A 69,749-nucleotide genomic window follows, 5' to 3' on the forward strand; every position below is an offset into this window, starting at 1 on the left:
TACTTCTGAAGCTGGAATTTTCACATAGTACCTTGTGCATGAGAAAATTCATTACTCCAGATGAAGTCTTCATTCCCATAATTAACCGATTATAGTGAAATGAACCAATGCCTTCGACAGAGAATGCTGTTAACTCCTTGGAACGTTGCGAAATTGGTATCTGAAAGAAAGCTGCACGTAAATCAAGCACACTATACCACTTTTTTCCGCCTATATCAGCTAAAATTTGCACTGTTGTGGGCTGAGTTAGGCCTAGGGGTTTTAACGCAACATTAAAAGCACGAAGATCGGAAACAAAACGGTAAGAATTATCGCGTTTTTTCACTAAAAGTACGGGGTGTCTGTAGTTCGAACCCTGTGACTCACTTAGAACACCGTCTTTGACAAGTTTCGCGATCTCATCTTTCATTGTTTCTTGCAAATTAAAAGGAATTCTATACTGTTTGCTTATAATGGGCTTGTCATGCATTAACTCAATGTCATATTCGTAAGCGTTCGTGACACTGGGTGGGTCACCTTCCCATGACATAATATCAGAATAATTAGACACTAAGTCTAACACTTTTTGCCTGTCTTCCTGTGATAGGTCTGGATTTACGTCTATTAGTTTGGGATCAAACTTAAGCTGGCTCGCTGAAGGATTTGCGTTGTTTGTGCATGTAAATGAAAAGTCACGATTAGCCTGAAAAGTGTCAAAATTCATGATGTCCGTGACATCTGTTACTATGTTACATGATGCGATTTCGCCTATCTGTGTACCTGCTTTTAAAGTAACAGGCACATCACTTGGGTTAATGACAAGTAAAATTCCTGACTGGGGGTTTAATGTACAGTGAGGTACACAAATACCATGAGTAAGCAGTGTTTCAACAGAGGGGGTCAGTAATACGGGCTCCTTTTTATTGTTTCGTTGGAACGAAACTGGCACGTAGTTCTTTGTACGCGGACATAATGTGATATTTTCTGAAATAACAGCTTTGGTACATCTAATTGCAATTCTGTTAATGACTTCATTAGACACTGTATGTGACGAGTGTTTCTTTTTGATATTCCAAAGTGGAATGTGTCCCAGATTTGTGATGGAAATAGTTTTTTCTTTTAATGAAATATTGCATTTCTGAGCTGTTAAAAAATCATTTCCTAAGATGCAAGGCATGCTATTTGATCCAATTATTCTAAATGTGTGAGAGTATTTAAATTTACCTATTCTCAGTTGTAAAACCGCTATTTCAGATAAATTCACCTGATATCCAGTTACACCTTTTATTGTAGTTTTTGCTTGAATTATTTTTGCAGCTGACGGTACAATACTCTTGCTACAGATGGATATTTGTGAACCTGTATCGATCATGAGCTCGATTGATTTATTGTTAAGGGTGGCCTTTAAATAAGGTAAACTGTCTTTCTCTATCAATGCTTCTGTATGTTGAACGGTACGAGATCGGGTTGGCGCTTGACTCGTACCGCTATTTAGTTTAAAGAACCCTCTGGTTTATAAAAACAAGAATTTGATTCATGGTTTCTTAATCCACAGTATTCACAAGGGTTTGGATAAAATGGACGGGGATTTGTGTTTCGGTTACCCCCGCATCCTCTTGAATTCGAACGGGTTGACCTAGACGTTCCTCTGAAATACATATTCCCGCTAATATAACCATTTGCTTGAGGCTGATAACAATTGTTCCCCTGCTCTAAATTGTTCTGGTGGGGAGGGGATCCTCTACAATCTATACATTTAAGACACCTGGGTAAGTCAATACGGCAATGGTTAGAGATACGCATCGCCCCGAACTGACGTGAAATGCAATCGTCGTGGGTCTGAACGCAGCTGGGCGATGCTGCCGCTTGCTGGGTGCAGTTAGAATTAGATGCTATTGGCGTTGATGTGTTTGCAGCGAGAGCCGAGCTTTGAACTGTTGGAGCTAAGTTTGTCATGTATTGAGAACCGAGGGCGTGGTTTGTGGAAATGCTTTGTGGTGTGACGTATGCCGCGTAATGGGATTGTTGTTGAGGAGGCAAGGAAGGAGGGGGTGTGAGTGTTGCGTATATATTGGGAGCAATGTTCGCTGCAGGCGCAGGTGCCGTATGCAATTGCATTGAAGCTTGGTATTGTAAATTCTGCAACGCAGCAGCTTGGTTTACAAGATTTAATGCTTGAGTTTGCTCATCATTTTTCCTAGCTTGAATAAGTGATTCCTGTCGCTCGCTATTTTGCAAAAATGTTATAAGCTCGGAGGTGGATTCAAATTGTTGATGGCCAATCGCCTGAATATACTTACTGAGCAGACCAGAGATGAGAAATGACATTATTTGTTCATTGGTGGCTTGGGGAAAAAATCTTAAAATTAATGTGTTTTTTTTCTGACAATGTAGTCAAAAACTGACTGTCCCAGGGACTGTCTGGTTTCCATAAGAATTTGGGTCGGATGGCCGGGAGAATAACTGCCGCGAAATAACGTTATCATCTCATCTTTGATCTGCTTTACAGTTAATGTGGCAAATGTGGGCCGAGTTTTGATGTCGTTAAAGTACATTAGTGCCACATCTGAGAGAAAGAGGGGTAGCATCTCTTTGCTCTGGTCATTTGTCCATGTGAGGGCAGTGGCGACGCTGTCAAATTTTGAGAAGAACTCTTCAACTCGTGAGGGATCTTGCCCGGAGAAAGAGGGTGGCTAGAGGTTAGTCGGTAAGTGTAGAGTCATAGTGGTTGCAGTATGTGGTCTGGTGTACTGGTGAAAGGAATCTTCTTTTTCCGTGTGGGAATTTCCAGACTGCTTAGAAACAGGGGGTATGAAGCTGTTGCCTTAGATCTAGTTAGGGGCGGGGTGGGGGGTTTACGTATTTCTGAAGATAGTTTTAAAATTTCATCAAGTGATTGATCTAACACGTCATGTAGTGATGTGTTCATTCGTTACTTGTAACTGAATAGGAGTGAGGTTTAGGTTGTTTTGCTTGGATAATTGATTTACACGCTCTTAGCAAAATTTTAGACATTTGACGTTAATGAGTACCGTTGTCGCACCCGAAATTACAGCATAAGTGCATCTCTGTCATCCGATGATAACTGATATGAATGAAGAAGTTAATGTGGGCTGTATTGGCATGTACGGTGGAATGCAAAAGTTATGCTAAGGTTTCGCACTTTCACCATGAATTTAAAAGCAATTTGTATGGGAGCGAATAAAATTGTTGTTGTGCCTAATGCAACTATACCATGATTCGAAACTGGGGAGGGGGGTTAAAATGTTACGCGCAACTTGTACGGGAGTGTACAAAATTACAAGGTAGCCCAAAGCAACTCCACCATGATGCGTTCACTGGTTTCAATTACTTAAACTACGGGGATTGTTACTGTGAACGCTTTAGGGGTCAGATGGTAGAGCTAGGTTACGTTTATGGTCCCCATACAATCTCGCTGACAGGCTTCTGGCAGGGAGTGGAATGATTTCAAGGGATGTAGACGACGTACATCTTACCTCTCGGCCAAGCAGTCGAGTGCGGACATCAGGCGACAGAGCACGGAGTCCTGAGCTCGACGGCCCACGGTCTTCTTGCCCGTGGCTGGCGACGAAGCACACGTTGGTCTTGGAGTATCGGCCCTAGGAAAGGCGCCGGGACGATGGTCTGTCCGACGGCTACAAGTTGTAGGCCGTGGTGCTGAAGATAGTCAACTCGCGAATGTACTGCGGTTGCCTTAGGCGAAAGCTTCGTCTCGGTTTCCCGAGCTGGGCTGAGACCTGGAAGGTGTCGAGGTCTTCGCCTGGGTTTCTTCTGGAGGTCCTTGAATTCTGAGACTTGACTGAGCCAACTGAGCCATCACTGACCCACGAATTCTGGTGCTTAGGTCTTTTAAGTTGCTGGCAAATACTTCCTAGCTGTTTGGACAGCACTTCCGTATTTGCCAGCCGATGGCGGGCTTGAACCCGGTAGTATCGAAGAATGCTGTGTCTCCTGACGTCATGTGTTTCCGCTATTTGTGGAATGTTAACCTTGTGTTGTAAATTGTCGCTTGACCGAGCACTGATGTCTGGCGAGAGATTTTACCCTTTTTACAGAGTCTCCCTTGAATCGTTCCACAATATATTATACATATATTAGGTGGAATGTGATATCTTCCTTATTTGAAACAAGTGACCTTCAGCCAGACACTGTCTCAACCTCTCCTGACGAGCCCCGATACACCTTAAATATTTTGGCCTTTGCTCGGGAGATGATTCTCCGGTACCAACAAGGTCTATGTGAAAATAAATTGTGTGTATGCACTTTCCCTCTCACCGCACCACCACCCGAAACTGCCCCTCTTACACCACTTCCCCCCAGGTACCAACAAGGGTGATAAAAGCAGAGCGTTTCGGTGTGTAATGCGGACACAATTTTTCTGCCACCTGGTGGGGAAAATAGTAAGCACACATTGCATTGACATTTGCCACCCTGTGGGGACACGTGAAAAACAAATTTGCCGACGTCAGGATGCTATGCATCAGGTTTGTGTATGTATTTGACATTAGGCAGTTCCGTTATCATTCCTCAAAAGTTCAAGGGCAGTGATCCGAGGCTTCTAAAGCTATTTTCGTAATGATTTCCTTGCGGGATCTGGGTTTTGGTAGCAACAAGTCTGTGTGGTCCCCACAAGGTGGATTCACAACTGACTAGTGTCCCCACAAGGTGGATTCACAACTGACTAGTGTCCCCATAAGGTAGCATCTGCAAAAGCACACACACACCTACATGTATACACATACATATGCCATTTAATTGAATTGAATTAGAATTTTTTGAGAGGATTGGAATCACACAGATCCTGTATATTTCACACACTTTTATTTTTGGAAAGTTCGCCGTGAAACCAGGAATTATACTTGAATTGTATCATGATGCTAGAGTGGCCACCCTGATATACAAACACACCAAATAATTCTAGATGCATGCCAGTTACTTATGGATTATTTTCTGTTTTCATATGTTATGGGTCAAAATGTTTCATGAGACTCCAATGCATTGTTCACATGTGGCACTACATTATTTTGTGAGAGCCATACAGCTCTGCACCACCTCAACATAAAATCTTTCATGGAACTGAATCATTGAGTCCTCTCCTTCTTTCCTGCATTGGAAGTGGTGGGAAAAAAAAACTCCATGGCTACATTTCCATAAATGTATTTCAAATCAATGAAAGGACACGAGTTTGCAGTAGTTTTCTTGTTCCATTTATTTTCTTACTCTCTCTTTTGTAAAAGGGCACTCACTTCTAAATTTGAAATATATCTTACAACATAGAATTTGTAGCTAGATGAACACAGTGGTTTCAAAAAGCTGTTTTTTTGGTTGGGCAGCTTTTCTCCATGTTATTTTCATACATCAGTAGGCTTATGAAATATATCTGCACGGCATACACATAACTTGTATATTTTATGTGAATAGAATCAGATAGTATATCAACAGTATATTATGCACAATTTGGCTAAATGGCCACCTTCGATGAGAGCAAAGCCCAGTTAACTCATGTCTTATAGAGCAACCACAAGGAAAGAACCTTCGGCCAAAAGTGTCCCTTCCATCAGTTCAACTCTAGCCATTAGGAAGCCTGCTTCACTCTGCCCTCCCTTCGACATGAGAGGACGATGCACAGGCTCTTCTGTCTGTGGTTCCACTATAAAAAACAATCCAACATTTTTTACTTGTCAAGATGCACTAATTATAACTGGACGTGCATTCTAAAACTGCGATCAAACCCACTACCCCTGATTGTATTACAACAGCATTACTAATATTGCATTGGATGCACATGTAAGGCAAAAACATTTTAGTAACAAGAAGTAATGACTAAAATGCATTTCTTGGCTGCTATACCATTAAAGTAATGTAACTACCTAGGTAGTTGTAAAATATAGCACTCCAAGCCTCTCAATCCAAAAATGAAACTGCAAGTGAAATAGGTTAGCGTCAATTGGAAAACTTTCATTAAGAAAAACCCTGGTTTTTCATGTAAAGAAAAAAAATAATTGAAAAGGACTGCCCTTTTTGCAATTCTATATGTGAATATTAATTTTCTTTTTGGTAGGGAGTAGTGTACATAAGTTTTATCAGAACATTCATAAAATAATAACAACAATAATAAAATTGCTGAAAAGTTCATTCAGTTAAAGGTTGCACAAAGAAATACTTCAAATGACAAAATTTTATATATAAGCAGATATTGACACAATATAGAGCAGTGTGTCTTTGACCTATTATGCAGATAGGATTACTCTTATTTGGCTCAATTGGAACTGTGTGTCCACATTTGTCACTCCTCATTTTATTCCAAATTACAAATATATAACAGAAAAACATTTTGCCTGATGGAATCTCAAAGTGAAGTTGATTATGGTTTCCATTGAATTTTTGATAGGTTAGCATAAATAATCAACACTAATTATAGCTGACATTTCAGGAGATAGTGAGTATCCCCAAGAGCCATGCTTAATTATGCCATATGGGAATGTTCACAACTCACCAGAGGAACTCTACAATAGAAAGCACATGGCAGTGAGGAGTACAGTGGAGTGTACAATAGGCACTCTAAAACAAAGGTGGTGGCATCATCTAAAACACAGTGTGCTGCATTACGAGCTACCAGTTCCCTCAAAAATTATAAATATGTGCACAGCATTGCACAATTTTTGCATTCATCACAACTTGCCTGTTTTTGAGGAAGATGGCATCCAGTATGAAGATAAAGAGCCACCAAACATTGAGCATGTGGCACAGAGGCAACAGGTTGCCACATTAGGGCAACAAACACGTCATGCTGTTTGAGTTTAGTTTGAGTTGGTGTTTTAAGTTCACTTTATGGACAGTAAGGTTAATCGGGACTGGACCTATGGTTTAAAGTGGGATCCGAACCACTGTGCCATGTGCCTCCACCAGGTATTGAAACTGGGACCCATTGATTACAAGGCGACGACCCTACCAACAGCGGAATCAGCAATTAGTGCAGCAAGTGCTAAATTGAGGCAATTAAAGTGAAGCAAAATTAAACGTAACAATACCAGGCAATCCAGAATTGTTTGCAGAAGCTAAAGATCAACCTTTCAGGATTGTGTCAAGAGATAGATAGTCAGTGGGTGATAAATAGAGCCATCAGGGAGGCCACATGAAGCTGTTGTGCGGAGTTATTTTGCCCGTTGAAATGATCTCGCCACATGCTGGATAGAGCATTAAAAAAGAAGCCTAGGATACCAGGAAATAATGATTAAAGTACATTTCACCAGTTTCTCACTGGAATTGCCGAACAAAATTGGAAGAAGGCTAAAAAGTGGTAAGGGACAGAATATATGGCTGGCAACCAGGCTTGGATTATTTTCCATAATTTCAATTAATATATTATTTTTTTATTGTCGGTCACTTTTGCCATGTTGGAAATCACAATATCTTTCTCTCTCAACTTCAATCAAACAAACAAAAACTATCACAGATTCAACAAGTTGTTACAATTAATTCTTGGTCAAACTTTAATTTTACAATATCGTCATCTGATTGGCTATTCACATCTAGCCTCTATGACAAGTGGGTTTAGAGGTATTTTTCATGTCGTTAGTAGTAACTCGTAATAACACGTAGTCACTTTCCATTTTGGACTTGTTGGTTGTCAAGTCAAGCCTACCAGCAAATGGAACGACTTCCAGCATGACGACACACTTGTGTTGTTAGTCCCTTGTGACAAGTCGGTACTTGGATCCCTGATACAAGATATGAAAGGAGGAATTTGTATCCAGAAAATTAGACATCTTTAGCATATATGTACCATTGAAACAGTCAGCTAAAGAGACAGAAGTGAGAGATACCCCTGTCATTGAATTGTTATTGGCGAGAAATGAAAGTGTGGTAAACACTCACAAGCGATTGTGTTCTGTGTAGGGAAGTGATTCACTCAATAATAATAGTCGGGCTTAGCAAATCAAATGTCAAAATGGAGAGGAGCACAGCTGGATGATTCTCCGCAATTACAATAGCCATCTTTTGTGATATCCTTGTAGTTGTTCTTGTGAATATGCTGTCCCATGGTGTAATCTTTCCCCCAGGAAATATTTTTCTGGTGTCAGGATCACTGTGAAGGATAGGAAGGAGGAAACATAGTGTCTGATTTTGTTGAGTTTGGGGTGATATTGGGTGACAAGTACAGGGGGATTGGTGGCAGGCCTCTTGGTGGAGGTCTATGAAGCAGCTTGGAATATTTGTTTGGTGAGCATGGTGGAAGAATATCCACGGTTGAACCAAGACTTGGTGTAGGCAGAGGTTGTAGTTCTGTCAGGAGATGGGTGAGGTGTTGAGGCATTGACCCTTGAGGGCCAGGATTTCTTGGTGTAAAATGTATGTGGGCTGGAGACGTGAAAGTATTGCATGTAGAAGTTTCCAAATGATCTTCCTTGATGTGCACACCCTGGAGTGTGTCTTGGTTGGTGGAGTGGGCCCAGGTGAACTTATGGAGTAGAAGTGTTTAAGTTGGTCTAGGAAGGTGAATATGAATGGATCTCCATGTGTCCAGAGCATGAAGATGTCATCGAAGAAATGGAGCCAGAGGAGATGTTTCAGGGATTGGGTTTTTCAGGAACTCTTGTTCGAGTTTGCACATGAAGAGGTTGGCATAGGATGGGACCATTCTGGTACCCATGGCTGTTCCTCAGGTATGAAGGTAGTGCTTGTCCTCAAAGGTGAAGTGGTTGGATGTGAAGACAAGGGGCTGGATGGGTCAGGAAATTAGTGCTGGGGACTTGGTCTGCTATTGAGGAAGGATTCCATGGAGTGGATGGCACAGGAGTGAGGCATGTTGGTGAAGAGGGAAGTTACATCGATGGTGGCAAGAATGGTGTTTGGAGGCAGTGGTGGGAGAATGTTAATTTTCTAAAGGAAGTGGTTGGTATCACTGAGGTAGAGGGCAGTGTTAATTTTCTAAAGGAAGTGGTTGGTATCACTGAGGTAGAGGGCAGAGATTTCACAAGAAGTTTGAGGTGGAAGTTAACAACAGCTGAAATTCTTTTCATGGGTGAGTTATAGCTGGACATGATGGGTCTGTCAGGGTTGGCAGATTTATGAATTTTGGGCAGTAAGTAAAAAGTCGGGATGCGGGAGTCGTCTGGGATGAGAATGGATATGGTGGAGGCTGTAAGGCCTCAGGAGGAAAAAGGGGGGGGGGGGTGCTCTGGCATGGATGAAGTTCCGAATTTTCCCCAAATCCTATCTTTGATTTACTAAACTTCCACAACTATTTTTCAATCAGGGATACTTATCAATAATTAGCTCATGGTTATTGAAGCGGCAGATGGTATACAAACCCAGCCCTCTGATTCATGGTATTCAAAACAATATAAATTAATCACGAGTACTTGTACCTCATATGTGGGAGATTCACATTCATTAGATCCTAAATTTAATTTGTTGGTCAATTTCCCCTAAATTTTAAAAAAAATCCATCACCTGTGTGCAATGAAAGTAGTGAACCGTGATGGATCCATGATGGATTCCATTGATGAAATAAAGAATGGAATTGCACTTTTGTTTAAGTCATCAATGAAATATGGAATGTGCAGTTAAACATATAACACCATTACTCCAAATAAAGATTTCTCTTTATTCTGCATTATAATGGCGGTTCACAGTTATTCAACATCATGATATACTCGGGAAGGAAAATATGCCAGCACAGTTTTTGTAGTTGTACTACAGGGCTTGTTGTCAAGGTGCTATTCTTAGCTGATGCTAAAATGTTAGGTTGCCACATTAACAATTTCTTGACTTAGAAATATTTTAGAGCAGTCAGATCGATCTTGAGAAGCGAACTTTATTGTCATGTGTCGGATGAGCAGATCGGGTATCACAATCCAGACTCCTATTGGTCATATGTATCACGGCAATCCAGTAAAGGAGCTATTTTCTAAGGAGCATGCAATCTTCTCTCCACTATGAAATATTTTATTAAAATTTATTTACTGCAAGTCAGATACATGCTAGAACACACACATTGTGTCCGTAGTATGATTCCTTGAACATCTTGGAAGGATTGACTCTTGTTGTAAATTATTTGTTACATGCTCAGTACAAATGTGGCTTCTCTCTTATATGAATTGTGGAATGTTGTCTCAGATATCCGTTTTGTGCAAATGATTTGTTACAAGTTGAACAAATGAAGGGCTTTTAAACACTATGAATTTTAAAATGAACTTCAAGATTACACACATTTCTAAATAATCTGTTGCATGTTAAACACACAAAAACGATTCTCCCCATCATGAATTTTCAAATGTTTTCTAAGAACACCTTTCTGTGCAAATGATTTGTTACATATTCAACACACGTAAGGTATATCTTCATGAATTAATGAATGTCGTCTAAGAACTTGTTTCTGTGAAAATGATATGTTACACATTGAACACACATAGGGTCTATCTCCAGTATGAATTACTAAATGTTCTCTAAGGTGCACTTTCAGTGAAAATGATTTGTTACAAGTTGAACACACATAGGGCTAATCTGCAGTATGAATTACTAAATGTCGTCTAAGATATCCCTTCTGTGCAAATGTTTTGTTACAAGTTGAACACACATAGGGTCTATCTCCAGGATGAACAATTGAATGTACTCTAAGGTGGTGTTTCTGTGTAAATGATTTGTTACAAGTTGAACACACATAGGGTCTATCTCCAGTGTGAACAACTGAATGTACTCTAAGGTGGTGTTTCCGTGTAAATGATTTGTTACAAGTTGAACGCCGCACATAGAGTATATCGCCAATGTGAATTACTGAATGTTGTCTAAGATCTCCTTTCTGTGCAAATGATTTGTTACACGTTGAACACACATAGGGTCTATCTCCAGGATGAATTACTAAATGTCGTCTAAGGTAACTCTTCTGTGCAAATGATTTGTTACATGTTGAACACACATAGGGTTTATCTCCAGTATGAATGACTGAATGTTCTCTAAGGTAGCGTTTCTGTTTAAATGATTTGTTACAAGTTGAACACACATAGGGCTTATCTCCAGTGTGAATAACTGAATGATCTCTAAGGTAGCGTTTCTGTGCAAATGATTTGTTACAAGTTGAACACACATAGGGTTTATCTGCAATATGAATTACTAAATGTTGTCTAAAATGTTCCTCATGCATAAATGATTTTTTACACCATAAACACACAAAAGATTTTTCACTACTATGATTTTGCATGTGAACCACAAGTTCACATTTGTGATCAAACAAATTGCTGCCATCGTTACAAACAGTAAAACCCTTAGAGTTTGAAGATTTTGTATATTCTGTTTCCCTTGTAGATTCTAAATTAGTTTCACTATTCTTTGTCCTAGAGCACAGATTTGTTAAAAGTAATGAGCTGCACTTAGGAGATCTCATTGGTAGTGATTGGGATCCAGTGTTCTTATCTGCACCAAAGTTAGTCTCTCTAAGACATGAATCTTTAGCACTATCCATTTTTATCTGTTGAAATTCACTTCTAATTGATGGGCATTCCAATGATAACCTGGAAGAAGACAGACGTGTTTAAGAAAATTTACACAGAAATATTTCAGAAAAATGTTTTATATTACTGTAGTCAGCTTTAAACAATTTACTACAGTTTTCTCTAAGCATATTACCAATTAGCAGTTACAATGCATTTGCACTAGAGTTCGATATGCTACAATACTGAAGAATAAAACATTAATTCCAAGTAACTTCAAGTACTGTGTACATGTAACCTGTAGTAATACACCATGATATATTTTTATAAAAGGTGCTCCTGTAGAAGATGACAAGATGAGTATTTCATAAATAATGCTCTTACCTTCATGTTTTTGTAAGGACGGCAGTCCATGAATATTCTTGTGTGATATTTGGATTTTCCAGCTAAATGCATTACACTAAAATACATGAGCGTTGGTGACTGAAAACCGTTCATACTTGCTGATTCCCTATCACATAGGATCTTTCAACCTGGCCTTTCTATTGCTCCACTGGTCTATTGTTTTTCATAAATTGGAAATAAACCACATACAATTTTCACTGTCATATAATAATAAACACATGATACAAATCAAATATTTCTGATAGCTAAATTTTCGAGCTAAAGTTAAATATGAAAACAATGATATGGAATTGTATTTCAAGTCAAAGGGTGTAGGGTTTCTATTTTGAAAGCTGAAATTTTATCCACCTAGGTCCTCGTGTGTTCTATAGGACACACAAAACATGCACTGCTTTTTGGTTGAGATCTGCTGTTGTTGACAACACATCAGAATATTTGTTAGAAGATTTACTATAAAGCAGTCATTTGAGACGGAAAGTAGTAGTGAAAAACTTTGTTCAATGTTATTCATTGAAAACATAGTGGTGCACTGGGATCATGATAAGTGATACAGGCCATAGAAAATATGCTAATTGCGCTGGTAATTTATGTTTTTCCAATATACCTATTAATTATCTCTAAGCATATTAGTAACACCTAGATATTACTGTAAGTGCTTTAAAAATTCCATGATATTATTAATGGTTTGCAAATTGGCATTGTATCCATTCACGTGTCTCGTAGGACACAATAGGTCTCTAGCTTCCCTTCAGGCAGTGAGGGGTGTGCAGTAAGATTTCTTGTCAGGATCGGATTGGCATGAAAAATCTTATTAATCCCAACATTCAGGACGGGAAATGTTTGAAATTTCCTGACACTGTGAAAATCACTAATTATACATGCAATTTTCTCTTAAGGCTGTATTAAAGGCAATTTTGTGATAATATTTCGATAACAGATGGCAGCACCATTTGCCATGGCAACCAAGGGCCATGTTGGCAGATCTCCACGTAACCAAGGTAGATGCATACAGGTTGGTCGCTTAGGGTACTTGCTGTGAGATGACGCCATATTGGTTAGAGGTGAGTTAGTGGATTAAAAAGAAATTGTAGTAAATCAGGGTAATTGGAAATCATGAGATTTTAGTTATATGTTCTTATTAGAGAAATAAGCAATATACCATCAGTGGAAGGTAGTAATAGTCGAAATATTAATATAAAATCTGTTGTTTTATATTAAGTATTTATTGTAATATTTAGAACGCAGAGAAAAAAATCAATAATAAGTGTGGTTCATTCAAACACGAAACTGACCAAGTGAGGACAGTAATTGAAGTAATTGAAAACATTTTGTGAATTTGTTTGAAGCAAATGCTGCATTGACTGTGCACTTCATTTTGTATGACAGTACTTTCTACCTTTGGTCAAAGATTTTATACTCTGTCCCGATTATCTCTGCTGCAGAAAGGTTTCACATAGTGGCAGAGAAAGGAAAAGGGGAGGGGGTCGAGTGTGCAGAGCGAAACAGTACACGATGTTGCGAAAGCTGGTAACTACAGCCGCTTTCCCCCGTCCCACGCAATCCCGTTGCGCAGATACTTATTTTTGTTCGCTTGCTCCAGCGAAGTTCCTTTCTTGTGTATGGAGTGACCGTTCAAAATATTCTTGGGTAGAACGCAACACAATGCACAGTGCTTTCATTGTTGAAACGTCATTGCAAGGTATTAGTAAAATGAAGTTAAAGATAAAATAGATACAAACACTGATGAAAAATGAAAAAGATTAGTAATGTTAATTTTTCCACAAGGCCTTAAGTTTCAGTTTCTTAATGTATTTTTCTTGCAGAATTCCAATTTATACAAAAAGGTGTAACATATTATCATGATGACGACAAGACCAAATAATATTAGTTTATAATATTTTCGGGTATATTAAAATATGCAAAAGTTCTTATTCGCAATATTGGAAGAAAACAGAAGATAGAAATTAATGTTCAAATTACTATACCATAAAAAAAATATTTATTTGAGAACCTTGAATTAATGTTTTAAGTCCTTTTTATGAACAGATAGGCTAATCAGGACTGGACCTACAGTTTAATGTAAAATCCGAACCACTGTGCAATGTGCCTGCACTCTGTATCGAACCCCTTGATTACAAGGCAACGACGTTACCACTACATCATCGGGGAGACCTTTATTTGAAAACCGGGAATAAAGGTAAACGAGCAGCAGAGTGATTATTTGTTCATTTCATAGTACTTAAGTACAATTTTACACACGTTGCCTCCACACAATGTTCAAAGTCCTGTTTCACAGTTCTTCATGAATTATACTGGTTTGTTCTGCAGCTGCCTTTGGAAGTAACAGTAACATTTTCGAGTAACAGTAACTGTAAACAACTTTCGTTATGAAAGTAGTACCTGAATCTCAGTTATTTTTCCACCTAACTAGTAACGAAATTGAAAGTTAGTTGTACACTCTTGTTTGCATAAAGTGTCACTCTTTATAGGATCAAACAGTTGAAGTATGTTCCACTGCATCTGAACAGAAGAGTACAATTACAATTTTAGCAATTTGTTGATTCATATGCTCGCCTGATAGAATGGATGAATGAGTGATTAATGAAATCATGAGACCATGAGAACAATCTTATTTATTGCCAAGGACAAGAATGTATCTATTCCAAGCGTATTTTAATTAGAATAATTTTGATATAGGGCTATACAATCTCCAACAATCCTCATTGGTATACCACAGTTCAACAGTAATTCTGAATAATATATTGTTTGCTGAACAAAATTACAATAACATATTATTTTTTCATATTTAAGTAAAAGATGTGGATTTTATTGCCTCTGTATTTACATAAAACATATTAACTTAGTTATAATTATATGGTTGATTCATTTAGTTTATTTTACTATGCTTTTCTGCCATTTTTGTCTAATCGCGAAGATGAGAATGAGTTATATGATGAAACTTATGAAGGATCACATAAAAAGACACACATGCCGGGATTTGAACCAGAGACTCCTAGCGCTTACGGCGCTCCAACACGGAGACCAGTAGTTATAATTATATATGAAACTTAATGCTAAGTTGTTGGTGGTCGGTCATCTGTGATGAAATGAATAGCGTGCTTGCATTTCATTGTTTCAAACCATGTCTTACAAGATATAACTAATCTAGAATAAAATAATTGTAATTGTAACTAAATTAGATACTTTTTAAAGCAACAGTAGGCTAATTATAAGTTAATTAATTTTTCAAGTGATTAACTTTGAATTATTTTTGAAAAGTAAATTTCCAAACACTGTTGATATCTTAGAGTACAGCATTACTCAGATAAGAATTGCGAGAGTTGTGAGAGAAGTTTTCTAAGATACAATATGGTAACAATTACCATTAGAATAAGATTTAAATCATTCATGAAGTGACTACTAAAACTATATATTCGGGATATACGAATAAATTCAAATTAACATTTATGTTTCAATGTAACTTCACTCTCCTTCTTTCTCATCCTGCAAAACAGTATGTCGTTCTCTCCGAGATACGTATCCTTCTTGCTGTCTTGGAATCATCATCCCATTCAGAAAGCAATGAATCCAAAGATTTTGGGCAAATACCCTTAACAATTGGAACTAAAAAAAATTTCAAGGAATGTGTGCTACAACTTAACAGACAAGACAAACAAGTTGTACCATTCCCATTATTTTCAGCTCGAATATACCGTTCTCAATTGCTGACTACCTGCAACCAGATATTAAGAAGACTTGTAATATAATTTCTTGAGTATATTTTGGACTCTTCATTTCTTGTAAACCATCACCATTCAACCATGTACCTGCAAAATATGTAAAGTTCAAACAATCCACACAAATGATATTGATTCCATATAAGCATATCCACAAAGTTCCACGGTATTGGATTACCATTGTTAGTCAAATCTGTTGTCCTTTTTACAAATTTCACAGTATTCTTAGAACATGTAGATTCTCAAATGTTCATCTGCAAAAGGGACATATAAAAATATTGTTAATATGGTGTATGAGACTATGAACTGAACAAAGATACAAAAAAAACAACACATTTACATTACATTGTTACAACCTCAGACAAGTTGAGTTAATAATAAAATAGAAACAATTTAGAGATGTTGTGTAAGTGGATGTGAATATAATTGACTAAACTTTACCATAATGATTAACAAAGTGGTCCTGTTATAACAGAATTATTAAAGGTTTGATTCACGGTATCAGTGACTCAGTTCTATTTTTACAGTGCATGTTAAATATGACTCCGACTTCAGTAGCTTATTGATTCAAATATTCGTAACATAATCAGGAAAATTATGATTTCTCTGAAAATCAATCAATCTTACCCACAAATAAATGATTGGCCTTGCACTTGTAAAATATGTGAACTAGTAATCTTTATTAATCTATACTAATTTGTAAATTCTCAGTAAACATGCAAACTATTGTTTGGTAGACGGTTAAGATTTTACTCTTTTAGCTGTTAGGGTGTACTTGTACACTATAAATACATAAAGCATGAACTTATTTGAAATGATGCATTACCATTACAAGGAGTTCAAAATTATGAAAGAACGAGAAAAGTTTTATACAGACCAGTTTTCTGACCTGATTCTGTGAAAGAAGATAGCAGAACGTTGTCCAGAACTTGTACAAAATTCGGGGATCTCACATTAAATCTTCTTCAATCCAACCTAAGTACAAAATTCGGGGATCTCATATTAAATCTTTTCCAATCCAACCTAACATAGCTTAACCTACTTAACGCATTTAACATTTGCGAGCGTTATGAACTGTGTTCAAGTTTTAAAAACAAAAAAGAGAAAAATCATGTTCAAAACAGGTCAGAAACGACTCGTTCCAACCATGTACAAGGGCAAAGCTAAACTATAATGAACCTCTGATTTGTAGTACAAATTCCGATGTACGTACATTTGAATAGCACCAGTAAAATACAAAAATAATCTCTCAGGAACGATAGTAGAGCTTTTTGTGTAATATTGATTTCATGGCAGAATATAATTTATATCAAGGTATTTCATGCTCTAGAAATACTCACAAAACTGTAATTATCTGCATTACACCTAATTTAAAATAACATTCTCTTCTGATGTTACAATTGAAAAGAATTATCATCTTTGTTTGTAAGGGAAAATGCGTGCTGCATTGAAAAAGTAGACAAGTTAAAGCGATAGTCTCACCGAAATTATATCGGAAGATATTTCCTCAACATATAAATAAATCATATATTCTACATCACTCTTGCATGGTGTAAACGTTTTGCTTTTGATGGATTAAGCAACAAGCATTTAAATATAAGACTTACCTTTGAGTTTCATTTTTTTTCCGATGTTCCCTTCTTCCAGCATGTACTGGATTTGTTTTTCTCTGGTAACTTGGTTTAAGTTTCACGATTTCGAAGCACTCGCATTGATCATATCGGTAGAAAACACAAGAGTGAAATCTTGGCAACAGTGTTGGCTAAAATCTCTACCTCGGAGTGTATTGCGATGAAACGCCACTTCAAAAATTTTAATGATAACCACTAATTTCCTAAGGAACAAAATGTTTTAATTTTTGCCCATAGTATTTCAGATACTTGCGGGAAGAGCATGTGATCCTTGTTTCACCAAGAAAGCTTCCATACTAGTCATAAAAGAAAACATGCACCGGTATTGACAAAACTACCACTTCAGCACCATCTGTATGCAGCAGATTGAACATGACGGAGACCTTATATTTTCTGTTATTTACTTAAATACCATCAATAGTAACAAAATTATATGGATGACAGGTTCTAGTGAATAAAACAATCTTTTATATCGGAAAATTTCTTCCTTACCGAATCTATATTAGTTGTACGGTTATCCATTGAAATTTGGGCCTATGTTTAATATGGCTTTAGATCCCCCTTAAGTGATTGTTTTCTGCATTTCTAGAATAAAAATTAACAATTTCCGAGAAGTTTCATACACTTAAAATTCAGAGAACACTGAAAATTGACTACTTTTAAAAATGCCCATTTGGAATATTCCAACCGTTGAGGATTCTGAACAGTCGGGAAATCACTACCCGAAGTCAGGACTGGGACTGGAAATTTTTTCCCCGATCCCAGTAGTGACTTGGTCGTGGTGACTCAGTCGGTAACGCATCTGAGTACCATGCTAAAGGTCCAGGGTTCGATCCCAAGCAGGTTCAAATCTGGGAACTTTTCTAACGTTGGAAGTGGCCCCGGCGACCACCCAGCATCGAATGACATGGGGGAAACCCTGGGGAGTAAAGGCAGTCAGAGGCATGATGCTGATCACATCACCCCCACTCACGACCGGATCAAGAAAGTGTGAGGCATTACCCCCACACTCTCTATACGCCTTCATGGCTTGGTGCTAAGCACAGGGGAGCACTTTACGTTTCTTTTTTTCTTTACCAATACTGACTTTATACAATCCGCACACCCCTACAGGCAGCTGTACATTTGGAATTGTTTGTTAGTTTATAAAACACAGTAGTAAAAACTTCTCAAACAAAAATTGCAAAATACATTGAATTTTATGCAAAATGATGTCTGCCCACTGAGTGCTAGTGGTGTACATAATGTTCACTAGGACTTGTAATCACTATGGTTGTTTATTATTCACACTAGTAACTATAATAACTAGTGAAACATAGTTTTAATTCGAAATTACAACTATTTCATTTTTTGTAGCCAACCAATGACACAGTGTGGACACAATGGGTCTCAAGCTCGATTTCATACAGTTGTATATTTTGGAGTGTAATCTAAATTTGAATACCAGGTGTGCCGGTTAATAATTCTTAATTTCGTCACTGGAAGCAAGGGTTGGTGCACAGTCTCAACTGTTACGTCAGTGTGTTGCCAGGACAGTATCTGTCAAAATGCCGTGGATGTGCAACCGAGTGCGAGTGATCGTGATTGGGTTTTTGTGGGAAACATGTTGACCTTCAAACCAAATAAGGAGCATTTGCCGCAAGTCCTGCTTTTCTTGTTCAATCAAAAGAAAAACGCGAGTGAAAGCCATCGTATCCTTGTGGAAACTATGACGTATTGGTCATAGGCACTTACATGTTGGTTTAACTGCTCGCTCTTGAATGTGTGCGGGATAGTAAATGTCTCGCTTAATGTTCACTTAGTGGTGAAGGTTGATTTTATGCACATTCGGTTTTGTCGTCAATAACCAAAGGTTAAAGTATTATTTGAAAGGTTTGATCCGGTATAACAATGAAAGTTATTTTTCAAAATTTAACACAGGTTTGAGTACTCAATTGTTGTGGTTTAAAGTCTCATTTAAAATTTCTGAAAAATAGGACTAAAAATCTCTATTTGTTGTACGAATATCAAGCTGTGCTGTTTTTTCTCATTTCATGCACCGTAGCCTGCGGAACGTGGGAGGAAAGTGAAAAATTAGTTCGGCGTAAGTTTATATAAATTTAATCCCATGTTTCCAGCTTTCTTTTTTATGGTGCTGAGTAATTAATCTCCTCATTGTTATACCTAATGTGACGACAGATCCTTAGCACACATTGGAGTGTAAGTGAATAATCAATTTGTCCAATTTCGGAGAAAAAGGTGCTACATGTGTCACGGAAGGTCGGTGCATCGGGAGTGAAAGGGTTCCGTGTATGAAAAACAATGGTTTTCCCGTGAATCGAAAAAAGCCTGCAAAAAATCTCAAATAAAAGGTTTACAGTGTGTCTCATATGGAAAAAGATATGTCAGCCGAAGCATAGTTAACGCCCGTCAGAATGGAATGTGGCGTGTATCACGTCTAGTGAGTTTCTAGCTAGTAGGAAGAAAAGAGTTGATCGCGACGTAACTGGATGCAGTAGGTATGGCCGTGCAAGGTAATATGTAAATTTACCCTTGTGACCGAAACAAGCTACATGGAGTAGTTTCCAGTTAAAGTGAGAAAACACAATGCTCGGGCTCTGTTATATATGTATGCATAAGAGAATGTAACATTTTTGCATCTTAATTGATCAGTGTGGAATTAATATGTCGCATAAATTAACATACATCTTGAGTGCAAGTGCACTCAACACGATGCAAATGGAGGTCACCTGATTCTCTCTTAAGTACATTTCAGTCGACCTGATGGTCACATCGCAAATTGTTTATCGTGACATTCTCTGTGATGCTTGATAGTTGAATTGAAATATAATACACATCATATTATGTGGTATCGAGCATACCAGGTGTTCAGACTTTGATGTGAATTGTCAAATAACTATTTCTGACGTGGCCGGATGAAGTAATTGCGGCACATATCAATATAGAAATTTCTAAGCGTTCACGTATTGAATACAGACCAGAAGAGGCTGTATTGTAAAGAACTTTGTCATTTGTAATTCACAAAAGGCTGTTTTATTAAATAGAAATTTCAAAGCATTTGCGTATTGAATACAGGCCAGAAGAGGCTGTATTGTAAATAACTTTGTCATTTGTAATTCACAAAAAAGGCTGTTTATTAACAATCAATCTATTTGGGCCATATGTACACTATTACATACCTATGTTAGTAAAAGTTAGAAAATATTAAGAATTAAGTTGATTGGTACCGGTCTTTCAAGGTTGTGTCATATTTTCTTGTTTTCACTTAATAAAAACAGTTAATATTACAACTCTATATTCTTCACTTTGACACCTTATTTGTATATAAAGTTGTTCTGTATTGACTTGCATAATCGTCTTCTCTATTTTTCAGCAGATGGCTAGCCGAGTGTATGCTTGGAAGTGGGATATCTTTGGGTAATGCCTGGGGAAGGGATTATGAGATATGTTACTCTGCATCAGTAGGAGTGTTGAATTCCTCTCCTCACCCCATGAGTTTCAGTTTGACAAGTGAAGAAAAATAAAAGGGGGTGTTGACATTATTTTAAGTACAAGTAACATCACATATGTCTTCTGTATATAGGATAGGTGATTGTCAATGTAAACTCATATCCGGTTACCTATTAATTCAATACAGGGTGTCCTGAAAATTGTTGGCAGATTCTTGGGCTTGGATTGTGATTCCACCGATTGCAGGTTTCTTCCATGTGTAGCTGAAATTCTCAGCTGCAATCATTGATGTCTTAATGAATAACCAGTACAGGGTGTAGGCAAAATAGAGGGTTTGCACTTAATTTTGTTTAATTGTAATTTTCTTGAATACAGTAATTTCGGTTAAATCTTTGGATTTAATGATCAAGATTGGATAAGTCGTCTACATTATGAAACTCCAAATGGCAAATTTTCAAAAAATTCAAGGCCACAAGCAGATGTTTTCTCTATTTCAACCTTGCGTATTACCGCCTCTCAACACCCACACACATGAACCAGAGGGGCAACCACAAACTTTTCTCTCGGGGGGGGGGGGGGGGGCAAGTACCATGATAAACGTACCAATAATAATAATAATAATAATAATAATGACATTATTATGAATATCATTATTTTTATAATTGGTAGTGTCAAAGACGTTATCATCCTCGTAAAATTACACAAAGAGGGGGTAGAAGTCTGTGTTAAAGCATTTGGTTGGAATAAAATATTTTAAATATTTTTTTTTTTAAATGTTCAATCTCATATTAATTAATAATGGAAAACAAGTACACAAACTGAATTTTTGAATGGTAGAAAATGCATGATAAATGCATTCCGAATATTATTCTTTTTGTACATGTATAAATTTCACGTACAATATATGTTTTACACAAATTCAAAATGGAGTGATGTAAAATAAGAAAATACATGCCAACACTAAATTGTGTACATATTCAAAGTTTCTTTAATACATACATATATTTTAACACAGCATATAGGTCTATTATTTATATTCATTACAAAATCAATTCATCCACCTCATAACAAACCAACAGCAAAAATTATATGCGTAAATTGTCTCTCAAATGTGCATGCTCCTTTTCCTCCCAACAATTGTTCATGCATTTTAAGACAAAATCCATTAAGAGAAGTCTTATTTCTCTCTCTGGTAATTTACAATGCATTACAGAAAACAATCACATTGCGAGTGAAGCGAACAAGAAAATTTTTAATCCATTTTTTTGCAACTGAAAACAATATTGATTTAATAGGGTGCAAATAATTTCACAAGGTGCTATGGCATTCTCTCTTTTACAACTTTTATCATTTAGATTGTTCGGCGGCCAGGGCCGACTCCCGCCATTCCCTAGCTATGGCTCTCAAGTTGACGAGACTAAGAACACCAGGTATTGCGAGCGAAGCTAGCTAGAACATTTTATGAAATGTATTTTTATTTGCATAAAATTTAAAATCGAGGGGGATAATTGCCCCTCTGTGCCCTCTGCAGGTGCCCTTGGCCATCAATGTTTGCCCCCTTGCCCTCCTTAGAAATGATTTCCATTCAAGGTTGGGAGGGCAATGCCCCCTGCCCCATTGTGGTTGCGCCACTGATATGCACACACAAATATAGTAACAATATAAGTGTCTGTGTGATTCCAATGTGTCCAAAAATTCTAATTTAATTTAATTAAACGGTATATTTCAAACATTTAATTTAAGGTCCTTAATTTACATTTGCCATTTCACATACTCAGACTCGAAATACATCTACAAACACAAGTCACACAAATGTTATGGTATATATTCGAACCTGCGAAAAATTGTTAATTTTGTAAGAATTTCAAACTCAAATCATCTTCAAGAAATCTTATCTTGCAATAATCTTCCGTCTGTCACATTGCTCTACAAAGGACAGTAACAAAATAAACAGATCGAGAGAATTCTGTTTTATTTTTCACACAACATTATTTTCCTTCCTCGATAAAAATAAAAACTCAATTGTGAAAACCTCGCCTCAGAGTATTTATCAATATGTATAAATTCAATAGGATTTGGATTAATAAAAGTTGCAATTTTTCACCCGTACAGAGAAAAATTCAAGCAGAATTCACACATAATTCCCGGAGCCAATAATTCATGCAGAATTCCTGGAATTCAAGGAATTCCCTGTGAGTAGCCACTCCTCCGTAAAAACAAGACACCAGCCAATGAAAACACCAGGATCCAGAGAGAGACAATAGGAGACAGAATCCAAACTTCGCCACATTATAGTCATGAATATTAACGTACACTGGCCTCCATTTCTACATTCCTTGAAGATGAGAGCAATGTATGCCCTCAAAACGTTGGAAGCGAACTCCAAATTAACCTGGTTGGAAAACGAAGAACACTTGTTCGAATCACGTTGCCAGGAAAGCTGCAATTCCTATTCACTACTTTGTTGTAATGCATCTTTGTGAACAAAAACAACAGAAAATGTTTATATGTAAAACAAAATTAAAAGCAAAATTTTACACTTATCTTGCAAAGATATCGATAGTTACCAGATCATGCTACTTTTTGCCAGGCCTCCATATTTTGTTTTCAATACTTGATTCTTTAATAGCTGTTTGCATGGAACCCAATGCCTGTTCACATATATAAGAAGCAATTTTGAATACAACTAAACATTCAAGGTGAGCAAATTTTCCAGGGAGAACGATAAAAGTCATGGTCAGAAAAAAATTAAATAATTAAGGTGCTAGCCCTTTATTCTCAAGAACCGTTTTTTTATTTTCAACTGCAGTTGAAAAAGCCATGAATCCAAATACGATAAAGCTACACATTTTTAAACATGATCTTAAGACATTGAATTTATTAATTAATACAATATTTGAAAGTAAAAAATATGTTAAATAGTATTAATTAATTTAACTACTTACGTGAGTGAGTATGGAGTCTTATTAGGACAATGTTTCGGAGGTCAGACTGCCTCCTTCATCAGGTTTGTGGATGTTTCTAGGCAGCAAGCATAGTGCCACGTAAAAGAAGTGTTAACCCTTAACCGAATCCTCATTCAACACTATGCTCGGTGCATAGAAACATCCACGAACCTGATGAAGGAGGCAGTCTGACCTCCGAAACATTGTCCTGATAAGACTCCATACTCACTCACGTAAGTAGTTAAATTAATTAATACTATTTAACATATTTTTTTCCTTTAATAGTGAGTAATATGCACAAATATACAATATGTTATTTGAAAGTAATTAATTCATTTGCCGGATTGGTCTTCCCAAAAAAGGTTCTACAGGAAATAGCATGAATAACTACACAATACAATCTAATACAGTGCGTCCATTTCGATCTTCAGCCGAGAGATCGGGAGAAGCGTGGCAGGCGGCACTGACGGAGATGCCGACATTTGTGGCCTGCAATACCCACTTATTTTTATGGACATATGCAGACATTTATATAAATATTGCAAAACGAACAATAACCTGTGTTATAATTTATCATCTGTAATTCATCCAAGTTCTGCCCTTATATACACAAAAAAATACGCTTTAGAAACGATGTTAAGAGCCACAGATAATAGAGCATTTTAATCATAATTTTGACCAGTAATGTCCTGCTTAAGTTTATATCCTTGAAAGAGTTTTATGGCGATGGGAATCTTTTGGAGGTTTCGAATGTGCAACACTGTATCAAGATTACGCTGCAGACGAAACCGTTAAAAGTGAATGGTTTTCGTGAGCTTCCTTGCAATCCGAAATCTCCGAGCTCGAGTTGTTTTGTTCCTTCGCAACTAGATGAAGACAGAGCTGTGAATATAGTGGCGAGCAATGTAAACCAAAAGCGTGTTAATTTCGTACTGTGCGCAAGAGTGTTATTCTTGGTTACTTGCAGTTACTTGTTTGTGTTATTGCAGTGTGTATGTGTGTTGTGTCAGTTAGACGATTGGAATGCCAGCCGCAAGATTCACGTTAGAACAAAGATTTATTATGCATGAAACGTACATGAAAACAGACTCGTGTCCAGACGTGTGTAGGCAATTTGTACAGAAATTCCCAGGCGTTTCAACTCCACATAGAAATACGGTTAGACATCTTGTCCTTAAATTACGAGAAACTGGATTGTTAAATTTTAAAACACCTAAGCAAAAACGACGGATTCTAACCGAAGCAAAACTCGATGATATTGGTGCAGCGTTAGAACGTTCTCCAAACAAACCTCTACGCCATATTTCACAGGAGGTGGGCGTGTCAAAATCATCGGCACATACAGCCATTAAGCTACTAAAATTAAAACCGTAATCTTATAACACAGGTTAGTGCTCGTTTTGCAATATTTATATAAATGTCTGCATATGTCCATAAAAATAAGCGGGCATTACAGGCCGCAAATGTCGGCATCTCCGTCAGCGCCGCCCGCCACGCTTCTCCCGATCTCTCGGCTGAAGATCGAAATGGACGCATGGTATATGGCTAACTCTGTATTCTAGCAACAGTGTAAAAATTTAGTGGCATGTCCATTTATTCTGATATATTTTTATGTGATACAGAAAACATGTAAACATAAAAAAACACACACTGTACTAGTTATTTTAAAAAAAATTGATGTAAATTTCCGTAAGCAAACTAAAGAAAATGATTTTTTTTTTTTTTAGAACTGAATTTGAAAAATCAGTTGCCTGGTGAAAATTTCCAGGCACTATGGCAACTGAGTGCCCTGTATTTTTCTACCCCTGATGAAAGTATTGTGGTACTCATTTGAAAATACTTCATGCACTCACCTTTGTGTGTCTGCAGCTGGACATTCATCTTCAATTGTGATTTCACTCTTCACATCTACAGACTCTACTTTAACATTGTCACTCTCTTTACTGTTGGATGCAACAGCACCAAACTGTTTATCCTCTGACAAGAATTCACTCATCCCAGAACCAGAGTGCAAATATATGTGAAAGTAGCTATCAGCAACATCCCTTGGCTCTTCGTCTTTCATTTGTTCTTCCTTTGGTTCAGATTTATTAACTGATGATAATGATGGCTGCCAAGTGTTTTCATTTGACTCGTCATGAAGAGGAATATCTTGGGACTCACCCTTTACTGAACACGTCATGAGGTCAGATTCTACCTTCAGTAGTGAGGGCAAAGGGACAGACTCCATCTGTGTTGATGAGGAGGAGGCACTTGAAATCTGAAAATACATTTTACACACAAACATTAGACGGTGTTCAACAAGGTGGTTCGCAAATTAAATCAGGTGATATATATTTTTAAAAAATCACTGTTTGAAATTAATAAAGAAATAATTTATAGAATAATATACATAAGGATTGTGTAGATATCAGAATCACTTTTGGTGAAAGTACATTAATCTCGTAAGCATTTAATGGTGTTTATTAGGCTCTAAGAAAGGAAACAAAATATATGTACTGATGGGGTAAAGCTCACATGAAAGGAAATGTTATTTAAACTGTAAACATAATTACATTTACCTTGATTTAAAATTCAATAATATTTACAAGCAGAAATAGCGAACATTTTGTGTAGAAAATTATACAAAATACTAATCATGTTAAACCATAAAATAGTGTCATCATTAAACTGTAAGTAAACATGGCAGCTGATATTTTGCATACTATATCATTTAAAAAATTGCCATAATTCAGCTACAAGGACTACACAAATATTTTAAGTTACAATTATATAGCACATCCAGAATGTTTTATTTTCACTGTAAGTAAAGTTACTGAAATTATTATATTATCATTAACACACACAGCAAATATGTCCATACAGTATCAGAGACAGAAAAACGTATATTAACATGTAATTTTTAATTTGCTTTAATCATACTGTTGTAATATTTTACAGGGTCATTTACTAGAACAAGCTTTTCTATAAGAAAGCATCTATCTATACAGTGTGCTCGGAAATTCCCCTTACAAAGTTCTAGGGCTAGTAGAGGGGACTGAGTAGACAATAGGAACCCACGTACCATTTCCGTGCTACAACCATGACAATGTGTCTGATGTGCCTGTATTGGTATGCAACCGGGAAGGCAGTACATGACGTCAGAAGATCAGCTGATGACCTAAAGTGTATCAATTATTACAACCATGTTAAATGAGGTGTTACGTAAGGTACAGAAGTGAATGACGTTCACAGATGAATGTGAATTTCCGAGCACCCTGTATGTATGGTGCCTAAGAAACATACAAGCAATTTTAAGCAGCTTTTTTTTTTTTAAAAAAAAAATTGATTTAAATAAAAAGAACATCAAAAATTACTTTTTAAATAAATATCATGAATTTTATCCATCTTGGTGTTCAAATTGAAGACAAAAAAATCAATACAGCTCACACACACACATGCTTTTGAATGAGATGATGTCAATCTGTGATCAAACCAAGGATTTTAGAATTATGCACCACATTCATGGATTTCTAAGTCTGTTTCATCTACTTCAATATTAATGTTATTTTCTGATTTCACAGAAGAATGGAAAATAAAACTATCTGAAATTAAACTGTGATCTGAGACACCATTCTTAAGATTCCAATCAAAACTTAAAGAATATAAAAATTAATAGAAGGAAGTAATGCTTGCAATCTTCTAGATTTGGGTTCTAATTCAGGATTATCTTCTGAATGTGTGGCCCTGAAAATAGCTAATCTAAAAATTACACATCCATTTGGTTATTCAATAAAGATCAGCCTCGACTTGTTTCTCACATTTCAAAGACATGGTATTTTTGTGTTAATATGTGTTGTGATGAAGGGTGATGCATATCTGTGTACTACATAAGAAAATTGAAGCACTGAACTTCATCTAGATTTTCTGTCAGCTGAATGTACATGAAAGAAGTGTGGTGGAGAAATATAAAGTCAGAGTTGTTCTTGAAGGGGAATTCTGGAAAAAAAAAAATATGCAAGGAGATGCTTGTTATGTAAAAACATGAAGACCCATCCTATGGATTGCAAAATTCAGGCATAATATATTTTAGGTGTGGTCAGATGCTCATTGAGTTTGAGCAAATTCCAGGTTGGCATCTTAAGTCCACTTTATGCCCCGTAAGGCTAATCGGGACTGGACCTACAGTTTAAAGTGGGATCTGAATCACTATGTGCCTCCACCAGGTATCAATCCTGGAACCCTTTGATTACAAGATGACGACGGTTCCACTACTTCATCAGGGAGGCCCTCTTCCTTTCTTTGAGTCATTGATGACAGACAATAGGAAGAAGGAGTCTATATCGTGGAAGATCACAGAATACCTGTGCATCGATTACCCAGGAGGGGGTGAAAATAAGTTTCTGCTAAATGGAATGAATCATTTTTTACTATTTCCATTTAGAGAAATAGTGTGCCAGATGAATTCCCAGATTAGTGACAGTTCTCCAGAAAGCTGTTAGACAAATCACAAGATCTGCTAACCCTGCTCAAAAATGGTTCATCTAAGTATACCGGGTGAGGCACCTAAAAGTACCACCTGAAATAGCGAAGAAACCAGAAACAGTAGCGATGTGAGGTTTGCGGGAAACAATAATATCAAATGGGGCTCGTAAATCGGAGGTATGGGGTGGGTCGAAAAATATTGACAAATGGGGCATCTGGAGCAAAGTCATATTTTTTTTAAATGGAACGATCTACAATAACATGCATAATATAAAAGAGCACACGCAGAGAAACACAACGCCGTTGGTCTCATGCATCTACTGCACATAGGAACGAAGATATGGCCATGTGAAAATATGTAAACAAACTAACAAGTGGCCCACTTGACCGTCAGTACCACGTCATGTAAGACTTCTCAGGTGCCTGACAGAACTGCCTTTACGCAGAGCAAGTTTTGATAGCAGGTCCACGAGATCGTGTTAGTTCATAGCAAGCACTCGCGTAGTGGTAAGAGCGAAGATTATGGTGTTCACAAACATAGAAAAAGCGGACATGATCCTGATTTATGGGGAATGCCTCAGAAGCCTACCGTGTGTACGCAGAGATATCCGGACAGACGACAGCCATCTCGACGTCTGTTTGGTAAGTTATTTATTAAATTAAGAGACACCGGAAGTGTAACACCACGAGCACGTGTGCGGAACAAGCCAACTACAGGTGAGGCAGGTGCAACAAATGTTCTCGCCGCTGTTGCTGTGAATCCGCACGTTAGCTCCCGTTATATTGCCAGGGATGCTGGGACGAGTCAGCGAAGTGTATTGCGCATTCTGCACACACACACAAGTTTCACCCATATCATATCTCCCTCCATCAGGAACTTCACGGGAATGATTTTGTGGACCGTGTTCGGTTTTGCACATGGATGTTACGACACGACACACCCGATTTGTCACGTATCCTCTTCACTGACGAGGCAACTTTTACCAATCATGGAAATGTCAACCTAAGGAACATGCACTATTGGTCGGTGACAAATCCACATTGGCTTCGCCAAGTGGAACGCCAGCGCCCATGGAGTGTGAACGTGTGGTGTGGTATAGTGGGTGAACATCTCATTGGCCCTTTTTTTATACAAGGGACACTGAATGCTGACCGATACATACAGTTTTTACAACATGAACTGCCTGTACTATTGGAGGACATACCACTTGAGACAAGGAGGGAAATGTGGTACCAACATGACGGGTGCCCAGCTCACAGTGCAAGACGCGCTACAGCATGTGTGGAAAATACATTTCCAAATCGTTGGATTGGATGTGGAGGGCCTGTCAAATGGCCTGCTCGTTCCCCAGATGCTACTTTCTGTGCAACGATCTTTGCATGGGCGCCTCATTGCCTGTATCGCAGCTGACGGCCACCACTTTGAACACACACTTTGACAGGTTTTCGCTTCTTACGCAGTGGTTCTTCAACATACTGTCATGGTCATTTTCATTATGCTGTAACACTGTCAAATACATGGTGCTGATGATGTCTACTGTATTTTTTCTTCCTTTAACACGTTCTGTCTTCATCTTGTCCAATGGCTTCCGACATCTCATACTTGTACATGCCGTGGTACTGACGGTCAAGTGAGCCACTTGTTAGTTTGTTTACATATTTTCACATGGCCATATCTTCGTTCCTATGTGCAGTAGATGCATGAGACCAACGGCATTGTGTTTCTCTGCGTGTGCTCTTTTATATTATGCATGTTATTGTATATCGTTCCATTTAAAAAAATATGACTTTGCTCCAGATGCCCCATTTGTCGATATTTTTCGAACCACCCCATACCTCCGATTTACGAGCCCCATTTGATATTATTGTTTCCCGCAAACCTCACATCGCTACTGTTTCTGGTTGCTTCGCTATTTCAGCTGGTACTTTTAGGTGCCTCACGCGGTATACAAAGAAAGATGGCTATTGAATTTTGAAACTGAAACTAAAAGGTAGCCAAAGAACAGTGATACCATGATTCTCTACCCATGAAGGGAAGAGTCCAGCAGTGTTTGCTGAAAAATTCATGTAGTACAACACCTGTGTGTGCCTAATCTAATGAATTGACATCTCTACTCTGGAAGGAAAGAAGCAACATCAAAGTCTACAGTGTTCCAAAGGCAACAGATCCCATTGTGATAGCACTAGAAGATACGATTCTGCACAGGTAAAACAGAAGCAGCAAAAAATCCGGCAAAGCCAGTACAGCTTGGTAGCTCAGTGGTAGAGCAATAGCACAGAATGCCAGAGAAGCGGGTTCAAGTCCTGGTCGAGCCTGCATTTTTCGCTGAAAAATCCACATAGTACATCTCCTGTGTGTGCCTAATCTAATGAAAATACAATGTTCTAGTGCCAGTGTCTAAGGTAATAATGATTCCCTGCCAATAGGGAGTAAAGTTACAAGGTGCATATTACACAAACTCTCTTGATAATGGCATGTTTATTATTCTGATTTAATGATACATGTGATACAGAAAACACAGAAAGACGACAAAGCAAATGCTGTTCTTGCTATTTAAAAGAAAAATGGGTAAATAAAATTTCCACAAGTGAACCTGAGTTATTACAAAAATGAATTGCACTTGGAAATTCAAGTGCCAGGTGAAAATTTTCAGGCACTATGGTGACCTGCAACCTGTATTTCTCAACCCCTGGCCTGGATCATTGCAAATGTTTGTGTATTGCAATTTAGAAATAGTATGGAGGATATATTATCTATTCTCAAAAAATATTCAGTATATGCTTCTAAAGTGGATATTTTGGGGGGAGGTAGTTTGTAATGTAAATGATTTCAAGTTGTGTTTGGGTAATGTGAGGTAACTAAAACGAGGCATGTCATTTGCTAGGTAGCCCAGCTGAACAGGGTCGTGGCTTGGCAGATCTTTCGGACTTGGAACTGAGATGAACACAACTTACCCAGGTTGAGTACAGTCTATCTTGCTACCTTTTCCTTCTGATTCAAGTGGCATGAAAATGGCCGTTTCCTAATTTTTATTTCTTTTAGAATGTTCTCTTATTGGTTAAAGTTGTGAAATACAGTATTATTAGCAATGATCTTTCCGATTACAAACTTGAATAACTCATGTTTGATAACACTCAGATACATGAAAGTTGTGTCAATGGAAAGGGAAACTCAAAAAGTTTCAGTGGTTTTTACAACTGTCACGTAGTTATTGATTTCGTTGCTAGGGGCGATAGGAGAGAAAATGTCTGTCAATGAAGACAGGAAGGCTTTTTGTGTGCTGGATTTTGACATCTGCCATCTGACATCACTGTGCAACGTAATTCCAGAAGGAAGTTTGGTGAAGATGCACCCAGTCGGCCCAGTATCCGTAAGTGGTATTCTAACTTTAAAGCAAGGGAATGCATCTGCAAGCGGAAGTCAACCAGCCATCCATCAGTAAGCGAGGCAACTGTGGAGCATGTGAGAGAGAGTTTCGTACGAAGTCCACAGAAATCTACCACCACAGCCAGCAGAGAATTAGACATCCCACAACAAACTGTGTGGAAGATTTTACGCAAAGTTTGCGGTTCCATCCTTACTGTCTGCAATTGTTGCAGGCCCTGAAACTGGATGACAAAGCCAAGAGACTGTCTTTATCAAGGACATGCAAATCGAAATGGAAACTGATGGTTTCACAGAATCATTGGTGTTCAGCGATGAAGCATCCTTCCACCTTTTTGGCAAAGGGCACAAAATAACATCAGGATCTGGGGTCTGGAAAATCCTAGGGCTTAGGTGGAGCATGGACGCGACTCCCCCCCCCCCCCAAGCTCAATGTCTTTTATCCCTATCAGACATGAAAAGGTGTATGGCCCTTTCTTTTTCGACGAGAACACAATCACGGGGATTTCGTACCTACACGTGTTACGGACATGGCTTCTTCCACAACTGGAACATTTTATCGAAGGTTTAATTTTTCAACAGGACGGGGCACCACCCCATTTCCACTTAGATGTCAGACGTGAACTGAATAGGCGAGTACCAAAGAGATGGATTGGGCATGCTGGCCATGACGATACTGAACGTTTGCATTGGACTCCACGTTCACCTAACCTTACACCCTGTGACTTTTTTCTGTCTGGTTTTGTCAAATAACAAGTGTATCGGCCACTTTTACCCCCTACCATTCAGGATCTTCGTGTTTGCATCACAGAGGGCATTGTATTAGTAGATCATCCAATGTTGCAATGTGTATGGCAGGAATTGGATTACAGGCTCCATGTGTGTCACGTGACACAGGGAGTTCACATTGAGCACATGTGATGTGATGTTGTGAACCAAATGTAATACAAAACTTTTTGAGTTTCACTTTATATTGGTACCACTTTCACGTATCTGGGTGTTATTAAATGTGAATTATTCAAGTTTGTAATTGGAAAGATCATTTGTAATAACCCTGTATAGTTCATTATTGGTAGATTACTCTGCGGCACAGGGGACATATGGAATCTCTGCTCAGTTACATTAAACTCAGAAAGTATTTCTTTGGCAGACACACTTATTGACATTTTACATATTCTATTCATTACATATTACCTACTTTTACAAATGACTTGAGACTGTGTTAAAGACATACTTATTTGGGTATGACATAATCGAATTACAAACAATATAGCCACTTTTATTATTATTAACAAGCGAGAATTGAAAATTTATTTGCTTTCCCCTGTGAGAATTATCGAATAGACATTATAAAATGGGCTATAACTCTTCAACCATTGCTTCATACTTTCACATGCAATATTGAGAACAAAACACTTTAACAATGTGTGAGAAACAAGGGTTCAGGGAGGATATGTCAAATTTTCAAAATTTCCCAAAAATTATGACTAAAAAGTAGCATAATTTCCATTTTATCTTTTTCTTTCTTTTTCAAATTGGGGCTGGGCATCACATATCCTCAAAGAGTATTTTTGTCATACTTGCCTGCAAATTTGGTTCATAGGGCTTTTGTCAGAAGTGAACTTTTGGAATTTTTTGCATAAGCTAGCAACACTGTTTTTATTATTATCCCCCCCCCCAAAGAAGTATCAGGCAATTTTCAATGAAACTTTGCATGTTTGTAGGAATGTAACACTTCTAAATACTACATTTTTCATTCACTTTGGTCTGCAGTGGCCACAGATGTATACTAAATACCAGTCCCCTTTATAACCCTCGGTTAGGCATGCCATTTTCTCTAACATGCATAGGCACATGGCATACATCTCTCTCCCAACCCTGAAAGTAGCTATCAGGTATGAAATACAAAGTAAAATACACTCATCATGAGTGCAAAATGTTCTTCCTTCGTTTTTTCTGTGATCAGCTGCAATTTTCTGCTGCTCTTTAGAAATGATGTAATATTATAAAGTTGATGCCAGTTACATGCTTGGTGCACAGTTGCCCCACATACCTAACAACATAACAACCAAAGCAAGGCATGTTCACTTTTGGTAATGCGGCACTTTCATATTCACATTTGGCACTAATACATTGCTACGTTTCCTCCCTTCTCTCATTAACCCACTTCTGTACAACATTGGAATACATTGATATTTTTCCTCTGACATAGTTAGGTACATGGAAGACACCTGTACACCAAACACACGACTGATGTTAGCATTGTAATATTACGTGGCTTAGAAGTGCAGCAGAACTGTGCAACTGTGCAATTGATTGATTTGTTTTATTTTACTTTGAGTTTTGTGCCTCCTGGCTAATTTGCGAAGATGGGGATGAGGGATGAAATGATGAAATTGATGAATGGACAGTTTACAAACAAGCATGCCCGAGCGGGATTCAAACCTGGGACCCCTAGCATTGCAGCGTGATGTGCTAACCACTCGGCCACGGGGTCCGGCTGTAAGAACAAAGACAAAGAAACAACATTCAGCTACACAAAAGCAATCATGTGCAGTATATTTCACAGTGTTGCAACCACCTAAAGAAGGGTTAAGAAATTTTATTTCTTTCTTCTTCTGCCTTACATTATTGAGATGTACAATTTATAAATTTCACCTGGACTAAAAGCCCTGTAATTCTGAAAAAAAAAAAAAATCTCTCTCCAAATATTACTTCTCGAGCTACATTTTTTGTACATTGCAGCATGTTTCAAAACTACACATTTGAAATGTTCCCATTGAGAAAAACTACACACGTGCAAGAGGTTATGCCCAATAATGATAAAAGGCAGAATTCTGTTGGATAAGGGTTACTGATGTGTATACATATGCCAAGCTAGCACGTGGCTACAGGTGGCAAGGAATCACACAGATGTCAGCATTTTCAATCCATAACGTCCCGCTTAAGTTTACGCAGATATTTTTAGCATGGAGACAATTATATTGATATTGCATAACGAGTTCTAACCTGTGTTACGAGAGTTAATCAAAGTTGTGGCCAACTGCATTCAGACATTCCCTACATCTTTTGATGAAATTTTGATTCACATAATTGTTCTGTTTGCAAGTTTGCCATTGTTAACCCAGCAGGATGCATTCTGGGTAAAAAATATCCAGAAGAAAACTGCCTCTTAAGCCAAAATGTTAATAGTTTCAAAGTATGTAAATAATATCTTTAAAGATTAAACTAATTTTAATAAGTTTGAACACTTTTATTTCATTTTTAATAAATTGCAAGCATTGAACTAGTCATGTTTCGTTTAACATAAGTATCTAACTTCGGTCGTCCAGTAGATATTATTCTCACTGATTAGTGAGCTACAAAGACAAAATGTACCCCTTCTCACCCCCTTATTCCATTTTAATTAAATAATAAAATAGCACGACATTTCTTTATATCTTTCAAACTCTTTTAGATTAAATGTTCTGGAAGGCTAATGTCATGAATAACAGCTGATATCAGTTTGTGGTCCTGCTACTATGAGTACAAAATTCAATCAAATTCATAAAAGAAAATATTTTTTTAAGTAAACAAAACAAAACCAATATACAGATATACAGACTCTTCTCAAGCCCTAATAATGCAACAATTTTTTTTCAAAACTAAATGCTCCGAAATTTCAACTGTTTTCCGCTTGCTTGGGTGGTGTCGTGCTTGTCTTACTTGTGATGTGGACTCGAAGTATTGCAAGAGAAGAAATGCTGGACAACTGCAAGTGTGTGGAGGACTGGTCGCTTAGTTACAGGCAATTTTCTTTCTTGGCCATGAGCTCAGATCGAAGTCTCGCAAGGACAGCTTCTGGAAGACGCAAGAACAACGCTTCCCGCCAGCTGCGTGGCTCGACCGAGCACTGCCTCTTGGTTGCTGCGTTATCCCTCCTGCTGGCAGGTGACATTCATATCAACCCCGGTCCCCAGGCGGTTTCCCGTGAAGAATGCGGTTTCTGTATATACTACCAAAGTGTGCAAAGTCTAACCAAAAAGCTATCGACTCTGGATATGTTTTGTAGTGAATTTCACGAATACGTGATTGGTTTCAGTGAAGTGTGGTTTAATGAAATGATCGGCGATAGTCAAATACCCCTGAAGGACTTTCAGGTATTCCGCAACGATAGAGGTTCATGTGGAGGCGGAACAATGTTACTGCTAAACAACAAGTGGCCCTGCATCAGACGTCTGGATCTGGAGACGTCATGCAAAATAATATGGACTCAGGTAAATATAGGCTCACAAAAACTTTTAATCGGCTGTTTTTATAGACCCCCAAAATCTGGCACTGCAACCTTGTCAGCATTATTAGATTCTGTGCTGAATGCTATGAAGGAAACTGACATTATTCTTATGGGCGATTTCAACCTTCACATAAAATGGTCATCGTTGAACTCTGTCCTCTGCACAGACAATGATGACAGGTGTTTTTTTGATCATTACATCAAAGTGATTGGACTTCATTAATTTGTAGACTTCCCCACATGATGCACAGAAAGTCTCGACCTGTTGCTGTCTTCGTACACAAAGGTCAAGGCCAAGCCTGGTGAGCAATTCATCGACTCGGACCACACCCCCGTTCATGCCGAAATCCAAGTCCCTGGAAAAGGCCCCAAACCCTCCCCCTCCTCCAGACCAGTCTACAACTGGAAAAGAGTCAACTGGGAGCAGCTTTCTCTTGTCACCAGCCTTGTACAGTGGCCAATGATGGACCCCCTCCCAGCAGAAGAAGCAGTGGATTTCCTCATGAACTGTGTGCCAGGTATAATTAAAGATCACGTGCCCGAAATGAAAACAAAAACATACCGATTCCCATCGTGGTATAGTGAAGAGACGAAACTTACGATGAAGAACAAAAAGAATGCATGGATCCTGTGGAAACAAGTCCCAAATGTACATACACGGAACACTTTTACTCAATTAAGAAAGCATAGCAAAAACTTAATGCAAAGAGACTATAATAATTACATTCAAACTGTGACGGAAAGTGCTGCAAAAAACCCCAAAATGTTCTGGACGTAACTCATGCCGACAACACAACTGTATTCCTGTTCAAATCTCCTGGGATGGTAAATCTGGAACAAAGAAGGAGCACACATCACGTTTTAACTTGTATTTTCACAGCAACTTTACAAATAATACCACTACTGCACTGCCTGAAGTCAAGCCCATCACTCCTTACACACTCTCTCAAATCTCAACTGCAATGAAGTCCACGAATTATTAAAATCTCTTTCATGTTCTAAAGCTAATGCTCCTAGTGATATCCCCGGCATATTTCTACAACGATTAGCCCATATTCTATCCAAACCAATCAGCAAACATTTAACAAATGTTTTTTCGAGGGTGTATTTCCTCTTGCATGGAAGCAAGCAAATATAGTTCCTACACGGAAACAAAACTCACGCTACTTCTTATTGTCCGATTTCCTTACTTCCTGCATTTGCACTAGGGATGGCCAAACGGAACCGGATCCGGGTCTGAAAGTTTTGGACCTGGATCCGAAAGTTCCTGATCTGGATCCGGATCCGAGAGTTTCGTATCTCAATCCCATTATAATATTACCACACCTTAAAAGGTATTATGATCTTCGATTACAAATAAATTTTTCGTTTGTCCTACAATAATTTTTTTCAAGTGTTGATCCTAGAATACTTTGCTACGCATCGGCTAACACACTCGTGCACACATGTCAGAGGTGATTTTGTAAATGCCATTGAAACGAATATGTATTCATTCAAATGTATTGGAAATAAAAACACACATAAATGTGAGACATTCCATTCCAGGATGAAACATTTAACACATATAACAAGATTGAAATGTTATACAAAAATTATACAATTGTTCTACAGTTACAGTTCTACAAATTAAAATAAAACATTATAATATATGCAGTGTTAAATAATTACAAAATGTAAGACTAACAAGGGAGGTTATCTAAGTATCCCCCTCCGATTTCCATGAAACTTGGCAGTATAGTGGGGCCCAAAGGAAGAATTACGTGTTTTTTTTGTTTCAGCTAAAAAACGGTTTTAGGGGGCAAAATCCCCTCAAATGTCAAGATGAAGACAAATTGAAGTAAGGATCTGACCCCTGTGTCCCCCTCCGATTTCCATGATACTTGGCAGGTGTGTGTATAAACGGCCTCAAATGAAGAAACGTGTTTTTTTTTGTTTCAGCTAAAAAACGGTTTTAGGGGGCAAAATGTCAAGATGAGGACAAATTGAAATGAGGATCTGACCCCTGTGTTCCCCTCCGATTTCCATGAAACGTGGCAGGTGTATAGAGGGGCGCAAAGGAAGAATTACGTGTTTTTTTTGTTTCAGCTAAAATCTGTTTTAGGGGGCAAAATCCCCTCAAATGTCAAGATGAGGACAAATTGAAGTAAGGATCTGACCCCTGTGTCCCCCTTCGATTTTCATGAAACTTGGCAGGTGTATAGAGGGGTCCAAAGGAAGAAATACGTGTTTTTTTTGTTTCGGCTAAAAAACTGTTTTGGGGGGCAAAACCCACCTCAAATGTCACGATAAGGACAAATTGACGTGAGGATCATCTGACCCCTGTATCCCCCTCCGATTCTCATGAAATTTGACAGGTGTATAGAGAGGCCGTATGCCCCCTGTTTCTTCCTATGCCATATTTACGTGGTTTCGGGGTCAGATCCGCACTTCAATTTCTCCTCATCTTGACATTTGAGGGGGGGGGAATGAAAACACACATAAATGTGAGACATTCCATTCCAGTATGAAACCTTTAACACATATAACAAGATAGAAATGTTATACAAAAATTATACAATTGTTTTACAGTTACAGTTCTACAAATTAAAAAAAAAAGTTCTGGATCTGGATTTCGGATCCGCTAGGATCCGGATCTGGCCATCCCTACTATACACCTGCCACGTTTAATGCAAATTGGAGGGGAACACAGGGGCCAGATCCCCACTTCAATTTGTCATCATCTTAACATTTGAGAGGTGGTTGCCCCCTAGAACAAATTTTTTGCCGAAACAAAAAAACACGTATTTCTTCATTCAAGCCTTGCAAGTTTCATGGAAATCGGAGGGGGATTCTTAGACCTCCCTTGTAAGTGTATTAATTAATTACAAATCGCGCACGCGCGCGCACACACTATATATGTATATATGTGTATGTATATTATATATATATATATATGTATATTAGCAGGTAACAATATGTTATAAGCACATTCTTACTTTCCAAAGAAGCGCATGTGGGATGGCAAAACGGATCCGGATCCGAAAATTTCAGATCCGGATCCAAAAGTACCAGATCTGGATCTGAAAATACTGGATCTGGATCTGGATCCGGATCTGAAAATTCCGGATCCAGATCCGAAAAATGTTTAGGATCCGGAACCAACCGGATCCGGATCTGGCCATCCCTAATTTGCACTAGTAGCCGAAAAAATAATTTCCAATCATGTCCTTCTGCATGCTACTCCGTTCCTTTCTCCCACTCAACACGGTTATCTTCCTCATGCTTCATGTGACACAAAACTTGCTTGTTTGCTCACCAACGCAGTTAAATGCCTGAGTGCCAAGCAAGACATGGATATTGTTTACTTTGATTTTTCTGAAGCCTTTGACTCTGTCCCTCATACACAACTCATCCAAAAACTTTCAAACAGATTCAACATTCACGGACCTCTTCTTAAATTACTCTCATCTCACTTGCACAATAGAAAGCAAAAGGTTATCATATCTGGTTGCTCTTCGTCATTGCTCCCTGTAGTTTCTGGTGTGCCTCAAGGAAGTTCTCTAGGGCCCCTGTGTTTCACTCTTTTCATGGACGATATTCATGAATATATTTCTCCAGAATGCTCAATTTTATTGTATGCTGATGACTGTAAGTTATTTAGAAACATGGCTTCAGTTGAAGACACACGTTCCATGCAAGACAATCTCACACACATTGAACGCTGGTGCTACGACTGGAATCTGAAAATAAATCCCGAGAAATCTGTTTTCATGAGGTTTACCCTCAAATCAAATTTTACAGCGACATCCTATAGATTATGCAACAAAATCATCCCGTTCATACAACAGCACAAAGATCTTGGAGTCATTTGACAGCAAACCAACTTTCAACCACCATATAGATGACATAACTTCGAGAGCCATGAAAATCCTTGGGATAATTTACAGATATCACACATGTTTCTGCCCTCAAAACCTATTTTACAACGTGTGTTGTACCTATTCTTGAATATGGTTCCTGTATTTGGTCAATGGCCTGTGATAGTAATATAAAGAGAACAAACAAAGTGGTAAATTTCTTTATCAGAATAGTCAAACATAGATGTCCAGCCCTTGCAAATTTTCCAAACAATGAAATTCTATCCACTTTTCAAATTCACGATCCGTCCCTTTGCCGTCAAGTTTCAGATCTAACATTTCTTTTCAAAATCATGAATGGACAACTGTTCACTAACAAACTCTTCCCACATCTTCACATCCGGATCCCATGTACCAACAGCAAATGTAACAACTTCTTTTACACAAAAGCCTCAAGGCTATCCCTGGAACAAAGGTCACTTCTCTATAGGCTACAAACAAGGTACAATACACTAAACGATCCTCCAGGCTTCCATCTATCTAAGCAGGCTTTCAGAAATGCGTGAATCAAGCAGCTGAAGAGAAATTAATATTTGTTAGAGTCCAGCACAGATATTTCTGCCATGCGATGAGCGCCAGAACTAAAGAAGCAGTGTTGCTAATGGAGAAGATAGAAAAATCGCTGCAGTGCGCCGATGCACAGCTGTTAAGTACAACAAGAAAATTAGAGAATTCAGGTCTATCTAACGATGAGTTTTAAACGTCATGCATTATAGCAGGACTAGGATTAATATGTACTAACAAGTGGCTTTGTATGTAGCTACATACATATGGACTAAAAATTCGCAAAATATAAACTAACACATATGTAAAATTACCAAAAATGCTGCAAAGAAGACTTCATACGATTCCTTATTTCAGTGATTTCAAACAAAATAAAAAAAAATATTATTTTTCATTGCATTAATGCACTGCTGGCGTTCTAACTGTTCACTCCCAAAACCCGTATACACTGGAACGGGCACCGCGACAATTGGACCAAGACTACTAGAAGGAAAGGCTGGGGTCAGACACGCCTCTTTTCGCGACTGCTGCGGGTGTGACATCATGGGCGGACAAAACCCAGCTGAGTCTTCACCCCATACGGAAAGAAACGTGGAAAGGCTGATTTGTTTTGTTCTTTTCGCTCCTTTTTTCTTGTATTTCTGGATTGTTGGGTTCAGGGTGCGAAATCCTGGAGGGGACGAGGGGGATTTCCCCCCCCCCCCCACCAACAATCTTGGCCACAAAAAAAAACATCCAAAAATTTCCCGGGGGAAAGAGTTTTTGTTATAACAATGAAAAGAAAAGCAATTACTTTTAATTTCAAATATACTTTACTAAGAATAATATTGAAAACACACACAAATTAGTGTAGTTGTGAGTGTTGAATGCTTTCTGTCTCAAGAGATCATTAACAAATCTACATCAATACGCACAGTAAAAGTAAAACAAGAATGCAAAACAATAATAACTATGAAATCTAATTGATTTACATTAACATAAAGCACAAAGTAAACGAAAACTTACACATAGTAAAACCACTTCAATTATGTCATAATTTATTAACATCTTTAACCGGTTAGTAATGGAATTAGTTAGCTGCTATACACTATCTGATATGTATGAAAGTAACAAATTAATTTCTAATTAATAATCACAATAATTATTTTAATTGAGTAATTTATTTTTACTTTTAATAACATTACAAATATGTACATTGTATAATTCAGACATATGTTTGCGGGGAGGGGGTTGTAGGTTACGAACTTTCTCCCCCTCACCAGTTTTCAATGAATTCGCACCCTGATGGGTTGTGAGGTGTTGCAGTTCACAATGCCTTCAGTGAGGTGTTGCGACGTGTCGTGATCTCCGATGAAAAAATAAAAACAGCGGGCGACAATATATAACTGAACACATCGCATCTAACGAGACTTGTTAGTGGATTGCGATACCAGTAGTCTCATTACACAACATCAGGCTACCATACACTTCAATTGGGTTACAATTATTAGAATAAAAAATAATAATATTGTAATTTTTTAATAAAGGCTCTCACGAGTATAGTAAGATAAAAAAACTGCAAGCATACCCCTCCCAATTTAATATCCAGTCCCCCACCAAAATTCCTATGTCAATTTTAGGTTCACTGTTGGTATTGAAGAGTTGAATCTCGACCTCCTCCAAATAATTTAATTCTCAATCGCCATACCAAAATTCCCACAACAGTCTAAGCGCAACAGTAATTAATACTCAAGACTTGGCTATCTCCCATCCTAGTGCTCAATTTCCTTACTATAGAGTTGGAAACTTCCCCACCAAGGGTAATTCCACATCAGAATTCACGAAAAAGTTAAGGTTTAATATGTAATACATGTAGCTGGCTGGATATTGTCACCTCAAATAGTAGATACCGTGTTGCCGAGAGACAACACTTTTATGTCTCGTTGGGTGAAAATGTCATCTCTTCTCGTGTCTAGTCTCGTTAACAACACTAATAATACAATATAGTAACTGTTATAATTCCCTTGGAAATACACAACTTGCTATTTATATACGAGTGATGCTTAAATGACAACGTAGTTCAACTTCCGTCCTCCATTGTTCTATTATTTATTCAGTCAAATTTTCATCACAATCCCCCCCCCCCCAAAGTTAAGTGGACTCAACCAGCTTTCACATACCCGCCTGTGGGCACCCCTGTTCGACATCCCACTGATTATATATATACGTATATAAAGTGACCCTCAACTTTCTTCAGTTCTATGTCTCAAGTTTTCGTTCAGTCAAAAGTTTTTTAAAGTGTTTGTTACAAAATACACACGGAACTTCCTCACATTCCTCCCTGTGTAGTTCAAAGATTCATAAGACTCAGAATTGTAATCTGAATAAGGAAAATTAATTAAGAAATAAATACCAATAGTTGAAGCAAAGTTACCAAATTTGAAGAAGTGAAAACATCTCCTCTCTCACTCCTAAAAGAGAGCAATAGATGAGATTGTTTTCTTTTACATATTCAACTTATCCATAATTTTGGCTTTCTGCCTTTCTTTATTTAACAAAATTATTTTATGCAGTCAACATATATTTTTCTTTCTGCCCTAACAAAATGCATTACTAGGTGTATTAACCCCAATTTTACATGAAACTAATGTTTCACAGAGGAATGTGACGACTTATAAACTACCGATAAAATGTGTGCGTAAATGGCTGTGTAATCCAACTGTAAGGACATACGTTATGTCGGATCTTAAGTAAGTCTGTGTATTCACTCCCAATTAGCTTTTGGGCATAATTATGGCTCTTTTTTGTTCACAATTACTGCTTTGATTTGGCTATGAAACCGGAGCGTAGAGCGATCTGTCCGTGCGTGACGTCATGCCTGACGTCAAGGACCACATGATCAGGTATGGCCCCAGCCTTCTCCTCTACTAGTCTTGCAATTGGACCACAACACTCCTCCTCAAGGATTATTATTATTTCCTCTCTCTGATCGGCAAAAGTCGGTTGCCTTTGTTCTACATTTACAAACGATGCCGGCTTCCACAACAATAACAAGTACATATACTGCCACTAGACGATAAGCTGCGCGGCTTTTTCTTTTGCTATGAGCCAGGGCTGGCGCTAGTCATATTGCCTCCCTGGGCGGTGGCGGTAGATGCCGATCTATTTCGCCCCCCCCCCCCCCCCCCCGGTGATTACGCAGCAACGGGAAATTGAAAATCAATATATTCCTAAGTAAAACATCAAAACATAAATTAAATAATGAGACTTCTTATGCTATTTCAATACTATTAAGCGCAAAAGAATATCTCGCTCGACCACAGTTTTCAATAGGCTTATTTTTCTATTCTCTTCAAATTTTGCCACCCTGGCTGGTGGCACGGTTCGCCCTCCCCTTCCGCCGGCCCTGCTATGAACTTGGTCACCCATCAAAGCATGGCAATTTTAACACAGAAAACAATATGCATCGCATTAAGCAGCAAAAATGACAGCCTCCTCATCCTCCACCTAAATCCCATCTTTCGCAGCAAATGTCGCAAACTCTCTTGACTTCCCGCAAAATGTATGTCCGCCTGTAATTTGACATGCAATTTTTTCAATGTCGGCACTTCATTTTCACGCAGAGCATAGTTGTATATGCGCCTACGGATAACGTTTTCATCGAAAGCATCCACTGACGATTTGGTTGCTGGTCCTTGTCGCTCTTTCCCGAGAGTGTGGAATGATGGGGAGGGGCCTTCTGACATCTCAAGAGATTGTCTATCGTTCATGATAGCCCTGATTGTTCATTCAGGAACTCCAGTCGCAGCCGCTGTATTGGGATGCTAACACCTTCACTGGCTTCCTCCTTCATGAACTCGTGCATGTTGCTTAGAATTTCCTGAGCTTGGCTATGCAAGGTTTTTGATTTCAACTTTGACAGAACTGGAGGCATTATGAAATTTAACGTTCATTAACAAACACACGCTTTCACATACACACACGCAATACATGCACACAACGTCAAACCGGTAAAATACTTAGTATAAAATAAAAATATGGTGCTTCCAATCCAACAAAACTCACCATCATTTTACCTGCCTTCCCCCTTCCGTTACAGAAATAGTGCTTCATTATTACAGTTGGCAACACTAGTTACTAGCTTGCCAATGAACATGCACTGCATAAAAGAAGCAACCACTACGCCGTGCTATATTGCCACATTACCGTCCCTGCCGAACGGTGTGAACCGCGAGCTGGAGCGCTATTCAATTCTTTTCAATGATGTTTGCGCGAGTGTGTCCAGGAATGGAATGACAATATGGCAACAATAGCGAAGGTTTTCGAGCAGGGTAGAACACGTGATACTAAGAGAGAGGGAGACGAAACAAAAATTCGTATCTATGCAACGGCAAATTTATGTGTGTTGTACTCTATACCCTAGTTATTGTTTCATTATTATTATTATTATTTTTTATTATTCTTTTTACATATGTGTGCGTGCTTCTCATTTGTTAATTTCTATTTTTCTCTCTCTTGATATCCTGATATAAAATGGATTCTCTCTGTATTCAGTATTTCTCAAATAAAAAAAGAAAAATATATATATTAAATCTCGTCATTCTGGGAGATAATATTTTTTTTACAGGAGACCGGAAGACTGCATTCGATTTGATGTCAGAATTTTAGTACCTGTAAGTTTTGGTTTCCGAACTTCTGTTTTCAAAACATAACAGGGAAATTGAGGATACCCTCTATGGGATTCTAGGCAAAACTGTGTAACATAATCAGTAACGCATTTTTGCCATGCTATGAAATGTCATGCTATTTCAGCGTTATAGAAAGGCGATACTCCAAAAAAACATACACTTTGCTGTCTGTAGACCATTTTTCACTTTCTACTACCAAAAATTATCCATTCCTAGTTAAGAGGAATAATAACATAACATTGAATGAGTAGGCCTACTTTTTCAAAGTTATTCAATGTTCGAAACCAGGTTGAGGCACATAGTGGTTCGGATCCCACTTAAAACTGTAGGTTCAGTCCTGATTAGCCCTAATGTACATAAAGTGGGCTAAAATCACCAACTCAATTAATATATATATACATACGTATGTGTGCGTGTGAATGAGAGATATTTATTTAGTTTACAGGAATAACTTCTACACCTCCCTTACATGTCCCTGTCTTCACTTTTATAACCTTCACAACTGCTTCTGCAGTATTAGAGATTATCAGTTGATTATAATTTGAATAGTTGATTAGAAGAAGAATTCAAGAATCTCAGTTTGAAAACAAGAAAGCAGCTTTCGATCTTTGTCCCACAGCTTCCTCCTTTGCTCCATTCAGAATTACATTTGAAGTTAGGATTCTCTCTAGGAGACACCTCTATACACAGAGGACTGATGGAGTAATAGGAAAAAGCCCTTGGATGCTATCTAGTAGTTATAAAAGTTAATCAGTAGTTGGTGTAATTTAGGGGGACAAGATTTTCTGAAAGGAAAAGCAGGATATTCTTGGATTGCAGCTATAACTAAAAGAGCAAAGAGTCAAGTGCACACTCCTCCCATCTCTTTGACAAAGGAAAAGTCATGGTGCTTATATGTCTTCTGAAATATTGCACAATTCTCTTTGATCTATGTTCCTCTTCATTTGCTTGGATTTTTGTTATTTAACATCGCCTCTCCGTCACTTTTGGCTAATTGCAACACTATACTATATGAGTGACGATACGATTAAGTTCATGAAAGAACATTCACAAAGAACATCCGTGCCCAAGCTGGAATTCAACCCAGGACCCCTGGTGCCACAGCGTTCAAACATTCTGCCACAGAGGTGTTTCCTTCTTATCTATTTCACTTTTCATTTCTCCTCATTTGCTTCCTCCTTTTGATTATATTTTTAATTTTACAGATTAACCTTCCTCTGTTTCTTGTTCTTACTGTCTTTGGTAACACTTTACTATACCGGAGACGGATTTCTTCAAATTTACAGGAGAAAGTACTTACGCAAATCATTTTCTGTAGCGTTGTTGATGTTCGGGAATGTAGTTTTGATCCATTTTAATGCGAATGCATGTGGTTTTCTACGAAAATCTATATCCGATGCGCTATTGCTGATGCTGCCATTTGCTTTCTGCACGAGAGCACAATACACTCTCGTATTGTCCGTATATGCTAAATTGAACGAAAGGAGTGCTAATGGAACCTAACCTAACATGCCTAACCTAACCTAGTAGGCATATCTCGTCCCCGTGATGGTTTGTGGGGCTATCGTGAATTTTTGGGCTAACGTCAATGGTTTTTGTGGCTACCCGTGGATGGTTTGTTGGAAATAAGGAACAACAGCAAGTACTCGTTGATGTAAGAAATAGACATTATTTTCGTTAGAAATTTATTATTTCACCTAAAGAAATGTTCCGCAATGCAGAATAGTACGTTAGCAATGTAAAAAATTGCGAAATAAATCATTGATAGGTGTCTCAGGTATAGTAAAGTAGTACCCTGTCTTTCTTGTGTGCGTGTGTTTTTTTTTACTTTCTTATCATAAAGCATCCATACATTGTGAAATAATATTAAAATATTAATCAATAGTTGCTGCACTTGTAGTTATCACCTCATAAGGTATAAAATATGAAAATACCCAGAATAAAGCTATTTTCAATATTCAAAACGACATTGGATGTACTCTTAGTCAAAACTCGGTACTTTGCATGTCATATCACGAAAAGATTGCATGCAATATCTGCTTCTAAGCAATAAATGTAAGCTTTACAGTCAACCTAAGGTCGCGAGTGAGAATATTTATAGATCTACAATTATTACTTTGCAAACTAACAAAACTATCAATTTAAAGGGCACGAACAATTTCACACAGGTAAATTATTCATCTGGATGTTTCGCAGGCCATTTCACAGGACGTTGTTGAAAAATAGGCACATTTTTTTCTGTGTAGCGTTGCAGACTGCAGGATATGACATTAAAAAAAAAAGGACTGTCCTATGAAATTCAGGACGTCTGTATAACCTAGCTACTTTAATTTTATTAAAAATCTATCACTAGCCTCTTGTGATTATACTACCGTGCGTCCATTTCGATCTGCAGCCGAGAGATCGGGAGAAACGTAGCGGGCGGCGCTGACGGAGGTGCCGAAATTTGCGGCCTGTAATGCCTGCATATTTTTATGGACATATGCAGACATTTATATAAATATTGCAAAACTAGCACTAACCTGTGTTATAAGAGTTGTTCAAAGTGATGTCCACCTACATTTACACATTCCTGGCATTGTTTGATGAAATTTTGATTCACACGCAAAAGTTCTTCTTCCGTAAATCTTCCTAGTTCTGCCCTTTTATTGTCTTTTAGTTCGTCGATGCTATGAGGGTTATTTCGGTAGACTCTATTTTTCAAGGTTCCCGCTATGAGGGTTATTTCGGTAGACTCTATTTTTCAAGGTTCCCACACAAATAATAGTCACATACGGTAAGATCTGGCGAACGTGAAGGCCATAAACCTCTTGAAATTATTCTGTCATCAAACACCTCCCTTATAGCGTCCAAAGAATCAGCGGCGGTATGGGCTGTGGCCGAATCTTGTTGAAAGTACCCATATTGTCTCTCATTATCTGATAACAACTGAAAAAACGGCACGAGTATTTGTGTGCGATACCTCTCTCAATTTATTGTGTCTTCAAAAAATATAGGCCCTATTATTCTTTTGGCACTTACAGCACACCACACACCAATTCTTGCATCGTGTAACGGAACTTCGTGTATTATTCGGGGATTTTCAGTGCTCCAGTATCTATTGTTCTGTGAACAAACATGACCACGCAAGTGAAACCATGCCTCATCCGAAAAAAATATTAACCGTGGATCAACAATACCATCTACAATATTCTGCAAAACCCAATTACAGAAATTTACTCTACTTACGTTGTCAGGGGGCCGTAATTCTTGCACTATAGAAACTCTGTACGGTTTTAATTTTAGTAGCTTAGTGGCTGTATGTGCTGATGATTTTGACACGCCCATCTCCTGTGAAACACGGCGTAGAGGTTTGTATGGAGAACGTTCTAACGCTGCACCAATTTCATCGAGTTTTGCTTCGGTTAGAATCCGTCGTTTTTGCTTAGGTGTTTTAAAATTTAACAATCCAGTTTCTCGTAATTTAAGGACAAGACGTCTGACCGTATCTCTATGTGGAGGTGAAACGCCTGGGAATTTCTGTACAAATTGCCTACACACGTCTCGACACGAGTCTGTTTTCACGTGTCATACATAAAAATTCTTTGTTCTAACGTGAACCTTGCGGATGGCATTCCAATCGTCTGATTGACACAACACACATACACACTGCAATAACACAAACAAGTAACGGCAAGTAATCAAGAATAACACTCTTACGCACAGTACGAAATTAACACGCTCTTGGTTTACATCTGCCTGCCACTATATTCACAGCTCTGTAGTCGCGAAGGAACAAAAAACTTGAGCTAGGAGATTTCGGATTGCAAGGAAGCTCACGAACACGATTAGCTTTTAACGGTTCGTCTGCAGCGTAATCTTGATACAGTGTTGCACATTCGTAACCTCCAAACGATCCCCATCGACACAAAACTCTTTCAAGGATATAAACTTAAGCAGGACGTTACTGGTCAAAACTATGATTAAAATGTTTTACAGAGTATTATCTGTGGCTCTTAATATAATTTCTAAAGCGTATTTATTTGTGTATATAAGGGTGGAACTTGGAAGAATTACAGAAGAACTTTTGCGTGTTATAACACAGGTTAGTGCTCGTTTTGCAAGATGTCCACAAAAATAAGCGGGCATTACAGGCCTCAAATGTCGGCATCTCCGTCAGCGCCGCCCGCCACGTTTCTCCCGATCTCTCGGCTGCAGATTGAAATGGACCCACGGTAAATATTAACTTTATTATGCTATTGCTGTAAAAGTGCTACCCTTTTCCAATTCCGTCCATATTTTGCATACTCACTAATTTAGGGCTGCTAATCATGAATCTGCAGTTAGGTAACAGTTTCACAGATCGGAGACACATTAAAATCGCATATTTTGTGTTTCACATGGTTCGTGCTTACCAATCATGTATTGCGGAACATAGTTCAAGGTGCCATTATGCTTTTTACACAAAACAAACGCAATTTCTCACATTGTGAGTGCTTTTTTTTATTCCTTTCTTCGCTTCCGGAACACACAATATGGCGGGCACATCTTGACTCACGTTGTGGGTATGCAGTGTTTCAACCTTCTTCACCGTAAAATACCTACCATCGTGTTATAGCTCTTTTCAGTTGTTACGGCGTGCGCTCTAGAAGCTGGCAGGGGAAGTGGAGAGTGGGGAAACGACCTATCCAGCGAAACGAGACAGGCCGGTTAGAGAGAGAGACTGCAGCGTTGCCAGAGTAGCGGGAAAGGCGAGTTGAAATCGAAAGAACCATGAAATACAGACGTCCAATTGTTCGTGTATGGCCTGAGAATGCGTATTATCCCCATCTTGTGGTCAGTAGAATAATCGATAAGTGTACGATATCAAGGTATACGTTGTAGGAATTCTTTCCAACTGTACCGGATGGTATCTATAGCATTGTCCATTACAATCACTGCGTCTTTGATGTTCCTTTCGTCAAGCGGATCTAAAAACTGCAAAAACCACTGAAAACTAATTTACATTACTGTAGAAAACCAGTGTGACTGGAACCTACGTGACAAACAATAATGCGCCCACCTTTACCCACGGGCACTTTTAAACCCCATGTACCCTCTTTATTTTGCCAGATTTTCATTGGAGCGTAATTCTGATGTATGTACGTTTCATCTAACTGAAATACCTATATAGGGCAAAGGTTCCATATTTTTTAGAAGATCCATTTTTCGCAAAAACGTTACTCTGGCTGTAACTATATCGGCTCTCTCCATCAGAAATCGTCTACCGTCGTTGATCTTTTTGTACTTTAACCCCATATATTTCAGTATCCTCCACAACGACGAAACTCCCCACTGAAAGCTTATTTGTGTATGCAAATCAACGAAAACTTGTTCAGTGTTGGATATTCGCCCTTTACATAATACCCGAGGATAATTCTTCTTGTTATATCTTTATCGCGACCGTCGATTGTCTTTGTGATACTGTTCCTTTTGATTCGTTTGCGCGGTGATTCAAATGACGTGGAACCCGACTCCTCAAGACTGTCTTTGCCTTACCTAACAATACGCTGCACAGTTCGCGTACTCACTCCAAAAGCTTCCAACACGCTCTGTTGCACTTTGTGCACACTTACCAAGGGACCACTGTTTTCTGCTTCCTTTTGATAATATCCATGAACACTACTGATTATTTTCCTGCCTTGGCTATAAACTACCCTCTTTCCTGTTCGCCATCGTACGATACTTACTGCCAGAAGCGCAGACTTGTCAAAATTATTAGGGGGGGCTCTGATCACTGAAATAAATTAATCAATGACTCAATATCTCCCTTTTTTAAGTTTTGGCCTCAGTGTTCGGAATCTCATAAAAGCCCATGAATTCCTCAAAAATATCAAAATTTTTATTCACAGTTCGAATACAGAATACTGATTGTCAACGGATGGATATGTCACAAGTTTCGTCAACCATAATAGCAAAATATTCTCGACTTTTAATATCTGCTACCAAGGAGCGCAAAACAGATCTTCCTAATATATCAATGATCTCGTTCTGAATGTCATGTAGCCCGAACGTTCCATCCACATTGTCTTTTGAAACTCTTTTTTTTGTAAAAATTTTAACAATACTCATAATTATATACTTAGTATATAGTAATAAGTCATGTGTTTTGTTTTCTCTGGTCACAGCCCGCCCTAAGTTGATGGTTTAGCGGTCTCAGCCCCCCAAAAGTGATGGTCTAGTCTAGAACATTTCAAATGTGTATTTAAAGTTAACTTCATGTGGCACAATTCAGAGAAAACTTGACAAGAGAAGCAAATTAATACATTAGAACTCTTAAGCAAAATTATTTGGGGGGCTCTGCCTCCCCATCGTTAACATTGGAGGGTCTCAAGCCCCCCAAGCCACATGTGCTTACTGCGTTAATAAGCACACAGCTCCCTATGGAACAACGAGAGTACAAATAAACGTCACATCACATGCCACATACACGTTTATCGAAGAAACAATGCAGTTAGGCAATACACGACGCGACAACAATTACTCCCACGTATGCTATTCCTACATTCCGCTCATAACAAACAGGAATCAACACTGGGGCAAAATACCATCAGCAATGCGGTGAATTGGCAACACAGCAACGTGCAGAACGAAGTTAGCGCTGCAGCTTCCTCCCGCAACTGTGTAACTCTCGGCTCCACCGCTAGGTGGTCTGTTCTCTGGTTGGTCAACGGCACGTTCCCCGATCCTCACTTCCCCTGCCAGCTTCTAGAGCGGACGACATAAGAACTGAAAAGAGCTATAGTCACCGGTGGAATTTATACATTATGCACGGGTAACTGACGGATAGCCCCACGAACCATACATGGATAGCTGTACAAACCATTCACGGATAGCCCCACGAACCATTTCCGATATTTTAGGTTAGGTTTGGTTAAGTCAGACAAGCATAGTAAAAAAAGGGGGGTTGAAACACTGACAGGGGCTTACGTCATCAAACGCACAGAGCATCTGGTTGCCGTACGGCAAGCAAATGAAAGCAATGGCAATTGTGTGTCGGTGAGATATTTCTTTTGAAAAATACATGATTTCCCGGTCAAATATATTCCACGATGGAGGAAAAATGGTAACAGTATGGTAAGTGAAAACACATTTCACTCGTTTATTTCCTAATTATTTACATTTGTACTTACCTGTTATGCATACCGGAACATTTTTGAACATGGGATTTGCTTTTGTCACTGAAAAAAGTGTAATTTTTCACATTACAAGTATTTATTGTTCGTTGCTACTTCGCTTTTGTTACACACCATATGGCAGGCAAATCTTGACTCACGTTGTGTATTGTCAGCTGATATGCAGTGTTTCCAAACTTATTAACGGAAAAATGCCGCACAAACTATTCACAGAAGGTTTTTAAGCGAAAATTGATCCACAAACCATTCACGGAAGGTTAGGTTCAGTTAGGTAGGTAAACATAGAAAATTCAATTGAAAAAACAAACACCTGCTCACACATCATCTTGTAAAACTACCGCATGGTTGCTACACTAACAGGGGGTTACATAATCGAACGCACGGAACATTTGATTCATGTAGTTGACGGTAATGGTGGCAGGAGCTATCGTGCATCAAAGATACATCAAACACGTGATTTTGTAACTGAAGAAGGTATGTGTCAATGGTTCGTGGTGCTATGCGAGAATGGTGTGTGGGGCTACGCATATTTTTTATTCGGAACCAATTTTTAACTATTGTAACCTATACGTGATCCTACCTAACCTAACCTTACCGAAAATGGTTCGTGGGGCTACGTAGGTATTTTTTTTGGTGGAGTGGGGTGGAAACACTGCATGCCGACTACGGTAGTGAAACTGTGACCGCCATTTAGTGTGTGGTCTCACTGCAGAACATGGGCTGCTTTTTCCTTCTAAATAGACGAACAAAATTTATATCCCCTGAAAGTACGTATCTTCTACTTCCATTTTCCGGTGTTCCTTTTACGATTACTATTATATTATTGCGCGTAAAAAATGTTTTTCCTGCTACTAAAAGCAATGCATTTCTCAATTTGTTCGCGTCCAAGTGTTGTGCGATAAGTGAGACCCTTCGCTTCGCGGCATTTGAGTTGATTTGTCGCTCCGGATTCCACCCACAGACGCACAGCTTCTTTCATTATTTCAGACAAGGAATGCTTACAAGGTTAGGTTAGGCCTGTTTGGTTGGGTTCCAATAGCATAAATACAATGAAAAATGTAGCAATGCATTTCTCCATTTGATCATGTCCATATTGTTTACGCACAGTTCCTTTCATTATTTCTTCGAGGAATGCCTACAAGGTTAGGTTAGACCTGTTAGGTTAGGTTTCATTAGCATAAATACAGTGACTAATTATTATTTAGGCTAAGTGAACTAAACCTAGCTACCTAACAACATAGGCATTTATTGCTTTCACTAGATTTGTGCAGGAATATGCCTTTTCCTTCGTTGCTACGATTTCAATACCGCCCAACCTGGACATGTTTTTTTGGTACTACTTTACTATACCAGAGACAACTATTAATGATTTATTTCACAATTTTTTACATTGCTAATGCACTATTCTGCATTGTGGAACATTTCTTTAGGTGAAATAATGAATTTCTAATGAAAATAATGTCTATTTCTTACAATAACGAGTACTTACTGTTGTTCCTTATTTCCCACAAACCTTCCACGGGCAGCTCCAAAAACCATTGACGTTAGCCCAAAAATTCACAAGGTTAGGTTACGTTCCATTAGCACTCCTTTCGTTCGATTTCGCATATACGGACAATACGAGAGCGTATTGTGCTCTCGTGCAGAAAGCAAATGGCAGCAGCAGCAATAGCACGTCGGAAATAGATTTTCGTAGAAAACCACATGCATTCGCATTAAAATGGATCAAAACTACATTCCCGAACATCAACAACGCTACAGAAAATGATTTGCGTAAGTACTTTCTCCTGTAAATTTGAAGAAATCCGTCTCCGGTATAGTAAAGCGTTACAGTTTTTTTTAAAGAAAAAAAAATTTCCGCACCTTAAAACTTACTTTTCCCGATTACTAACTACAAAACGTTACCAAAATATTATGAACAAGAATCGTTAGGAATGCAGAATACGTAAGTACCAATGTGAAAAAGATTAAAATAAAGGAATTTCAGGCGTTTCGGGGATACTTAACATTTAATATATATTCCACGATGAAGGAAATGTGTCTCCAATGTATGAAACTGTTACCATTAATATTTGGCGCTCACGTGTAAAAATTCGAAAAAAAGGGGGTCAGTGATCGCAATCGACAATGCACGATTGCTCATTATGTACCGAAAGATTTTGTTTCTAATACTGAAAAAAAAATGTAATTTCTATCCTACCTCGTATACTCACAAAATACCTAAGTCCCGATGAAGTATCCCAGGTCAACATGTGGGGGTAACGTGTTGAAATTGTTATTTGACGTGTAGAAGTTGTAAATTAAGCTTTTCAATTGCCGCGATCGTCCACTGTATTGTTTATATTACAGCGCCTGTAGCACAGATTACTTCTAATAACCTTGGATTATATGCCTGTAGTTTATATAATGATGGTAACCATAATCTGTGGTAAACATTATGGTAACCATGCACAGAATACCATGTTTGTTGCGAATTACTTCACGGAAGAATGGCGGAAGTTAGTAATTTGTGTGGTGTGAGGAAGATGGCGACTTTCAAGGTAGGAAATAAAGTTCTTTCTTTCGTAAGTTTTTCTTAGAAAATTTTAGTTGGGTACATATTAGTAATACAGGCCATTCGTTCATGTTTCGCATATTTAATATCCGGGGAATATCAGATTTTTACCTTTAGGACACTTGATCACGATTTTGTAGTTATAATTTGTCGCTCAAGTGTTACGAATCTTAATTTTGTGGTAAAACTGTCATATGCGGGAAATCGCTCTAACTCGTTTATTCTCTACTTTTTTTTTACACTCGTACTAGCTATTCTGCATTGCGAAAGATTGTTTTACAACGGATTTAGCTTCTTTCAACGAAATGAGTATTCGGGATAGTATGACAATCCACGAATAGCCCCAAAAAACATTCCCGCATATCCCCAAAACCATTCACGATAGCCCCATGTGCCATCACGGTTAGGTTGGGCAATATAGTGAAAACAACTGTGTGTTTGGAAACACTTACCAGGGAGGTAAAAATTTACTATCCTTCAGACACCTATAACTTCTTCGTTTCGTCAATTTTTGGGTAAAATTTTCGTTTCCCCAAAATGTATTTCTTCACTTTTACAGGAGAAAGTACTTACCAAAATGAGGTTATTTATAGTTTAGGAAGGTCTTGGAAGTGTATTTTCCCCTCGCTTAAATTTTTTTACCGGTAAATCATGTAATTTTCGACATTAATGTCACTCCGATGCATGAAAGCTGTTCCCTTGATGTCGGTCTACTACGTGAACCAAATTTTTGCGTGCGTTTAATGACGTAACAACCGGTCAGTGTTTCCAAATACGTGGTTTTGTAACTATTTATGAATGGTTCATGGGGCAATCCGTGAATGGTTCATGGGGCTATTTATGAATGGTTTGTGGGGCTATGTATGAATGGTTCGTGGGGCTATCCATGAATGGTTCGTGGGGCTATTTATGAATGGTTCATGGGGCTATTCGTGAATGGTTCATGGGGCTATCCGTGCATGTTTCGTGGGGTTTTCGAACCCAAAAAAAAGTTTCTAATTTTGAAAAACAAATTTAACTATGTTTGCCTAACCTAACAGAACCTAACTTAACCTTGCCGTGCATGGTTCGTGGGGCTATTTATGAATGGTTCATGGGGCTATCCGTAAATGGTTCGTGGGGCTATTTACGAATGGTTCGTGGGGCTATTTATGAATGGTTCATGGGGCTATCCGTGAATGGTTCGTGGGGCTATTTATGAATAGTTCGTGGGGCTATCCGTGCATGGTTCGTGGGGTTTTTGAACCCACAAAAAGAAATTCTAATTTTGAAAAACAAATTTAACTATGTTTGCCTAACCTAACAGAACCTAACTTAACCTTGCCATGCATGGTTCGTGAGGCTATTTATGAATGGTTCATGGGGCTATCCGTAAATGGTTCGTGGGGCTATTTATGAATGGTTCGTGGGGCTATTTACGAATGGTTCATGGGGCTATCCGTGAATGGTTCGTGGGGTTATTTATGAATGGTTCATGGTGCTATCCGTGAATGGTTCGTGGCGCTATTTATGAATAGTTCGTGGGGCTATCCGTGCATGGTTCGTGGGGTTTTCGAACCCAAAAAAAGAAATTCTAATTTTGAAAAACAAATTTAACTATGTTTGCCTAACCTAACAGAACCTAACCTAACCTTGCATGGTTCGTGGGTCTATCCATGCATGGTTCTTGGGGTTTTCGAACCTGGAAAAAATACAAAATCAGTAACACGAAAGTAGGTTGCAACACTGTATAACCACTGATCATGGACTACGCTAGTCAAGATTTCTCCGCCATATTGCGTGTAACGTAAGCGAAAGCGAACAAAAGAAAAATACTAGATATTTCGAAAATTGATATTATTTGCGTGCAAAAAACGAAATGCGAACTTGAAGAATCTTTAGGAATGCAGAATACGTAAGTATCAATGTGAAAAATAGGAAAATAAGGGAATTAGAGACGTTTGGTGGTTACTGAAATTTTAATAATTTTTGATATCCGTACCTACCTATCAGCTTTGCGGAACATTCCTTAAGGTGTATTGACGTTTTTTTCATCAAAGTAATTGCAATTTTTCACATTACGAGTATTTCTTTCTCGTAATGTTTTCACTTGCCTGAGACACAATATGGCGCATACACCTTCCCACATAATCGCGCATCGTGCTTGTGTTTTGTCAATTTTCATTCGTTATGCATTGTTCGGAACCCAAGAAATACCCGTGAACAAAGCTCATCTGATCCTTTTTTTCCCCTGCATTGTTTTACGAAGAAAATTGTAATATTTCGTGGCGCTATCTGTGAATTGTTTTTGGGGCTATCCGTCCCGGAATCGGTGGAAAATTTAAAGTAAAAAATTATTTTAATTTGAAATTTTTGAGTACAAATTTCCCACCTATTAAGGGCAATTGACCTACCGCCCCCAACCGCTAAAGCCCCCCCCCCCGCCTCCGCTCCATTCCAGCTCCCTGGCTTTCTCTATAGAGTCCCTGTTAAAAGCATGTTAGAAATTGGCGGGAGTCATCGGCCCCAAATGAGCCCCAAACTTTTAAATTTTAAGAGATCTGTTTCCAGGATACGGAAAACTTACCTGAATTTCACCATGCATCCACGACACGTCATATTAGGCATATACCCACAGCCCATTCCTTCTAACGAGTAGCTTACATTCACTGCCACATTTTCGACATTCCTTTCCTTCCTTCACGATCCCGTGTTCAATTAAATTAAAAAATCAGTAAATTTCTCGTATCGGACAAACAGATTTCTTCAAATTTACAGGAGAAAGTACTTACCGAATGCAGTTTCTTTATACTTGTGGAAGTTCGGGGAAGTGTTTTCACGCATCGTTCATTGAATTTTGCCGGTTAATCATCTTTTTTCGATATACGCGTGATGATGTACGAAGGTGTACGCGACAAAGGCTATTGTCCATCTGAGAATTAATTTACAACAAAGAACATTTAAATTCTGCTATGAAACATTCCCACATCACACAAAACACCTTCCCGATGTTAGACAATGCTACAGGAACTTATTACGGTAAGTAGTTTATTCTGTAAAAATGAAGAAATGTGTCCGAAGGATAGTAAATTAGTACCACACAGGGCCCCACAAATCATTCATGGTTAAGTTCGGTTAGGTTAGGCAAACATTGTTACAAATTTTGGTCGTAATTTCGTTCTTTTAAGTATTGGAACATTATTTTACGGTGCTACACACACCATTCATGCATAGCCCCCCAAACCAATCACGATTAGGTTAGGCAAACATAGTTACAATTTGGGTCGTAATTTCGTTCCTTCAGTATTGGAAACATGTAAATAATGAGCAATCGTTGATTGTGGTTGCAATCACGGATCCTTTTTTTTTTTTTATTCGAATTTCTACACATGGGCACCAAATATTAACTGCAGATTCGTGATTAGCAGCCCTAAATTAGTGAGTATGCAAAATATGGACGAAATTGGAGAAGTGTTCGGTATTGTATAATTGCTCCCTAAATTACTATCCCACTTCAACAACACGATTATAAAATATATTTTGAATCAAAATATCAGTATAATCTCTTGGAGCAATTACAGAGTATTGTGAGTATCTCCGATTGCTTTCAAATTCGGCATACTCACTAATTTTGGCATCCTAATCACGAATCTGCAGTTAAAAATTGGCGGTCACGTCTAGAAAATGCAAAATAAGTAGAAATATGGGGATGCGTGAACTAAGGAAACACCGGTGATTTGAAACAACAATTTTTTGCAATGATTATCGTTCCAAAACTATCTTTACGAATACCCTGAATTTTAACTATGCTTGCCTAACCTAACCTAACCTTACATGAATAGTTCGTGGGGCTACATGAATGGTTCGTGCAGCAAGTATGTTTTCCAAATTTACTGAAAACGCCATATTGTCACATGTAAAGCAACGCTCCATGGAACGGATAGCGAACTTGTTCCATCATCAAACGTGGTGACCATTAGTATCAACAATCATAGCGGTAATGTATGCACAGTAAATTGCATTTTCTAGACGTGACCGCCAATTTTTAACTGCAGATTCGTGATTTTGAGGTCAAAATTAGTGAGTATACCAAATCTGAAAGCAATCAGAGATACTCCCGGTATTCTGTAATTATACCTAATCTCATTTTAGCTGAGTAACAGAGCAAAACCTAGAGATCTGTATCATCCCCTGAATTGAAGTAACATTGTAACAGAGAAATATGTTGCCAAATAATGGATAATCCAGAGAATTAAGGGAATATACTCTGTGACTCTTTCTGAATACTTCAACAATATTTCCCTGCACCATAAAATGCTGGTAAATATTTTCCAGTCAAGTAGAATATTTCCAAGTTACGATAGTTTTCACTTAAATAATTTCATTCCATCAAGACACTGATTTCTCTGTTACAATGTTACTTCAATTCAGGGGAGGATACAGATCTCTAGGTTTTACTCTGTTATTACTTTGTTGAAATGTGATTATACTGATATTTTGATTCTAAATATATTTTAAAAAAGTGTTGTTGAAGTGGGTTAGTAATTTAATTATACAGGGTCATTCCATGCCAAACGATCCAATGGTGGTCGGGTCGCATAACCATTTTAGAAAAATGGGCTTAATTGAAGATGATGATGGGAGTGTTCCCCGATTTGTTTGACATTTTGTATACTTTCTACATGAGGCCTCCTGAACACGAATCTGACATTACAATTTCCCGGTCATGTCTGTAACTTGAAAATTTCACATAACGTTAGGTTGTGTGGCAACACTGTAGACAGCGTAACTCATTGGCTAAATTCCACAAAACATGGCTTCTTCACTTCTTTCCGGAGAAATATCGCCATTATGAAAATAAATATATTACACCCTGCACACGTAATATCCAAATTTCAAACAGTGACCGGGACATCAGAACCTCTGATACTTCATCCGGAAAATTTATTTGGTTAGTACATTCTCTAGTAAATAAATCGGAGAACACTCCCGTCACCTTCAATTGCTCCGATAAATTTAATTTACATACATTTGTACATGTTTCGGTAAACCTTCGATAGCTTCCCAACACCTCTCACTCGTTTATTTCTTCATTTTTAACATTCGGACTTACCTATTCTGCATTACAAAAGATTCATCATAATGCTATGTTGCTTTTTTCACAAAAAAAAGTTAAATTTTTGACATTAAGAGTAATTATTAAACCATTGACGTTAGCCCCAAATTCCATCCATGGGTAGCCCCACAAACCATCCACGGTAGCCTAAAAATTCACGATAGCCTCATGAACCATCATGGGAACGAGGTAGGTTAGGGTTGTTAGGTTAGGTTCCATTAGCACTCATTTCGTTCAATTTAGCATATACGGATAACATTGGTTTTTCTCGATGGAAGAAAATACCAAGAACTTATAAATGCTACAGAAACTCATTTCGGTAAGTAATTTTGTGTGTAAAAATGAAGAAATCCGTTGCAACGCTATCGAAGTTTTATCCATGTTTCTAGATATGAAAACCAATGTTCAAGAAAAAATATTGTCTTAGTTCTCTTGGGAAAGTCATTTTTTCAACATGGTGCATGGCTTTTTTTGCTCATGTAGCACTTACAGAAACCTTAATATCTCAAAAACCGTTAGAGCTAGACACCTGAAACAAAATTCATTTTGTACCTAATGAAGTATACTTTCTATGATATTCGAGTATGTTTTACTCAAAATTGCATCGTAAGTATGAAAATTATGGGGGTAACAATAGTTTATAAATTGGATTTTTAAAAACTATTTTTTTCAATGAAGGGGTTTAGTCTATGGCTTGATTTTCTTTTTCATGTGTATAACTGCTTGCAGGGTGTCGGTAAATAAAATATCAGTGCTTAGAAATGCAATCCTTTTTTACAGCATGGGCTCAAACATGGCCGTTCATTGAATTTTGAGTTTTTAGGGTTAAATATCTCAAATGGGTCCTTTTGAAAAATTCTGAAATTTGGCACAAAGGAAGCCCTGTATGAACCTAACTCTCAGTAAAAATCTCAACTTTTAGATTCAACTCGTTTTGGTCAATATAAGGTAACATATGTCACCTAATTTCTGATGTTGCAAATTAATGTTAAACTACATCCCATACTTAGAATAATGAATTCTTTTCTTTTTTAAATTTGGTTTAAATAAAGCCTCAGAAAATATAGTAACATTAAGGTTTTAATACTTGACTTACAAGAAATTGAAATTGCAAGGTATGACAATTGCAAATCTGAGAAATTTCATTGCAAAAGGTTTGATTTATTAGGTATCCATGACCAGAATTCTTTGTTCTTTTGGAGCAATTTTACAATACCGGACCATTCCCCGATTTCGTTCATATTTCGCATACTTAATGATTTTGGGCTCCTAATCATGAATCTGCAGTTAATATTTGGGGGTCACGTGTAGAAATTCGATAAAAAGGGGGTCCGTGATCGCAAACGACAATGCACGGTTGCTCATTATTTACTGACAGATTTGTGTTTCCCCTACCTTAAGAAATGACATTACAACCCCAAATTTTAACTATTTTTGCCTAACCTAAGCGAACCTAACGTAACTGTGAATGGTTTTTGGGGCTATGCGTGAATGGTTTTTGGGGCTGTGTGTGGATGCATGAAAGGTGTGTGTGGCCTGTGATCGCAACCGAGAATGTACGATTGCTCATTATTTACCAGAAACAAACATTGTTTCTATTCTTGAATGCGGAGAACGAATGCGGTAATTGAAAAGTTTATTATACAACTTCTGCATGTCAAATAACAACGTCACTCCCACATGTTAACCTCAGATATTTCATCGGAACTACGTATTTTGTGAGTATAAGAAGTAGGATAGAAATTACAGCTGTGTCCGATATTGTAAAATCTTACCGTTCTTTCACTAAGTTCCTAAGTAAATTATCGGTAACTTTCAGTTCACATATATTTTTCCTTGACCAAGTGGTAGCAATCAAACTGATGATTCTGACCTTTTCAACATTAGTTTTCGCTAATTTACATTTTTCTTTCTTCTTATAATTTCCATTATATGATTGTACTGGCCACACAAAGGATTGTCACACGTCTTCCTTTTCTTCAGTTCTATTACTTTGTGAAAAGCAACTTTCCAGTTTCCTTTGCACTCCTTGTATGATGTGAATAGTTTTTCGAGCAAGAACACTTTATTGTTTTTCTGCAATTAGCCTCCTCAGTTTTGAAACAGGAGATACATCAAAAACAGAACAGACTTCATGCATTTCCTTTAGTTTTCCTTGGCTTGGCACAAAGACATGATTTCAATTCTGGCATTTAAGTGAGTCAGTTTCACCAGATATAAAAATTTTACTCCAACATGTCAGGCATATTGATTTAACTGGTATATGGCTTACTTGACACCTTTTTGCCTTACCATATGATGCAAATTGATTTTAAAAATTCCCTTACTTAAATTTTTCTTTAAGTGATACTACTGAAGATCACAACATACTTTACCATGGGCCCGTTCCGAAAGTCGCATGAGTTTAATGCGTTAAACAAGTTATGGTAACTGGCTGTCCCATAAGTGCTTACATGCTTTTCGTGAGGTTCATTATGGTGTCACAAAAGTCACATTCTGTGCTTATCATGAAAGAACGAGATGCACTGGCCAGGAGGCTGGTTTGTTCGGTGAAAATCATCTGCTGCTTGCAGACATTGTGCATACATGATGACTTCAAACTGCACTAGTTCAGAAGATGTATTATAATTTTAACACAGAGTGATATGAAGCAACATGCGCAAGATAAGAGTGCCTTAACTCTTCTTACAATGTGATTAAAATTAGTAACTATGTTCGCAGTAGAGTTTATTTCTGCCAGAAGGACATGCCTTTTGCTGGACGCCATGCGGAAAATTTCTATAAACAAAACGCTGCATCTGTGCTTTCGTCTAGAGTATTCCATAAGTCTGTAAAATAACTGGTTTCACCAGCTTCACGGGGCCACTTACTTTTGTTCAATATGTTTGTTTCGTTAAGACTTTCGGAATACACCTGATATAAAAAAAACTATTTTCAGTGGTATTTGCATATTGTCTCTAAGCCATCCACCTGTAGTCTTGATCTAAAAAGTGTTTTATCATTTTTACTGAGTTTGTTAAGATTAATTAGGTCTTTGGGAACTTTACCAAAAATGTATGTATGACAGTCCTCTCCAGTTAAAAATCCTACAGAACATTCCATTTCCAGCCTCAGATAAGAAAACATTCCCCCCAGTCACTACTCTCAGTACATTAGGCATAGGAAGAATGACAGCAGAGATTGTCCATGCACAGATCCATTCCAGGCTTGCCTCACATCCTATCAAAATCATTAAATCTTCTGATGTGTATGACTCACATCTACTTCAACGAATATCTTTTCTTGAAAAATAATAGTGATATTAAAAAAACGTGGAAAATAAAGGAAACAAAAAATAATATATTCTACCAGCTTTGACTCTCCAATATAAATAGCCTACTTTCAGTGGAGTGCCCAAGGAGGGGTTTTTGGGGATCATAACCCAATACCTTTGGCCTAGTATTCCATAAACAATTACGTCAAAAGCAGGATAATGTGGCAAAAACAGGGCTGTATACTAAAAAAGTATATGTAACCTCCCCTCTCTTTCAAAATTTCTGGGCATGCTACTGCCTATCTTAAGGTGCATGCACTGCTACATTTAAAAAAAATGTGAGGAAAGCTCAGCTTTGGAGCTGACAATACCAAATGGTCATGGTGTACCTAATAAATCAAACCTTTTACAATGAGATTCTCAGATTTTAAATTGTCATACCTTGCAATTTCCATTTCTCGTCAAGTATTAAAACTTTATGTTACTATATTTTCTGAGGCTTTATTTAAACCAAATTTTTTTTAAAAAAAATACTTCATTATTCAAAGTATGGGATGTAGTTTAACATTAATTTGCAACATCAGAAATTAGGTGACATACATTACCTCATATTGACCAAAATGAGTTGAATCTAAAAGTTGAGATTTTTACTGAGAGTTAGGTTCATACAGGGCTTCCTTCGCACCAAATTCCAGAATTTTTCAAAATGACCCATCTGATATATTTAACCCTGAAAACTGTCAGAATTCAATAAATGGCCATGTTTGAGCCCGTGCTGTAAAAAAGGATTGCATTTCTAAGCACTGATATTTTATTTACCGATACCCTGCAGGCAGGTCTACACATGAAAAACAAGCCTTAGACTAAACTCCTTCATTGAAAGAAAAAATTGAGTTTAAAGAATCAATTTTTAAACTATTGTTACCCCCATTTCCACCATAATTTTCATACTTACAATACAATTTTGAGTAAAATATACTCGAATATCATAGGAAGTATACTTCATTAGGTACAAAATGAATTTTGTTTCAGGTGTCTAGCTCTAATGGTTTTTTAGATATTAAGGTTTCTGTAAGTGCTACATGAGCAAAAAAAGCCATGCACCATGCTGAAAAAATGACTTCCCCAAGAGAACTAAGACAATATTTTTTTTTGAACATTGGTTTTGATATCTAGAAACATGTACAAATGTATGTACTAAAAATTATTTTTTTCATATATGGTCATGCAACCAATTACGAGGCACATCCAGAAAGTAAGATTCCCTATTTTTTTTTTCCGTGAAAGTAAACATAATGAGCCATGTAAATTGCGCATGCGCAGCAGAGCTAAGACGTATCAATCATATGCCAGGCGGACAGATCCCGCCCGGCGCCAGTAGCGAGGCAGCAGTGGTCCGAAGTGGAAGCTCATATTCCTTCTCCCGCCGCATGCCAGTAGCGAGGCAGCAGTGGTCCGAAATGGAAGCTCGTATTCCTTCTCCCGCCGCATGCGAGGTTCGGTCGGTGATAAAGTTCCTGAATGCACAAAGCATTGCGCCAATTGACATTCATCGTCAGCTCTGTGAGGTCTATGGGCCGAACATTATGAGTAAGCAGATGGTGCGTCGCTTGTGTCGGCAGTTTTCGGAAGGTCGTCAAAGTGTCCATGATGAAGAGCACAGTGGGCGTCCGTCCCTCATCACTGATGATCTGGTTGAGCTGGTGCGGCAGCGCATCGTAGAGAACTGTCGCTTCACGATTACGGAGTTGAGTAGCCTTTTTCCGCAGATATCGCGATCCATGTTGCATGAGATTGTCACGCAGCGCCTGCTGTTCAAAAAATTGTGTGCCAGGTGGGTGCCGAAAAACCTGACAGCCGAACACAAAATGAAATGTTCAGGAGCAGCACTGACATTCCTGCAACGGTACCATGATGACGGTGATGATTTCCTCGACAGGATCGTCACAGGCGATGAGACATGGATTTCGCACTTCACCCCGGAAACCAAGCAGCAGTCAATGCATTGGCGGCATAGTGGATCTCCGGTCAAGAAGAAATTCAAACAGACGCTGTCTGTACAGAAAGTGATGTGCACCGTGTTTTGGGACAGGAAGGGCATTTTGCTCATTGACTTCCTCCCCAGAGGTGAAACGGTGAACGCTGACCATTACTGTGAAACACTAAGGAAATTGCGACGTGCCATTCAAAACAAGAGGCGTGGCATGCTTACTGCAGGTGTTGTGCTCCTCCATGACAATGCTCATCCACATACGGCTCGGCGCACAGCAGCTGTTTTGACGGAATTTGGCTGGGAGTTGTTTAATCATCCACCTTACAGTCCTGATCTGACTCTCAGCGATTTTCACATTTTCTTGCACCTCAAGAAATTCCTGTCCTCCGGTGAGCATTTTGGCAACTACGAAGAGCTGAAGACGTCTGTCACACTCTGGTACCATTCACAGGCGGCAGAGTTCTACGACAGTGGGATCCAAAAGTTGATACCACGATACGACAAGTGTCTCAATTCTGGTGGTTGCTATGTTGAAAAATAGCTGAACCTTTGCTGTACCTGTTGCCAATAAATGGTTTCCTGAAACTGTGTTGGTTTTTTTTTTAAAAAAATAGGGAAACTTACTTTCTGGATGTGCCTCGTATTTTAAAATTGGTTCATGGCATGGAATGATCCTACAGTGATGTAACACTTTTACAGCAATAGATAATAGAGTTAATATTTAGTATAATCACAAGAAGCTAGTGATAGATTTTGAATGAAATTAAAGTTGGGTGACCAGACAACCTGAATTTTGCAGAACAGTCTTTTTTTTTTTTTTGGGTTGTGTCCTGCGATCTGGAACAGGAGACACATTAAAATTGGGTATTTTGTGTGTCGCATGGTTTGTACTTACTATAGCTCTTTTCAGTTCTTACGTCGTGCGCTCTAGAAGCTGGCAGGGGAAGTGGGGAGCGGGGAACATGCCGCTGACCAACCAGAGAACAGACCACCTAGCGGTGGAGCCGAGAGTTACGCAGTTGCGGGAGGAAGCTGCAGCGCTAACTTCGTTCAGCACGTTGCTGTGTTGCCAATTCACCGCGTTGCTGATGGTGTTTTGCCCCAGTGTTGATTCCTGTTTGTTATGAGCGGAATGTAGGAATAACATACGTGGGAGTAATTGTTGTCGCGTCGTGTATTACCTAACTGCATTGTTTCTTCGATAAACGTGTATGTGGCATGTGATGTGACGTTTATTTGTACTCTCGTTGTTCCATAGGGAGCTTTGTGCTTATTAACGCAGTAAGTATCGTACGGTGGCGAACAGGAAAGAGGTAGTTTGTAGCCAATGCAGGAAAATAATCAATAGGGTTCATGGATATTTTCGAAAGGAAGCAGAAAACAGTGGTCCCTTGGTAAGTGTGCACAAAGTGCAACAGAGAGTGTTGGAAGCTTGTGGAGTGAGTACGCGAACTGTGCAGCGTATTGTTAGGGAAGGCAAAGACAGTCTTGAGGCGTCGGGTTCCATGTCATTTGAATCACCGCGCGAACGAATCAAAAGGAACAGTATCACAAAGGCAATCGACGGTTGCGATAAAGATATAATAATAAGAATTATCCTCGGGTATTATGTAAAGGGTGAATATCCAACACTGAACAAGTTACGCGTTGATTTGTAAACACAAATAAGCTTTCAGTGGGGAGTTTCGTCGTTGTGGAGGATACTGAAGTATATGGGGTTCAAGTACAAAAATAGCAGTGACGGTAGACGATTTCTGATGGAGAGTGCCGATATAGTTACAGCCAGAGTAACGTTTTTGCAAAAAATAAGGAACCTTTGCCCTATATAGGTATTTCATTTAGATGAAACGTACATACATCAGAATTACGCTCCAACGAAAATCTGGCAAAATAAAGAGGGTACAGGGGGTTTAAAAGTGCCCGTGGGTAAAGGTGGGCGCATTATTGTTTGTCACGTAGGTTCCAGTCACACTGGTTTTCTACAGGAATGTAAATTAGTTTTCAGTGTTTTTTGCAGTTTTTAGATACGCTTGACGAAAGAAACATCAAAGACGCAGTGATTGTAATGGACAATGCTAGCTAACATTCGGTACAGTTGGAAAGAATTCCTACAACGTATACACTTGATATCATACACTTATCGGTATTCTACTGACCCCAAGATGGGGATAATACGCATTCTCAGGCCATACGCGAACAATGGGACGTCTGTATTTCATGGTTCTTTTGATTTCAACCCCTCTTTCCCGCTACTCTGGCAACGCTGCAGTCTCTCTCTCTAACCGGCCTGTCTCGTTGCGCTGGATAGGTCGTTTCCCCGCTCTCCACTTCCCCTGCCAGCTTCTAGAGCGCACGCCGTAACAACTGAAAAGAGCTATAATTGTGTATTGCGGAACATAGTTCAAGGTGCCATTATGCTTTTAGTTCAAGGTGCCATTATGCTTTTTACACGAAAAAAAACCCACAATTTTTCACATAGAGAATAGTTTGTTTGACTCCTTTTTTCTCTTCCATAACACAGAATATGGCAGACAAATCTTGACTACTATAGTGGGCATGCAGTGTTTCCAACGTCCTTCATCGAAAAATACCTACTATCATGTTCGTCACTTGTGCAAATTGTACATTATGCATGGGTAGCTGATGGATAGCCCTACAAACCATACACGGATAGCCCCACAAACCATTCACGGATAGCCCCACAAACCATTATGCACGGTATCTGACCGATAGCATCACGAGCCATTCACGGATAGCCCCAGGAACAATTTCCGATAAGGTTAGGTTTTGTTTTGTTAGGTAAGCATCGTAAAAAAGAAAAAGGGGGGGGGGGTTGAGACACTGACAGGGACTTACGTCATCAAACGTACGCAGCATCCGGTTGTCGTAGGGCAAGCAAATGAAAGCAATGGCAATTATGCGTTGGTGAGATATTTCTCTTGAAAAAAATACATGATTTCCCGGTCAAATATATTCCATAATGAAAGAAAATACCCCGAGGAACGTTGTAAACCTTGGAGAAACTCATTTCGGTAAGTAGTTTCTTGTGTAAAATTGAAGAAATGTGTCTCCGATGTATGAAACTGCAATACATCCAGACAAATTGTTTACCTGTGTGAAACTGCGCCCTTTAAATTGATAGTATTGTTAGTAATTGTAGATCTAAAAATTGTCTCACTCGCGACCTTAGTTTTACTGTGAAGCTTACATTTATTGCTGAGAAGCAGATATTGCATGCAATCTTTTTGTGATATGACATTCAAGATACTGAGTGATGACTAAGAGAACATGCTACCTATTCTGGGTGTTTTCATGTTTGATATGTTGGTGAGATGATTACTACAACTGTGTCAAGAGAAATATATTCTCAGTATTGATTAATATTTTAATATTATTTCACAATGTATGGATGCTTTATGGTAAGAAAATAAGGACACACAAACACACACACACACACACACACACAAAACAGTAAGAGTGAGAGACATAGGAAGGTTAATCTGTAAAATTAGAAAGATAAGCAAAAGGAAGAAGGAAGTGGAGAGGAATCAAAAGGGAAATATACAGTGCGTCCATTTCGATCTTCAGCCAAAAGATCGGGAGAAGCATGGCAGGCGGCGCTGACGGAGATGCTGACATTTGCGGCCTGTAATGCCCGCTTATTTTTATGGACATATGCAGACATTTATATAAATATAGCAAAAAAAGCACTAACCTGTGTTATAATTTATCATCTGTAATTCATCCAAGTTCTGCCCTTATATACACAAAAAAATATGCTTTAGAAATGATGTTAAGAGCCACAGATAATAAAACATTTTAATCATAGTTTTGACCAGTAACGTCCTGCTTAAGTTTATATCCTTGAAAGAGTTTTGTGCCGATCGGGATCGTTTGGAGGTTTCGAATGTGCAACACTGTATCAAGATTACGCTGTAGACGAAACTGTTAAAAGTCAATGGTGTTCGTGAGCTTCCTTGCAATCCGAAATCTCCGAGCTCGAGTTTTCCTTCGTGACAGAGCTGTGAATATAGTGGCGAGCAGATGTAAACCAAGAGCGTGTTAATTTCGTACTGTGCGCAAGAGTGTTATTCTTGGTTACTTGCTGTTACTTGTTTGTGTTATTGCAGTGCGTATGTGTGTTGTGTCAGTGAGACGATTGGAATGCCAGCCGCAAGGTTCACGTTACGAGGGGGCCTGATAAGTTCTCGGCCCGACTCAGAAGGACTTTAGCTACAGGCACGAAAGTTTCAGGCTATTCAACATATTCTCCTCGAAGGTCTACACACTTGGCACTTTGTTGCTCCAACTTCTCTAACCTCTCCGAAGAGAAAAAAAAAAGATTTATCCTGGTCTGCAAAAAACTGTTTGGCAGCTGCTATAACCTCGTTATCAATTCTAAATTTCTGTCCTTTCAGAACTTTTTTCAGTCTAGGGAAGAGATAATAATCAGAGGGTGCAAGGTCTGGTGAGTAAGGTGGATGGTCAATGCACTGAAACCCTAGGTCCTTCAGAAAGTTCATTGTTTTTCCAGAGCCTAGTGAACGGGAGCGTTGTCCTGCAGAAACAACACACTTCTTCTCAATTTTCCCCGGCGCTTTTCTTTAATAGCGTCCTTTAACTTAGCCAGAAGACTGCAGTAATACTCTGATGTTATGTATGGTTTGTTCCTTTGGAAGGTAGTCTGATAACAAAACACCATCCTTATTCCAGAATATTGAGGCAAGCAGACCTGTGGACCTCTGTGCTTTGAATTTCTTTGGCTGGGAGATCCTGAGTGGCACCACTCGCATGATTGCTGTTTGGTCTTAGGATCAAAGTAGTGGAACCAACTTTCATTCTGGGTAACAAGCCGATTCAAAAAATCGTCCTTAGAGTTCGCAAAATACCGCAAAATCACCTGAGAAGATG

The 69,749-nt window shown here is 38.4% G+C and overlaps 1 protein-coding gene across 5 annotated transcripts; it reads right to left on the reverse strand.

The window, feature by feature from the left end:
- Nucleotides 1-7,854: 7,854 nt before the first annotated feature.
- LOC146001316 (uncharacterized) lies at nucleotides 7,855-54,291 on the reverse strand. 5 transcript variants are annotated; one of them, XM_083138629.1, is made up of 4 exons: nucleotides 54,144-54,193; nucleotides 36,447-36,553; nucleotides 25,454-25,860; nucleotides 7,855-11,513 (listed from the first exon to the last, which is right to left on the reverse strand). In XM_083138629.1, the coding sequence occupies exons 3-4, from the start codon at nucleotides 25,828-25,830 to the stop codon at nucleotides 10,505-10,507; spliced, it is 1,386 nt and encodes a 461-aa protein (XP_082994755.1). In that variant the 5' UTR covers nucleotides 25,831-25,860; nucleotides 36,447-36,553; nucleotides 54,144-54,193; the 3' UTR covers nucleotides 7,855-10,504. The 5 variants fall into 5 exon arrangements, with proteins under 5 accessions (XP_082994755.1, XP_082994754.1, XP_082994756.1 ...); XM_083138628.1 differs by lacking the exon at nucleotides 54,144-54,193 and adding an exon at nucleotides 39,175-39,378; XM_083138630.1 differs by lacking the exon at nucleotides 36,447-36,553 and having other exon boundaries at nucleotides 54,164-54,291.
- Between the last annotated feature and the right edge of the window lie 15,458 nt (nucleotides 54,292-69,749).

Source organism: Lepisma saccharinum, chromosome 17 (assembly GCF_977018435.1).
Source record: "Lepisma saccharinum chromosome 17, izLepSacc3.1, whole genome shotgun sequence".
Lineage (NCBI taxonomy): Eukaryota > Metazoa > Arthropoda > Insecta > Zygentoma > Lepismatidae > Lepisma > Lepisma saccharinum.

What these genes read in the sequence shown, in the direction of transcription:
- LOC146001316 (XM_083138625.1), bottom strand. Translation starts at nt 26,736, where the DNA reads ATGTACTGCCTTCCCGGTTGCATACCAATACAGGCACATCAGACACAT. An exon ending in ATGGTTGTAGCACGGAAATG is followed by an intron (nt 25,861 to 26,664) that starts GTACGTGGGTTC and finishes ATGTATTTTCAG; the next exon opens with ATTTCAAGTGCCTCCTCCTC. An exon ending in CCAGCTGCAGACACACAAAG is followed by an intron (nt 11,514 to 25,453) that starts GTGAGTGCATGA and finishes GTCTTCTTCCAG; the next exon opens with GTTATCATTGGAATGCCCAT.